This window comes from Phalangium opilio, unplaced genomic scaffold, assembly GCF_054372755.1.
Source record: "Phalangium opilio isolate 3A_F unplaced genomic scaffold, DU_Popi_V2 ptg000090l_1, whole genome shotgun sequence".
NCBI lineage: Eukaryota > Metazoa > Arthropoda > Arachnida > Opiliones > Phalangiidae > Phalangium > Phalangium opilio.
Window position 1 is genome coordinate 610,764 of NW_028324195.1, and position 65,663 is coordinate 676,426.

General features: G+C 39.3%; 1 long non-coding RNA gene and 26 other non-coding genes across 27 annotated transcripts; all 27 read right to left on the reverse strand.

The window, feature by feature from the left end:
• Positions 1-6,664: 6,664 nt before the first annotated feature.
• Positions 6,665-9,058, reverse strand: LOC149644232 (uncharacterized). Its single transcript, XR_016372001.1, has 4 exons — positions 8,857-9,058; positions 8,543-8,708; positions 8,141-8,259; positions 6,665-8,071 (listed from the first exon to the last, which is right to left on the reverse strand). It is a non-coding gene; the product is annotated as an uncharacterized LOC149644232 (long non-coding RNA).
• Positions 9,059-37,789: 28,731 nt separating this feature from the next.
• Positions 37,790-37,861, reverse strand: TRNAT-UGU (transfer RNA threonine (anticodon UGU)). The gene has a single exon. It is a non-coding gene; the product is annotated as a tRNA-Thr (tRNA).
• Positions 37,862-37,950: 89 nt separating this feature from the next.
• Positions 37,951-38,022, reverse strand: TRNAP-UGG (transfer RNA proline (anticodon UGG)). The gene has a single exon. It is a non-coding gene; the product is annotated as a tRNA-Pro (tRNA).
• Positions 38,023-38,593: 571 nt separating this feature from the next.
• Positions 38,594-38,665, reverse strand: TRNAP-UGG (transfer RNA proline (anticodon UGG)). Its single transcript has one exon. It is a non-coding gene; the product is annotated as a tRNA-Pro (tRNA).
• A 249-nt stretch (positions 38,666-38,914) lies between these two features.
• On the reverse strand, positions 38,915-38,986 carry TRNAT-UGU (transfer RNA threonine (anticodon UGU)). Its single transcript has one exon. It is a non-coding gene; the product is annotated as a tRNA-Thr (tRNA).
• An 89-nt stretch (positions 38,987-39,075) lies between these two features.
• On the reverse strand, positions 39,076-39,147 carry TRNAP-UGG (transfer RNA proline (anticodon UGG)). Its single transcript has one exon. It is a non-coding gene; the product is annotated as a tRNA-Pro (tRNA).
• Positions 39,148-39,718: 571 nt separating this feature from the next.
• TRNAP-UGG (transfer RNA proline (anticodon UGG)) lies at positions 39,719-39,790 on the reverse strand. Its single transcript has one exon. It is a non-coding gene; the product is annotated as a tRNA-Pro (tRNA).
• A 1,215-nt stretch (positions 39,791-41,005) lies between these two features.
• Positions 41,006-41,077, reverse strand: TRNAP-UGG (transfer RNA proline (anticodon UGG)). Its single transcript has one exon. It is a non-coding gene; the product is annotated as a tRNA-Pro (tRNA).
• An 88-nt stretch (positions 41,078-41,165) lies between these two features.
• On the reverse strand, positions 41,166-41,237 carry TRNAS-UGA (transfer RNA serine (anticodon UGA)). Its single transcript has one exon. It is a non-coding gene; the product is annotated as a tRNA-Ser (tRNA).
• Positions 41,238-42,290: 1,053 nt separating this feature from the next.
• Positions 42,291-42,362, reverse strand: TRNAP-UGG (transfer RNA proline (anticodon UGG)). Its single transcript has one exon. It is a non-coding gene; the product is annotated as a tRNA-Pro (tRNA).
• An 89-nt stretch (positions 42,363-42,451) lies between these two features.
• On the reverse strand, positions 42,452-42,523 carry TRNAP-UGG (transfer RNA proline (anticodon UGG)). Its single transcript has one exon. It is a non-coding gene; the product is annotated as a tRNA-Pro (tRNA).
• A 410-nt stretch (positions 42,524-42,933) lies between these two features.
• TRNAP-UGG (transfer RNA proline (anticodon UGG)) lies at positions 42,934-43,005 on the reverse strand. The gene has a single exon. It is a non-coding gene; the product is annotated as a tRNA-Pro (tRNA).
• A 732-nt stretch (positions 43,006-43,737) lies between these two features.
• On the reverse strand, positions 43,738-43,809 carry TRNAP-UGG (transfer RNA proline (anticodon UGG)). The gene has a single exon. It is a non-coding gene; the product is annotated as a tRNA-Pro (tRNA).
• An 88-nt stretch (positions 43,810-43,897) lies between these two features.
• TRNAS-UGA (transfer RNA serine (anticodon UGA)) lies at positions 43,898-43,969 on the reverse strand. The gene has a single exon. It is a non-coding gene; the product is annotated as a tRNA-Ser (tRNA).
• A 1,053-nt stretch (positions 43,970-45,022) lies between these two features.
• On the reverse strand, positions 45,023-45,094 carry TRNAP-UGG (transfer RNA proline (anticodon UGG)). Its single transcript has one exon. It is a non-coding gene; the product is annotated as a tRNA-Pro (tRNA).
• A 410-nt stretch (positions 45,095-45,504) lies between these two features.
• On the reverse strand, positions 45,505-45,576 carry TRNAP-UGG (transfer RNA proline (anticodon UGG)). The gene has a single exon. It is a non-coding gene; the product is annotated as a tRNA-Pro (tRNA).
• A 732-nt stretch (positions 45,577-46,308) lies between these two features.
• TRNAP-UGG (transfer RNA proline (anticodon UGG)) lies at positions 46,309-46,380 on the reverse strand. The gene has a single exon. It is a non-coding gene; the product is annotated as a tRNA-Pro (tRNA).
• An 88-nt stretch (positions 46,381-46,468) lies between these two features.
• Positions 46,469-46,540, reverse strand: TRNAS-UGA (transfer RNA serine (anticodon UGA)). The gene has a single exon. It is a non-coding gene; the product is annotated as a tRNA-Ser (tRNA).
• A 406-nt stretch (positions 46,541-46,946) lies between these two features.
• TRNAP-UGG (transfer RNA proline (anticodon UGG)) lies at positions 46,947-47,019 on the reverse strand. Its single transcript has one exon. It is a non-coding gene; the product is annotated as a tRNA-Pro (tRNA).
• A 249-nt stretch (positions 47,020-47,268) lies between these two features.
• TRNAP-UGG (transfer RNA proline (anticodon UGG)) lies at positions 47,269-47,340 on the reverse strand. Its single transcript has one exon. It is a non-coding gene; the product is annotated as a tRNA-Pro (tRNA).
• A 571-nt stretch (positions 47,341-47,911) lies between these two features.
• Positions 47,912-47,983, reverse strand: TRNAP-GGG (transfer RNA proline (anticodon GGG)). The gene has a single exon. It is a non-coding gene; the product is annotated as a tRNA-Pro (tRNA).
• Positions 47,984-48,072: 89 nt separating this feature from the next.
• Positions 48,073-48,144, reverse strand: TRNAL-AAG (transfer RNA leucine (anticodon AAG)). Its single transcript has one exon. It is a non-coding gene; the product is annotated as a tRNA-Leu (tRNA).
• An 89-nt stretch (positions 48,145-48,233) lies between these two features.
• On the reverse strand, positions 48,234-48,305 carry TRNAP-AGG (transfer RNA proline (anticodon AGG)). The gene has a single exon. It is a non-coding gene; the product is annotated as a tRNA-Pro (tRNA).
• Positions 48,306-48,394: 89 nt separating this feature from the next.
• TRNAP-AGG (transfer RNA proline (anticodon AGG)) lies at positions 48,395-48,466 on the reverse strand. Its single transcript has one exon. It is a non-coding gene; the product is annotated as a tRNA-Pro (tRNA).
• Positions 48,467-49,520: 1,054 nt separating this feature from the next.
• Positions 49,521-49,592, reverse strand: TRNAP-CGG (transfer RNA proline (anticodon CGG)). The gene has a single exon. It is a non-coding gene; the product is annotated as a tRNA-Pro (tRNA).
• Positions 49,593-49,681: 89 nt separating this feature from the next.
• On the reverse strand, positions 49,682-49,754 carry TRNAP-CGG (transfer RNA proline (anticodon CGG)). Its single transcript has one exon. It is a non-coding gene; the product is annotated as a tRNA-Pro (tRNA).
• Positions 49,755-49,843: 89 nt separating this feature from the next.
• TRNAP-UGG (transfer RNA proline (anticodon UGG)) lies at positions 49,844-49,915 on the reverse strand. The gene has a single exon. It is a non-coding gene; the product is annotated as a tRNA-Pro (tRNA).
• Between the last annotated feature and the right edge of the window lie 15,748 nt (positions 49,916-65,663).

A 65,663-nucleotide genomic window follows, 5' to 3' on the forward strand; every position in this document is an offset into this window, starting at 1 on the left:
ACTCATCAGTTTACTTCTGACCGCTATTGATGCAAGCCAAGAAATCTTCTGCTCCCAAACAAAACTTGTGAGTTATTTCGTGCCCATATCTTAGTACTTTAGTATTTTTGACTTAGTTTTTATTGTTATTTGACTCTTAGTATTTTAAAATTTTATAAGTACTTTCATTTTAACTTAGTTTTTTATTATTTTAATTTTTTTACAGGTGTTTTAGTATTTTTAACTTAGTATTTTAAATTTTTTATAAGTACTTTACTGTTTTTATGAGTACTTTACTGTTTTTATAAGTACTTTCAATTTTTTATAAGTACCTTCAATTTTTATAAGTACTTTCAATTTAGTTTTTATAAGTACTTTACTGTTTTATTGTTTTTTATAAGTACTTTTAATTTTTTATAAGTACAATACTGTTTTATTTTTTATTGTTTTAGCATTAGTGTTTTAGTATATTTTTGTGTTTTAATATTATTATTTAGGCCTATTCAGAATTATTATTAGTATTTTGTGTTATTTGTATTTTTAAATTATCGCAATGGCCAACTCTAATGTAGAAATTGAACTCCCTATTGAAGTTGATAGATTTTTAGTCGACTTTCCAGACTCGTTAGAAATAGCCTTTTTAAATGCCGATGACACGTTCTTGGCAAACTATGCGACCCCTCAGTCTATCAATAGCCTTCCTTCTCCCATCCAGTCTAGGGCCAACAATAGCCCTCCTCCTTTATCGCCTCTGGAAGAGGCCTTTCAAATCGCCGACGTTTCCTTCTTAGACGGTTATACTACCCCTCCTTTAGCTCCATCGCAAAATGAGTCAATGGATTTGGGGAAAGGACAGGTAGGGGTGGGGCTCTTACTCCTCCACCCCCATCTCCGCTAGTTGCGCCAACCGGTGTAAACGTACTTTCTAGCGGGGTAGTGTCCTTTTCCAATTTTAATCTTGATGGATGGGAAATGGAAGTACAGTTTGACAACAACATCGTCGAATCAGTAAGCGACTTCCTAGAATACGTTTTGGACGACTGTTTACCCGATGACATGATAGCAATTTCAATGACAAGCATTAGTAATCCAGGCAATCAAACCGCAGACTTTAGTTTTAGAAGAAGGGACCAAATAGATATTGGATTCATATTAGAAGTAGTCGCTGATAAGGCGTATAACTCGGAAGGGGGTTCAAAGTTTTTTCTCGGTCCAATAGGAATAAACATACAGCGAGTGAGGTTGCCCCAAGGCGCCTACCGTTCGAAACGGCTAGGAATTTGTAGCTTCGAGACTTGCCAGGGAGAAGAAATGTATTGTTCAGATCAAGAACAACGATCGGCTATGCCTCCCTTATGCTCTAGAATACACAGGAATCATACAATGCATCCCCTTCACAAAAGCCTCGAGGCGGATTTCAAAACACTATGTCGTCCCAATATTAGTAAAAATTCGAGAGAGAGGCTTAGGAGGATGGCGGAGGAATTAGCCGTGGCGGCGGAAATACCATTAGACGAATGCGCGGGGGCGAGTGCTCTACCTCGATTTCAATCATACTTGGCTGATTACCAAATAAGAGTTTTTACGGTTAAAACAAACGTCCCCCACCGTATTTTCGGGGAACCAGATTTCCTTCTCGGTACCGATGGTAATCCAAAACCGCGCCTATACCTTTTTAACAACCAGAATCATTTTGACGTCATCACCAAACCTAAACCTCTCCTCAATTTTCATTATTTCTGCGAGAGGTGCCTTGTGGGATATAACAACTTAGACTTTACTCACGCTTGCCACAAGTATTGTTATTCCTGTCAAAGGGCCGAAGATTGCGAGGGGGGAGAAATTAGATGCGGGACCTGCCTGTCTTGAGGGAAAGCATGCCTCTTTTAGAATCTTACGCGCCAGACAGGCTAACCGAAAATCAACGTTCGGTTTTAATTTCTTGTTACAACGAACAAGTTGAAGCCAGAAAAGGTTTCACCTATGTTGTAGAATTGATCCATTATTGCCGTTTGGATCTCAGGATTTAAGAGAGGGGTGCTTAAAGTACAGGGAAATCTTTGAGAAGATTGCGGACGTTAACCCTTTTAACACTGCCTTGACAATTGCCGGGCTCTGCAACGCCATTTTCAAGAAGGACGACCTAGCGCCAAATTCAATAGGAATTGTTCCACCTCACGGCTATAGAATGAAAGACCCTCAATCTAAAGTAGCCATCGAGTGGTTGAGGTGGGAAGCGCATAAGCGCGGGGTCATTATTAAGTCGACTTTTAACGGTTCAGAACCTAAAATTTTGAACATTAAAGTCGACGGGCTTCTAGTAGACGATCTTGGCGCAGATCAAAAGGTCGTCTACCAATTTCAAGGTTGTTTTTGGCACGTGTGTAGAACCTGTTTCCCGGTAAACAGAGACCAGGTTTTGCACGGTGACGTCACCCAAACTTTGCACTCCCGCTATACTGATACTTTGAACTGTAATAAGAGGCTTAGGGAGCTGGGGCATAAGGTAATCGAAATGTGGGAATGCGTATTCCACAAATTGAGGGAGCAAAAGCCCGAAATTAACACCTTTCTATCTTCCATTCATGTCCAAATCGATGCGTGGGAACCACTTAATCCCCGTAACGCATTTTTCAGGGGACGTACTTCCGCTCTGTGTCTTCATCACAAGGTTAAGCCGGGAGAGGAGATTCGACATGTCGACGTCACTAGTCTATATCCATGGTATAACAAATACGGCAAACTACCTTACGGCCAAACTACGATCTTGACAGACAACTTTCCACCCATTAATGAGATTGAAGGTTTTATTAAACTGGATATCCTCCCCCCTCGTAACCTCTTCCACCCTGTTTTACCCCAAAAGATCGGGGGGAAATTGTGCTTTGCCCTGTGTCAGCTGCGCGCTGAAAGCAAATATCAAGGGGACTGCACACATTCCGACGAGGAAAGAGTTATTAGCGGGACTTTGTGGCGGACGAAGTCCATTTAGCGGTTAGAAAGGGTTACGTGGTTGTTAAAACCCACGAAGTCTGGTCGTACAAAATATCTCAGTACGACCCCGTAACTAAATCAGGCGGGCTTTTTAACAATTACGTCAACTGCTTTCTGAAGCTAAAACAGGAAAGTAGCGGCTGGCCTTCTGACGTAGTAACCCAAGCGCAGAAAGATCAATACGTAGCCGAGTACTACGAAAAGGAAGGGGTAAAACTTGATCCTAGCTGTATCGAGAAGAACGCTGGCAAGCGTACCATCGCCAAACTGTGTTTGAATTCGTTTTGGAGCAAATTTGGTGAGAGGACTCGCCTTGACAAGGTAGAAGTCTTCGATGATCCACAGAAGTTCTTTAACTTGTTCTATGACCCAGCAATTGAGGTCAAGACGTTGATACCAGTTAGCGACGACATTTGCGTTGCTAAGTGGTGTTATATCAACGAGATTGACCCAATTAATAAAAATGTCAGTGTTCCGATCGCAGCCTACACCACTGCCATGGCTCGGATTAAGCTTTATTCCTACTTAGACCGCTTGGGTGAGTCTGTTTTATATACAGACACTGATTCGATACTGTACGTTTACACACCAGGGGGCGTAGAAATCGAAACTGGGAATTTCCACGGTGAAATGACCAATGAGCTTGAAAAGTACGGACCCGCGGCCTACATCGAAGAATATGCGAGTGGTGGATGTAAGAACTACGCATACCGAGTTGTGAACCCTGATACCGGATCGACAGCCGTCGAGATGAAGGTTAAGGGGTTCCGACTTAACCATACCACCAAAGATTTGGTTAACATGGATAGGTTAATGGGGCTTATAGGCATTTACGAACCGCCGGCGGAACCAATCCAAGTACCAATCCCCAAGCAAATACGCCGAAAAGCTGATCACACTGTTATAAGTGTCGACCAGTCCAAGGTTTACAGAACTGTGGTGGATAAGGTCAGATTGATTGAAGATTTCCGCACGCTACCTTACGGTTATCGAGTTTGAGCACATTCGACAGTATCTGTTTCTGTGAGGGGTCTCTTCTTTTTTATTTATTTATTTATTTATTTATCTAGTCAGTCCCGGTGATATTTATTTATGTATTTATTTATCTAGTCGGCATGTATATAAAGTCTAGCCATATTGTTTTTTGATCAATATTATCAATTAGTCATTTTCGTCTCGGTGAAATGTCCTGTGATTAACTAATTTTTTCGTCAATGCTTCCTTAAATATCCCATGTATTTTCGAAATTGCAATTGTTCATTTTCGTGTCGATCTCTTCTATATATTATAAAAAAACGTCTTGGTTTGGACCAAGGCCGAAAAAACAAACGATATGTGTGAGGTTTATCATTTGACTGAAGTTTCAGATATTGCAATTGTTTTAGTTATTTTTATCCATTTAATCCTTAATCAATATTAAATTCAATCAAATGATTTTACTGTTAATCGATCTAGTCCCTCTAAATTAATTGAAAAAATTACATATCTACGCTTTTTCAAGAACAATTACATTTTCCGAAAACATTTTATCATGAAATTAATTATTTTGAAGGGAGTACGTGTTGAGCTATCAACATAGAATATTTGAAATATTCTATTGACTTTCTAAAAAGAGCAAGCGAACTTTGACATAATTCGAAAGGAAAATGTAAAAATTTAACCACCCCTTTCTACATTGTTGGCGCTACTTGTACACCGGTTACGTATTACGCGTAATCATTTTAGCACGCTTAAAGACCATTTCGGAAAACACACAGGGGCGAGGCCACCATTGGGGTATTATCCCTCGCACCAAGGGTCACCGCCAGACGGAGTCAATTCGCTCTGCCTATAGCGGTGCTTCTAGGCGAGAGAAAGAAGACCCCAATGGCGGCATCACCCTTGTGTTTTAGTTTCTCTGTATGTAATTTCTAAAATGGTCTACTCACTTACAAATGTACACAAATTACACTGAGTGATCGGTCCTTCAGGCGCTAGTGAGTGACAAGCCACAACCATAATCATTCATGTACAGGAATGTTTTATAGTTTTAGGTTATTAAGGTTGGCGGGCAAGTCCGGAGAGTCACTAATGTGAAAAGGTTTCGAACTATATGGTATTATTGGCTGAGTGTGTTGCGACGGCTCAGATGACCCATACACTTGAACCACTGGTGCTTTTAAAAATTTTTATATTGGGAAAATAGAGGAAGAGGGGTCGGAGTAAAGTGTGACCTTCGCATAACTGTTAATGAATAATGTGTATACCCATATTATTTCCGCATGAAATGAATATAACAAGTCATTGGTACTGAGAAGTATTTCTTTTTATGTAATCTTTACCCTTACCTTCGGTTATATCAGAAGTAAGATAAGGGACTAGAAGTAACGAGGTAACCAAACTCTTCACTTGGTGATGGAAGCGGCATAAAATCGTCAAATTTGTTCACTAGTGCTAGGCTCTATTACCAATGCTAGGGCACTTTAATTCTAGTCCCTTATCTTACTGCTGGTTATATTTATACCGATATTGCCGATATCATATTTTTCCTGTGCTACAGAGAGCCACCTACTAAACGAAACCACACAGGATAAGCATTGTTGCTTTGTCTCAAGAAGACGACATTAGTTTGAGAAAAAAAGTTCTTTATCATATTTTCTCTAAAATCAGTCTTCTCAGAAACTTACTACAGATTTAAACTTTTTTGGTGCAAACTTGAAAATTTGTTAAGCCAGCAACAATTAAAACTATGGCCGTCAAGGTGCTTACAAGTTAGTGAGCAACGACACGAAATCCCTTCAAAATAATTAATTTCATGATAAAATGTTTTCGGAAAATGTAATTGTTCTTGAAAAAGCGTAGATATGTAATTTTTTCAATTAATTTAGAGGGACTAGATCGATTAACAGTAAAATCATTTGATTGAATTTAATATTGATTAAGGATTAAATGGATAAAAATAACTAAAACAATTGCAATATCTGAAACTTCAGTCAAATGATAAACCTCACACATATCGTTTGTTTTTTCGGCCTTGGTCCAAACCAAGACGTTTTTTTATAATATCTGTCACTTCAGTCTTTTTGTAATTAAAATTTGAATAATTTTATTTTTGCTTTACCGTCATACATTTGGGGTTGATCTATTTCTAATTGCTTAAAGAAGTACTTAAGTATCGTTAATTACATTTAACTTATATTCAAAAACATTGATTTCGATAAGCAAATAATGTTGTACTTTATTTATTAAAGAAGTTTAAAAACGACGGTATTTGAAATATGGACAGTGTTGTCGAGATCAGACCAACAGCTTCCTATATGTAAAACCACCAATACTGCCAACGGGAGATGTCATACTAAATTATACTTGCCATAAATTATATTATATTATTATACTTGCCATAAATTATCAGGACTCGACACTGGACTTGAAACCTAGTTCTTAAGCTGACTTAAGGACTCGAGGACTCGATACCAATTAAAAGACTCGACTCGAGATTCTATGAGAGCTTTTTTAAGGACTCGAGACTCGACTCGAACCCTAAAAAACTGGACTCGCACAGGCCTAATTAAAATTTAAATGGAAAAGTTTCATTTTGACACATTCCTTACCCTAAAATTTTGTATTTGGAGCCCATTAATGTATTATAGTGATAATGTAATTAATTTTAGTGTTAAATAGGAAAACATTTAGGCTGAAAGAACAACTCGCGTAGTTTGATCTTATTTTATTATTTCAGTTAAGATTTATCTAAAGTTACCCAAAAAACGTATTGTTTTCGATTAATTTCACGTTAAATATGGTTATTAAGTTGAAATTAACGGCTTATCTTCTTTTACTAGTCTTATTTCTGTTTATTAAACGAGTTTGAACAAGAAATTCTCCCTAGCTGCAAACTTTAGAGGCGTGACTGTTTGACTCTTGCGGAACAATCACTATTTTGCCCCAAAACTTTTAAATATCGCTCCTTTTCAATGGCTCTCTTTTCAAAATGGGGAAAAATGCTTTTAAATGACAATTTAATTAATCGTAAGAATTAAACAGGAAAGTGGAGGCTGGGTGAAAGATAAGTGTAGTTTTAATTTTAATTTGTTAGTTTAATTATAAGGTATCCATGAATTTACCCAAAACATTCGTATTTTGGGTTAATTTCACATTAATTACACTTGATCGAGTTTAATTTAACGGCTTATCTTGTTAATCTAGTGTGGATTTAGTTTATAATACAAGTAGTATGCGCTTTTGATATATTTTAATGATCATTTAAATTAATTTGAAAGTGAAATAGGAAACTACTGTGGCTGTACGAAAAACTTGTGAGGTTTTAATCTTAATTTGAGCGTGGTTCGTGAGAGTGGATTAAGCTTAAAATGTATTTGAATTTTTTACCCTAATTGCAATGTTTAGTGCAGTTTAATATTTTTGCCATATATTCATCATTGTGGTACCCTAAACTTTTGAATTTCGCGGCAATTAATGTACTTTAAAGATAATTTAAATTAACTTAAGTGTGAAATAGAAAATATTGGGCTTTACCAATGGCTTGGGTAGTTTTAATCATAATTAAACAGTTTATTTAAAAGTTATTTGAGCTTTTATCCAAAAATGTATATTTTGGTTTAATTTCACGTTAATTATATTAAATTGAGTTAAAATTAACGTAGGATTGTGTTTTGGCAGTGTACATTTAGGTTATAAAATGAGTTTAAATGTATGCATCACCTTAATTGCAATTTTTAGTGGAGTTTTCGATTCTCATTTTACGCTAAACTTTTGAATTTTGCGCCTATTAAGGTACTTTGGAGATAATTTAAATTAGATTGAGTGTGAAAGAGAAAACATGGGGCTTTACCAACGGCTTGGGTAGATACAATCTTAATCAAGAACATCATTTAAGAGTTATCGGAGTTTTCATCCAAAAAATGTATATTTGGGGTTAAATTTCACGTTAATTATACTTAATTACGTTGAAATTAACTTGTCGTCAGTGCTCATTAAGCTTATAAAATGACTTTCAACAATTAATTCACCTTAATTCTAATGTTTAGAGGAGTTTTTGATTATTTCCAACACATTGCGTTCAATTTTTATCCTGTGCTAGGTTTGTGGTAAAGATTATCTATACAATATGTTAATGAATGATGTTATTCTATAGTTTAGCTTGAATACCAGTAATTAAATCAAATACCTATACAATTCATAGCAATTTAAACCAATAAAGAAACGGCAATGTGGACTGTGGAAATAGCAAACAACGTAACCCTCCGTTTCTAACGTGGTTACGTTGAGAGAATCTGTGTTGTAAACCTGAAAATTATTTCACTAATTAAATTATATAACGACACTATCCTCCTGGATTAACCAGTACCACTGTTACTTATGAATTAAACAATCCACTGTTGGTAACAAATAGTTTATAAAATGATAACGTAACATGACTAACATCACAGTATGACTGATTCAATAGGATCAAAATTGTTTTAACGAATAATCTGGTCCTCTACATTGGTTTAGTTTCAGGAATGATAGCACACACCTTCACAATTAGTAGCATTTTAGTGAGATTAACAAATAATGAAACCGAGTATACCTGTCCTCAAATGAGAATGTTGAAGCGCCAACAAACAGTCATGATGAATACAGTATTAAGTTACGTAGCGTAAAACGGTAACCTAGGCCCTAGGGTTAGGATTTGTAGCATGAATCGAAGCAGACTGCGTATTTTTGTAATTCCAAATTTCCAATCCAAAACAGTGCTGGAAATAAGCTTTCTTATAATCTTTAAAAGGAAAGACACTATAAACTCTATATTACATAGACAAACTAAAACTTAAGCCTTGGCCGTAAAGAACGTCGAAAAGCTTACTTTAAATGATATAAAAACCTCTAACTGTAATTATTTACCTGAATTACTTTTCTAGACGAAAATTCGACCTGATAACGACGTATTTCCTATTAAGGGTGCTACAGTTAATTAGAAAATACATATAAAGGTGCTCAAGCTCGGATGAAATACCAAAGTAATTGGTTAGGGTCTACTGCTAAGAAATTAGGAAAATCAGCAAGAAACCCAACATTTGAAATTTGTCAACGTAACTTGTTAGCACCCACAAACCTAGGCCTTTCTAGTTGTCAACGAGAACGAAATGAAGAAATAGGTTTAAGCGCGCTATAAGGTTAGGCTGACTTCTGACCCAAAAGTAATTTTTTGACGTACTATCTTAATTAGTTAAATTACAAAAATTAGAATTCATTAATTAAAAATCGAAACACGTAAGTTTCCCATTTAAGAAATGCTTGTTAATTTAGAAGTATTCCGAAAACTAACTTCGCTATACTTTTTCCGTATGGCCTGCCACAATTGCCTTAAAAAACCGAAAATTTTTTAATGCTTTTTCTATGGGACGCTAACCCTAAAAACTGTGAATTTTCTTTTAACATTACGGAAGGGTGTCACGTCATATCTACAAGGGCCTACCGGCCCTGTAGAATATATATATACAAACACTTTACAATATTTATCTCATTAGTTCGTTGAAAGTCAAAGTGTAAGGTCATGTATCCTTTCTACCATCCTTTTAACATGGTGATAGCAGGCCCGTCTCAAAGTGGGAAAACTCAATTAGTTTTAAAAATATTAGAGAACAGGGAAGCCATGTTTTCCCCTAATATAAGCGAAATACATTGGTTCTACGGTGAATGGCAACCTTTTTTCGAAAGTTTGAGAAAATTTGTGGTTTTCAAACAAGGTATGCCAAATTTATCAGAACTACCGGCGGTAAGCCTTGCCTTTTAATCATCGATGACTTGATGACCGAGAACAAAGGAGAAGTTGGGTCTCTTTTTACCAAGGGAACGCATCATCGCAACTTGAGCGTGATTTATATCGTCCAAAACGTATTCCATCGATCCAAAGACTCTAGAGATATTTCTTTGAACGCTCATTATCTTATACTTATGAAATCTCCTAGAGACAAATTGCAAAGTTCAATAATAGCTAGACAAATGTTTGCCGATAAATGGCGTTTCGCTGTCGACGCCTACCGTGACGCTACTAGTTTACCTTTCGGATATTTATTATTCGATCTACACCAAAGATGCCCCGAGAATCATAGACTTAGGACAGGAATATTTCCCGACAACCCTTGCGAAGTTTACATCCCCAAATAATTATAATAGTAGATGGGTGTTTAGCCTTCTCTTCATTTAGTCACTATGCCTTATGCCGTTCGGTCACAAAGAAATTTGCTCTCCGTTATTGCCAAATCCCCTCGAAAACATCGTAGAATCATTTTACGTAACGCCAAGAAGCCCTTAATCGACGCAATCGCAGAGTGTGTTGAAAATACTTTACACGGTAACGTTAAATTAAATAAAAATCAAAAAGCTAGATTAGCTAGGCATTCCGCAAAACTTAGAAAAATTGCTAATAAGAGAATATCTTGGAAAACAAAACGTGATATATTAGTTCAGGAAGGTGGTAGTTTCTTTTCTTTCCTTTTCCCTCTAGTTTCCTCTATTATCGGCGCTATAACAGGAGGTAGTCAGTAAAATATGCAGTACGCTCAGAAAATGGTCCTTGTCCCTAACTCTACCTTTAAAAGCGACCCCTTTCCCCACCCCCAACAACAAGTAGTTTTGGAATTGGACAATGAAATGAATGTTATTTTAGCTCGTAAAGATTTAGACGAAGCTTCAAAATGGCGCTTATACGAACAGACTGTACAGAGATATAATTATTTACATAATATCGCTAGGCAACCTATACCCACGGTCCCCCAACCAACATCCAACTATTTTAACTTGGCTTGGTTAGACGATATCCCCCTTAAATATATAGGGCATGTACATAGTATCGTTGATCAGATTTCAACTAACCCTGAAAAGCTTAGGTGGACAGATAGTGGAGAAGTTATAGTTAATGATTCATTAATACCCGGCTCGAGTATTAGAGATATAGCTTTAGAATTTGTCAAGCCTTCCTCTAACAAAGACCCAAAACCTAGAGGTTTTTACGCATTTACAAACCTACTTTCTAGTTTTTCCCCTCTAACTTCGTATACAATACCCCAACAAATTAAAATAAAAAGAACTAGAGCTCCCAAAGTTAGTGTCAAGGTAGCAGCTAAAAAACTTAAATCTGAGAATAGTCTTGAGGCAGCAGCTAAAAAACTTAAATCTGAGGAAAGTCTTAAGACAGCAGCTAAAAAACTTAAAACTGAGTCTCCGAAATGGGTAGCGTACGTAAAATCTCCAAAATTTTAGAAGGTATCTACTCTAACCCTTCCCACCCTGCCAGTTTCGGGGGTGCTGAAAAATTATATTTAGCAGTGAAATTAAAGGGTATTAGTAAGAAACAGGTACTAGATTGGTTAAAGGGAAAAGACGCGTACACTCTACATAAGAGAGTTTTTAGAAAGTTTAAAAGAAACAAGGTGGTTGTAACTAACATAGGAGATCAATATCAGGCGGATTTGAACGACATGCGTTCTTTGAGTCAGTACAACGACGAGTACAAATACATATTAACCGTAATAGATTGCTTTAGCAGAAAAGCCTGGGCCGTACCTTTAAAATCCAAAAGCGGTGTTGAAACGGTTGAGGCTTTTAAGTCTGTCTTTAGAGAGAGGGTTCCTAGGAAACTACAAACGGATAAGGGTACTGAATTTAGAAATTCCCAATTACAAGGATACTTGAAGGAGAAAGGGGTTATATTTTTACAACTGAGAATGATGATATAAAAGCGTGTATGGTAGAAAGATTAAATCAAACTTTAAAGTCACGCATGTACAGGTATTTTACAGAAAAGAATACCAATAGATATATAGATGTTCTAGATGACCTGGTTAAGGCTTACAATAACTCGGTGCATTCCGCGATAAAAATGACTCCTTCGGAAGTTACTGGCACCAATGTCCTTCAGGTTTTCAAAAATGTATACGGAAAGTACTTTAGCGAAAAGAAAGTTTACGGGAAAAAATTAAAGGTGGGCGAATACGTCCGAGTAAGTAGGAATAAGATGATTTTTGAAAAAGGGTACGAGCGAACGTACACAATAGAGGTTTTTTTAATAGTGGGAAAAATATACAGACGCCCTCCTGTATTCAAACTAGAAGATTTAAACGGGGAACCAATAAAGGGGTGTTTTACGGGATGGAACTTCAGTCGGTAGCTAGACCCGAGACGTACAAGATCGAGAAAGTAATTCGTAAGCGCAGTAGGAGCGGACAAAAGGAGCTCTTTGTAAAGTGGTTAGGCTATCCCCCTACTATGAATTCTTGGATTCCGGCTAAAGATGCAGTCTCCCTTTTACCTAACGCTCCCCAGCAACGCTAGCATGAAAATTTATGACAACAACAAGACGTCTTCGTACACTACCAAGTTGCCCCAGGCTATAGAGCTGATCGGGGATGACTGGGAGGTTGCTCTAGTAGAAGTTTTGTACCCAATGTCCTTTTTTAACATACCCAGTGAGGAAGGTCACGTGCAGGTGGTCTCGCATGAAAATTAAAAAGGTCGGGACGGAAAATCACAGCCTATTGTTAAAGCCGAGGCCTTTATAGTTCCTGGGGGTTATTACAAATCATTAGAAGCCCTGCTTAAACAAATAGCTTCAGGATTAAGTGGCTTTCAATACGGTTCAAAGTTTAAATTTGATTCGGATCCTCTCTCTGATTACATTTCTTTAACTATTCAACCTAACGGTATCTTGGCTCTTTCTCCCACTTTGAAAAGGATATTAGGATTTAAAACCCCAAAAGGCCAAAGTACGTCTTTCTCTTGCCCTTCAGATAAAACCAGCCAATCGTATAGAAGCTCTGTTCCCGCTAATTTAAATTATTATGTTCCCGACCAATTGTTTATTTATTCCGATATAGTAGCTAATGAATTTATAGGCGATACGGTAGCCCCGCTACTTCGTATAGTAGGCGTAGACAGCTAAAAACCTCACGGTTCGACTATTACTAAATCATTTAACTCTCCCCATTACGTTAAAGTTGCTAAACGTTACTTTGATACTATAGACATTGATATAAGGAACAGTTTAGGCCAAGCCGCGTCATTCGAGTTTGGAACGTCGACCTGTAAACTACACTTTAGATCATGCCAAAACCCCAAACATTAGAGTCTCGTTGCGAGTATAGGAGGTATAATTTAGATCAGGTAGGGGGTGGAGGGGTGTCAAAAGTATTTGTCGGGACACCACACCAAAAAGGACACGGAATAGGAAGCGCCCTGATAGGGTTATTTAGATGGGCACGCCCCTTATTAATTAGAGGTGCAAAGTATCTGGCACCTAGAGCCATTAGTACGGGACAAAAGATTCTTGGTGACGTAATGCAAGGTCAGAATGTGAAAAGTGCAGCGAAAAAGAGATTGCAGGAAACTTATGAGAACATGACTGCTGCACAGCAAGGTTCAGGATTAAAGATAAAGAGACGCAAAGTTAAACGCCTGTCAGTTTATCACCGTCATTCAAAGCAGACGCCACGCGATATATTTAGCTCCTGAAAAAAATCATGTTTTCTCTCCAAGCTCTTAAGAGTGAATTGGACATTTTTGCCCCTGTGCCGATTCAAACTAGTGTCGAACATGCTCAAGGTGTATGGGCCAAACCCTTGGCGGCCATTGGTGATAGCTCTACCCTCGAATATCTCATCTCGGGCAATGGAGATAGCTACATCGATGTAGCCCACACCATGCATTACAACAAAGTCAAAATCACCAACGAAGATGGAAGTGATCTTCCTGATGCCGCCGTGGTAGCTTTCGTAAACAACGCTGGCCACGCATTGTGGAGAACTTGCGATGTTTTCTTGAACAATACCCGAGTTTCTTCAGCCGCTCAAAACTACACCTTCACTTCTTTTATCGAAACTGTCTCAAATTACGGACCCTCGGCCAAAACATCTCACCTTATGATGGCCGGATGGGTAAAGGACGAAGCCGGAAAGTTCGACGACTTTCAAATAAAGGTTTCGTCGCTCGAATGGCTAAAACTGCTAAATCGGCCGTGATTGAATTTTTTACACCCGTGTTTAGTGACGTGTTTAATATTCCCGAATATCTCTTAAACGGGGTGGACCTTAAAGTCGTGCTTACTCGCAACAAGGACGAGTTTGCCTTAATGTGTGAAGAAACAGCCACTCTCAAAAACTGTAAAGTCAAGATACTAGACGCTGCACTCGCGGTACGCAAAGTTAAACTCAGTCCTAAAATATTGTTAGCGCATGAAGCAGCGCTTAATAACGGTACTGCCAAATATAATTTTACGCGCACCGAACTTAAAACTAAAACTATCTCTACCGGAAGTAGCACCGAGATTTTTAACAATATATATCTAGGACCTCAGCCTAATCGCGCCATTATTGGAATAGTCTCCAATGCGGCGTTCAAGGGCAGTTACGCTCTGAATCCCTTTAACTTTAAAACTTGGGATTTAAATTTTTTGTCTCTGTATCTCGATAACGAACAAATACCTTCGAAACCGTTGACTCCTGATTTCGCTAAAAACTTGTATATACAAGCTTATCAAACATTGTTCGCGGGCACGGGTATTCATTATAAAGACGACGGTAACGATATTACTCCCAACGAGTTTGCCAACGGCTTAACTCTGTACGCTTTTGATCTGACACCGGACCTATCGGCTAGCGAAACAAACCACTGGAACCCCGTTAAGCAAGGACAATTAAGATTGGACATGGGATTCGCTAAACCTTTGCCCGAAGCCGCAGTCTGCATTGTATACGCCGAATTTAAAAGCATGATTCAAATCGATAAAAATAGGAACGTAATTGTAGATTATTAAAAATGTCAGCAACTACCACCGTAGACTTGATTCTCGCTTTATCAGATACGCCCAACTTTTTGGGTGTTTTCGCGTCAAATAGGTTACCTAAGGTTACCAAATATCCCGCATCGTTAATTATAAATTTAGATCAGCACTATGAAAAGGGGTCTCACTGGGTATCGGTCTTTATAGACGGAGCTCGTGTAGGCTATTATTTCGATAGCTACGGTTTGCCACCATTTCTGCCTAGTATAAGAAGATTTTTATCTTTAAACTGCAGAAAATGGACTTTTGGTAAACGACATCTTCAGAGGCTAGAAAGTAGCGTATGCGGGCAGTATAGCGCCCTCTATCGTATTCATAGAAGTAAGAAGAAAAGTACGAAAGCTTTCCTAAAAGCTTTTACCGCAAATCGAAAAAGTAACGATATGAAAATTGCTAAACAGTATCAAAATCTTATACGGCGACTAAAAAAGTGTAAAAGGAGCTTATTAACAAACCGTGTGGTTGCCTGGTGGTAATGCGTCCAGCTCTGCGTTGTTTCAACAACATTTGAGTTTCCATTCCAGGGTTCGACTTCCTACCAACGGCGCTTTATTAGTCCGGTATAGAAAAAAAAACATCTTCAGATACGGCTTGAATCAAGTTTAAGGAGGAGTTTTTTTTAAATATTTAACTAATTTATTATTAATTTAACTTAATTATGTATGTTATTATCACGCTAATTAAATGTTTTTTGGTTTAAAATCTGATTGTTTTACAACTAGCATAAGCCTATCTTTTCAGGATCTACAATAGCATAAGCCTATCCCTACAGGTATCAGCCACGTAACGTCATCAAGAAAACCACCACCAGGTGGCTCAACAATTCAAATCTCCCGCCAACAACATCACGTGACGTCATCAATTTCCCCCCATCTTCCCCCCCCTCAATTCCCCCTCTCCTCCCCCAACACCATCACGTGACATCATCAATCCCCCCCACATCCCCCCCAACACCAGGGGTGTCGGTATAAACCAAAAAATTTTACCCCCCCCCTGAAAGGGGGGAGGAAGGGGGGTAAAATTTTTGGGTTTATACCGACACCCTTACTCTCTCATATCATATCACAATACGGGGTTCAAGTTGATCCAAGAAAGGTAGCAGCTATTCAGGCCCTCTCTTCACCTTCGAACAAGAAGAAACTTCAGCTTTTTCTTGGAATCATAAATTACCTTAGTAAATTTATGGACCCTCATTCTGAAAAACGGCACCACTAGGAAATTTATTGAAAACATCATCGGAATTTCTCTGGGATTCTAATTCTCAGCAATGCTTTAATCGCCTTAAGAAAGACATCACAAAAATTCCAGTTCTAAGGTTTTACGACCCGAATAAAGAAACTAATATCTCAGTTGACGCGAGTCACTTTGGTATAGGGGCGGTACTTCTTCAGGACGGGCAACCTATAGAATATGCTTCAACCACTCTAACAGAAACCCAACAACGTTATGCGCAAATCGAGAAGGAGTTGGTGGCCCTAGTATATGCTGTGGAACACTTTAATTACTATGTGGTAGGAAATAAGATCACAGTTGAGACAGATCATAATCCACTACTTGGTATCATAAAGAAGCCCATCACCTCTTTATCACCCCGCCTGCAACGAATGGTACTTCGCTTAGCTCGTTATAATCTAACACTTCGATTCGTCCCAGGATCTCAGATGTATATCGCTGATAGCTTATCGCGCTCACCTGCAAAAACCAAAGAAATAAATACGGAACTTCTAGAAGGCCCAATGGCTGCGCTACACTCCATGACAGTACTGTTTTCTAAACAAATCGCACCAATTCCGGCAAAGTATCCTCAAAGATGAAGACATGCAGAAACTACAACATTATATTAGCTATGGGTGGCCAAAATATGCATCGAAGGTGGCAACAGGATTATCATATTTTTCGCCAATAAAAGAAGAGCTTCATGAAGACGAAGGCTTATTATACCGAGGGGAACGACTATTGATACCGCTTTGCGCCCAACAAATATCAATCAACTTCATGGAGCGCACCAAGGAATTAATGCCTGTCTTCGGAAAGCTAGAACTCTCGTCGGAAGGTGCTACTTTTTAGCCCGCACCAGGAATAGCTGACGAGAGACGGGATAGGTCAGTGGTTCTACTTTGATTGGCGTGGTCACTCTAAACGCCTAAGTCTCTTCTTAAAATCTTCTAAGTCTCAGGACGGTCGAACAGGAAACTTGAAAACGTCTAAGTCTCGAGGGCTCTTTCCTTGTCGTAGTCTAGGAGCAGCAAAGCGTTGCTATCCTTCCTGGTCGAGTCCTCGTCAAAAAGTAATTCTTCTCGACCTCCAAGTTCAGTCCCTCAATTCTTCTTTTTCACGGGCACTTTCTCTTTAGCCAATCATGTACCGGGATTTGGTCTAATTGGTTTAGTTCTCCGAACTCCGGTAAAGGTTCAAAGGTCGACAAGAGAGAGAGAGTAGATTTCTCGGCACCAAATGTGTCCCGAGAGAGAGCAATTAATCAGTGGTACCAGGTACCATTAAGTGGCACCGCGTAGACGCGAATGGTCCAACTTTCCAAATATAGAGATAAAACAAAAATACAAAAAGATAACAGAGCCATTCGAAAATATAGTTCAAATGGCCTGAACCAACAAAATAAAAATATAGATGCTTAACCCGATATATGTACAGTTTAACCCCTACCCAAAAACTATGGCTTGGACATTTTCGTATAGAAAAAGAGAGATAGGGAGAATGAATGACTGAAATAAAATGGGGTTCTTTGAGAAGCCAGTACTGAGGAGACCGCCGTAGGAATAAGCGTAAGAAAGGATTCTCGGACCTACCTGAGAGCAGGTAACCATTTGGGAATATTTAGTAAAACTGGGAATTTATAAGATGAAATGTATTCCTGAACAAAAGTTGGATCTAAAAATATAGCCGTGACACGTTTCAAATAAGAACTGAGTTATGACCAAGAAATTCTAAAGTACGGAGAGGGAAATTCCAGTGCAACCTTCCCTTCATAGTCGCGACATTGGAAATGTAGCATATCGATATACGAAATTAAATGCATGAATTCGTGCAACACCCTGGTTTGGCATCCACTATTAAATATTTACATTTTCCTTTCGAATTATGTTAAAGTTCGCTTAGAAAGAGTATTTCAAATATTCAATATTGATTCCTCAACACGCACTCCCTTCAAAATAATTAATTTCATGATAAAATGTTTTCGGAAAATGTAATTGTTCATGAAAAAGCATAGATATGTAATTTTATTAATTAATGTAGAGTGAATAGATCGATTTACTGTAAAATCTGTTGACTGAAGTTACTATTGATTAAGGATTAAATGGATAAAAAAAACTAAAAAAATTTTCAATATCTGAACTTCAGGCAATTGATAAACCTCACACATATATTTTGTTTTTTCGGCCTTGATACAAACGAAGACTTTTTGCAAATAGTTAAGCGCTAATAGAGAAATGATGGGGGAACTATTAATCGGATATGTGATTCGATTAGTAACCTTGCTCCAAATGTTCCGATGTTGGGAAGAATGACGTTACACTTACATCGCTTTGTGGTACACTTCTCTCGAAGAGAAGTAGTATATACTACTGGTATTACGAAAAGCGGATAAGGCTTCATTTGAACTTCCATTATACATTTTAGATAATGTGATACTTGGAAATGAGAAGGAAAAGAGGCAATTTAAAATCTAATAGGTTTTGAAATGGCCGTTAACCAAGACTTTCTCGTTAACTGGAATAATAACTCAGAAAAGAGTTCGGATACGAGCTATTATTTTAATGATGAATCTAATCATTTTTACCATGGATAGTGATTTTAGTAGCTAGTCTCTGCAGAACTTTGGAAACTAGACCAGGGATGGATGCAATTTTAAAGCGGTAATAGAGAGTAAAAAATGAAGAATTTTGGCGCGCGTCAAAGTTCATGACCTCATATCCGGGACAGAATAGGAGGTATGAATTAAGAGGCAGGTCATAGTGACAATGGTAATAAGGAACTACGTATTTTTCTCCGTCCCCGTAAGCAACGTCATAAAAACGTACTTTAAGTGAGCCAATAAGATAATTTAAAATATTCGTTACGTGTTGAAGGGTGGGACTCTATAGTGGGCTATTATTCGGAACAAAAGTCCATTACTTTATTCCATATGGAATTAAGTAATGGACTTTTGGTCGGACTGAAATAAAGGCTAACCTTTCTCTGTTCTTGCTTCTAAAAATTGCATGCATCCCTCAATAGATGGAAATGGCACGAAGCTAGAAAATATTCATGAGATGTGAGCTTCCTAAAAAATGATCTTTTAAATAGCGTGAAGTACATCATAAATTCTGATTGCTATTTCTCCCTCCGCTTTACTTGTAACTTAACCTCAACAACTCGAGTTTCAGTTTCGCATTGGAATTTTGGACATTTGATCGCAACAGTATCTAGTACCGCGATTGTTAAAACTAGAAAATTATGACTTCATAACGAACTGTTCCATAAAATTATTTGTTCGAATTGTATCTAGAGATGAATTACGCGTAATTATATCAAATTTTGTACCTTCTATTTAAGGGCGGACTTAATTAACTGTTTTACCCTAATTATTCTCTCGCAGGCGTGGCTCGAGAACGTTATGTTAGCCCTTCGTACTTCTCATGCTACCTCGTTTTTGGTGCGGAAAAAAACTTGAAAGTGATTAACCTAGCGCTAATATATAAATTTGTCGTTTGAAATCAATTCACTCCGCGAAACATGAAAGAACCCGTGTATAATATTACTGTAGCATGGCCGGAAGGAAAGGTAAGTTACATATAGCCGAATATTTTAAGTTGTAAGTAGTAAAAATTTTTGGTTTAATCAGGGTTTTCTTATCTAGTTTCCAAATTACTTAAAAAAAACTTTTAAGATAGCAGAAATAACGATTATTGTGTTAAAGTTTCAGAATCAATTACAAAAAAAATGTCAGACAAGTCCTGTAAAATGTGTGAATAAGCACATTGTTTTGGAAATGTCACAGATGCATCCACTCTTTGTCTTCAATTGATGTATTTGTTATTATAAGTTCTAAGGGAAGGGGGGGCATATCTCCGTAACCAAATGTTATACATACCATGTTCTTTGATAATTTCCACTCAGTTGGGCCGAATGAATTAGCACGCGCCTTGATTATTGATTTACTTTTCAAAAACACCCTGTATAAAATACTATCAGAAATTTTAAGCACAAATTAAGAATCCGGATTTAAGTAAACGCAAAACTTAAAAAGGATAAAAACCGGAGCTGTGCTAATTAGCTGACAACTAATTCTATTAGAGTTAGCAATTAGATAAATATTTATGAGCTAATTAATTAGCCAATAAGAAATTAGATAAATATAAATAGAATTACTAATTTATAATTAACTAAACCATGAGTAACCATTAAAGTATAAAAAGGCCCATGCACTTTGGTAATGCAAAGTTTAATGTTTTAATGCCCTCGAAAAACGGGTGCGGAAGCCGTGAATTATTCTCGAAAAATGAGACAAGCCTCAACCTTCCGTTATGATAAAATATGTCTCATTTCTTCATTTTCTTGCCACAGTTCCTATAATGGACTCCTGAGTAGTAAATTTATAGGCACTGCTATTAATTCAAGAAGGAAAAATAGTCGAAATTTCGAAATGAGGCAGTTACGATATACGATTTACGGAATTTTCTTAGACTTGACTGTGGGGGAATTTCCTTCACGAAGAGAGAATGCTAGCACTAGTATTCTCTCTGGTTTTGAGTAGCTGAAAAATTCAGAGTAGCACGAAAGTTTCATCATCGATATTTTAAGGCCTTTTTCATATTCTAATAGAAGAATCATGAATAAATTCCTCAAGTTTTAGTTTTTACTACAAATTGGCATAAAATATTAATTGAAAATACAATTGGCTAATTAGTCAATCCTAAATCTAATTAAATTTTAAATAGATAAATGCCTTTCGAGAAGCATACCAATTAATTAGAATTGTTTTTCAATTAGCACTAATGTAATTAAAATTCAATTACCATTTTCAATTAGTAAATGATGCTAATTAATTAGAATTTTAATTCGCTAACTAATTAATTAGCACAGCTCTGATAAAAACCATCCATATACATTAACACCCTTATGAAATTTACCTGAAAATAATAAACTTCAATTGTATGGCTGTAATTGGGATTCGCTTCAGTTTTGGAATAAAATCGCCGACATCAAGAATCAAAGCTTTTTGTGCTAACGGATCCTGGTTGCTAAAGACTTTAATTGTAGAGTTGATGCACTTGAGTAAAAGCAAAAGTATATAGATATAAAACCACACGGTTTTATGCAATACACTTTTGGTAAAAGTTGTATTTTGAGATTGAACGCGTTTTCCAGAAACCTTGGGATTATCCTTACGACTCCGCAGTTCGAGTTTGGCATTTCATTTTTGAACACACGAATCGTCTCAGGTACAGTAGGCAGTCAGAAAAAAATGAAGGAGGAGTACCACTCTTAGCTATTGACTCAACCGAAGCCGAATTCTTTACTGTTCGTCTTGAGCGCCAGAGGAAAACGCGAGGGAAAAAGACATCCAACGATTACTGCTAGAGCGAATTTTCACCGAAGTGGGAAAATGCTTCATCAGTTAATCATGGGGATCTTTAAATACCGCTCTTATTTGAAGGGTTATCCTAGGATTACTTTTAGATCTGTCATACCTTATAATTGTGTAAATTATTGTACTGCGCGTGTGAGAGTAGCTCGATATTAGCATTGCCTTTAGTATTTGCAACGCAATCGCGATATGGTCAAAAGTACTTTTCCCGCGTTCGCGACCATATGGCTCGGGGATACTCCTTCTTCATACGCTCTTGTTATCACAAGGAAAGCTCATTCTTAATGTGTTTAAAATTAAAGGTTCAACCCTACTTTGGACGTCGAAGGATGGCTTAGAAATGTAAGTAAGATACTCACAATGAGCGAAAAAAATATATAGAACAAAGTTTGTAACAAAGATGTTTCTGTTTCGATGAGTTTGACTACGTTTTGAGGGAATTCTACAGTTGCACTGCAGTCGAAAGAAGAGGGTGTAAGCTTATTTTTTGTCTTCTCTACCCAAAGCAGCGTGCTTATGGGAAATAATGATTACAGAAATTTTGAACCAAGAATTTTTCCATGTCGACCGTTTCTCGGTTTTTGGTACCAGAAAAACCCCTAAACCTCAGGTTTCTGTAACAGAAGAACCTTTAAACCTCAGGTTTCTGTACCAGAAGAATCCCTAAACCTCAGGTTTCTGTACCAGAAGAATCCCTAAACATCAGGTTTCTGTACCAGAAGAACCCCTAAACCATAGGTTTTAGTGCCAGAAGAAACCCTAAACCTCAGGGTTCTGTACTCGAAAAACCTATTTGGTTCGGTTATCAATTGTAGCACGTTAAGTGAAATTTCTTCAGTTCCAGGATAAACTTTTGCTAGAGTGTTTAAGGTTTTAGGTATGTCCCGCGAGGACTATTTGTCACCATCAGTCGAGGCTGCAGGACATTTTAGTTGGGGCAAGCAGCGTCTGGGATAATTTTACCCGGGTGGCCTGGGAATCTAAATGGGCGCCTTTTCTTGATTCTTAAGACTTATAAATAAGTGTAAAAACGTTGGTGGGAAGTAAGGTGCTTATTAAAGCGTCGCGAACTCTTCTAAGGATACACGTGGTCTGCCCATTTCGATAAATACTGCGCTTTATGGAATTCCATTTGAGCCTAAAAGCTTCCCACCAAGTTTAGTGAATTCGACGTGACTCTAAATTGAGTTGGAAAAAGCAACGTCGCCTGCGAAAACGATCTATAGCTCTCCTGAGAAACCTGAATTTTAGGTCTATATTTTAATTTTTGGCCGTCATCCGTTGGCATTTTTGGGGGTTGTCCACAAAAGGTGATGGTCTGATTTCGAGCACACTGTATATGTGTAATATTTGCTTTAGCCTTCTTGTTCAATTGCTCAATTTCAGAACGATTCTATGGATATGGATCCACAATCTTGCATAAGGGAAACAGATTATGGAGATGCTCGGATGGCTGAGATGGGATTTGTTAAAATCTGCACTGTTCCTTTCATGTATACATTTCAAATAATGATATCTGCAAAAAATCTGACATTCATCTCTGCTCCAATGGGAGCCTTCGACGATATAAAATCTATTTCGAATGGCGTAAGGAAAAGTTCTTTCATTACTTTTACTTCTTTTCCGATATAGTTAAGGCAAATTGGGTCAGCTATATTCAAACAAAAGTCCCAATATACTCGAGGATCTTCAAAAAGTAATATTTGGAAATGTAAAAGGTACAAAATTGCAAGATAGCCAAATCTTGGGCTGTAATACTAATTTCATATTTCTCATGTGAGTTCACATAGCGTTGAGCCCCGTCAAATATGATTAAAAACCCTGACTCGCTTAACAAATATATACTTTTGCAAATAAAATAATATTTCTGAAACCAAATAATGAATATTCTCAAGCTTTTATATTTTAAAGCCAACCGACATTACAAGTTTCATTTTAGGAAAATACCCACCATCGAGCGGCATGGTAATAGAATTACCTTTTAATCTTTCTTGTGATTGATTGTGATCCGCCAAGCTCCGGTGTATCCCCAGTTGCCACTCCAGAGAGTCCCAGACCCCGCTGCATTTCATAGAACCTACGACCGTAGTAATAGCCAGGCGCTGTGATTGGCCCAATTGTATAACCTGCCAGAAAAGGGTGAATAACACGAAAAGGGGTAATAACACTATTATTCCGGAAAAAGAAAGACATTCGCTTTGATTACCACCAGAGGGCTGACAAGTCAATAAAACGTTTTCCAAAAAAACAATTAAACACCCCGCCGACTTCTTCAGAGACCCTTTAAATTTTACCGTTGACAAGAGCAAGAGTGACGTGATGGATATTAGAGGACGACAAATTATATTTGCATATCACCGTTATCCCCTTTTGTTGTTAAGCGTGTATTTTTACTTCATGCCTTTTTTCAGATATGGATCGGGTTGGTTTGCGTCATTAGCGTTCTGGTGGCGATTGACATACTGTACATGATGGTGTTGGGAACTCGAAAATCAATCATATCCGTTGTCTCACAAAAATGCATACAATACTTGGGAGCCATTTTGGGGAAAGGTAATGGAAGATCCGCTTTTGTTAATCACTTCAAACTTTTGAATGATTCGTTCATCACGAAATCGAGTCAAATACTCCGTTATCTTTCGCGTGGCTCATGTTAATGTCTCGATAGCACAATAAGGTTCAACCAATTTTAAGGCTAATTTTCATTGAGCTGTCAAGAGAGAGTCCTCTATGCCATTTTCTTTTGTCTCTCCGATATCAATATCCTTCCACATGTTCGCCGTTTAATCATTTTCATCCAATAGGGAAATATTATTCCAGACCAGAATGTCACAGATGAACCATCTGTTAAAAATTGCTGTCCAAGGAGAAAGTTATTTATGAGATAAAAATTTATATTAAGCGGCTGGTTTTAAATAGCACTAAAGAGGTGAAAATCTGTGTGCCGCGCCTTTTTTTAAGTAACATTGTTACCTCTCCAAGTGACGATGACGTCACGGTTAGGTATTATACCGTGTGTGTTGCTGTCACCGCGTTCGCAATTGGCAATTGGGTGCATAAGTGTTGTTGGTGAAAAAACTAAGATATCTTAGTTAATGTTAATATTTAATGTTTTATTGTTTAATAATAATGTCTTCAAAAGTGAAAATTTGAATATCTATTACTTTACGCAATTAATTTATAAACTTATCTCTTATTTTTTTGCGTCTTTGTCTGCAGAGCCAGTTTTTATTAATGTTTAAATAAAAATAACGTCTCTTAAAACTATTCAACTAGAAAATTAGAAAGCCGATTAGGTTTCACACATGAAGTACGTTGCATGTGCCTGGGCGAGCTATACGATATTTTGTAATCTTCATGGAAAGACTTCCCCCTTACGCGGAGGTAAATAATTCGGTATCACGGCTCCTTCCGCCTTAAGAACCGATTTACCCGGTACATCAATTCGGGAACTACTATAAAGACTAAGCAGGGTGTCTAAAATGTTAATTGGATAAAACTATTCTCAATACCAAAGATTATTTCGGAGTAAGGCACGAAGATCTTATCAATCTGGGTGTCTTTGGTTTGGATCTTATAAGACGCTGTGAGTCTGTTTTTTACGAGACATTGCGACTCGGCATGGGCCGCTCGGGCTCAACTAAGGCTTAGTTTTGTTTTCAAGTCTAATATTATTAGCAGAGCTATTTTTCTGTTGAAATAAAAAATCTTATAGTATTAAGTTGAAGACCTATTAAAAGACTCGAAAATTTTCTAAACTTGAGCTTTAAAACGTTGAATATTTTATAACGACTAACAAAGTAACCTAACGACACCGCAAATTTGCCTACCGATCTTCGCGGTTAGGTTTACGGTGAGGTCGATTCGTGGTTCGATGCAAGAAATTAGTACTGCAGCCGTCACAGACTGGTTTAGTATTAAAAGGTTGTCTACGGTTAGAGGCTTATGATTGGTTAAAAGATTATTTGTTCGTGTACTTCGTTTTCACTTTGGGAATGTCATAAAATACATGGAAAGTTGAACTTACGTACTTTATGTGTGAAGTATAACCCGTTTTTGTTAGAATTAATGACGATTAAAATAATTGATATCAATTATATTTATTTATTCAGTGAATTATTTGAGAAAAAATCTTAATTGCGTCTCGACTCGGAGAGGTTTATTTTGGTTTCCCAACTTTATTTAAACAATGTGTAATGATTTTGATACATACTATCACGCGGATATATGCAAATTAAAATAAAACGCGCGATTTACAACTGAAAAATTTATTCTGTCTTAAGGGCGTACATCACGTCATGATGCTAACCTAAGACACTTAAAATTTAACGAAATATGGTATTTGAAAACACTTTCATAGAACCCAACTGTTACAACTAAACTTAACATCTTAAAATTAATTCGAATAATCTTACAATGTATTTAAACTTAGAAGAAATTTCTCAGCAAGCTTTGACGTCTATTTGCTCTTTTAACTCAGAAGTGCCCATTTCGAGTGAAAATATTTTGGAAAAAAAAATATCCTGTTCGAAGAAAACCATTAGCTGCTGACCCATTTCTGTGACCCCCCCCCTTTGGCCTATCGTGACTGTTCCCCAACTGTTCTCTTCGTGATGAAAGAGAGTTTTGTTTGAAATAAGAATCGAAGGGGAAAGCATGCGCACTTTTTCTGAAAATAAACCTTAACTTTTCAAACCAAAATTGGGACTTAAATTTTTTCCTATTCGTTCGGTAAAATACCGGAGAAGTATTAGCTAATGTTACAAAATTAATTGTTGCCGAAACCCGGGACTCTTAGACATCGAATAAGGGTCATAAGTTGGAAGTTTTTGTCCGATTTTATCGAATAAGAAGAAGAGAAGTTGAATATGGCGAACTACCAAGACTCGGCCGAGGTGGTAGCCGCAAAGAAGAAGTGGGTTCCAGTTCGTGCTCAACTGACGAAGTTATACAAGAAGACTGACGAAGAATTGGAAGCAGATCCGAGGGATATCGCTAAATTGGAAGCGTTCCTCACAATGTTAACACAGAAGAGATCAGCGCTTGAGAATTTTGATAATTATATCATGGACGAGCTGACTTCAAATCCAGCATCCAGAGAAGAATACGACGAGAAGGAAGCAGATGTTATCACGGACTATGCGGACGAAGTTACGTTATATAAGACTAAGTTGAATTTCGAGATAACGGTTTTTAATGAAGAAGACCGCGAGGATAAGGTTCCAAAATCGTCGAGTTCAACAACCAGCACGGCGACGAACATTCCAAGTGAAATTATATCAACGCCTACAAACAATTCTATAGTTACTGTGAACTATACCTCCGAGTAAGGAAATCATCCGGCGAGCGCCGAACCACGTGGGAATCATGAAGAGACATCCACGATCGAACAACTACAAGGTTTAACAAATGCGCAGCATGCTCAATATTCGCCTAAATTAGAATACCAAAATATGACGGGGATATGTATAAATGGACCAGTCTTTAGTCTCAGTTCGAAATAGTCGTTCACAATAGTAACTGGAGTAACGTAAAAAATTTACTTACTTTATTTTGACACAGTGTGTAGAAGATGTTTCGTTCTTTATTTATAAATATAACTTCTCAGAACACCCTCTGGCGGTAACTTCTAGCTGATATTAGTTTTCCTAATTTTTAAATTTGGAAAATTTTAATTAAGCTTTGCTACATTTCAAAATGTTAAATAAACATTTGAATAAAGGAGTTTATGTTTTTCAATAGATGCAAGTGCCACGGTGAGAGAAAATCAGACACTCGTTTTAGTCTTTGGGCGTTTCGCGTTCATTAGATAACATGTTTGGACTAACAAACCAACTATTATATTAAAAGGCTCGTTTACACAAGCGCGAGAATATGAAGCTTAAAAATGAGATATGAAGCTGACCCGTGTTTCTGTTTCTCGCGTGACCGTTCACAAGCCCGCGAGAATATCACTTGAACGATCTTTTGCCTAGAGATGAAGCTGATTTTCCGAATAAGCTCGCGATCTACCAAGGTAGATTTTCTCGCACGAGTTCAGCTTAATCAGAATGTCATGTGACTTTGCCTATCCCATGACAAGCATTTGTTTAGTCGGTGGTTAATTTTACTTCGTCTGCTAGTCATTCACGCTTGATTTTGAGAGTGAGATTTGATAAAAAAGAACACGAAAAAATTTTAAAAGCGAACAATAGAAAAAAAGGACACAGAAAGAAAGGAACATTTAATAAATATAATTCGCGATTTTTCGGAGATTTGGGACAAGTCCACCATTAATTATCGAGACAGGGACTTGCAAAACTTAACAAGTTGGGAGAACCAAAATATTACCTCTCCGAGCCGAGACGAATTTACTTTCTAATCTACACACGTCCACTAGCCAGTGAGAAAAACCGGAAATACGTAGTTCAAATTGGCGGGATATTGCGAAGGTCATTTGTAAAGGTTTAATCGTTTAACATTTCCCTGTGTATCCTCATAATTCCAATGAGGACCTAATATCTATCACTTATGTGTGTATTTAACTTTCGGCTCACTCTGAACCGTTAACACCTCTTGTAAGAGGACACGAAACAAGGTCAATTCTGGTTTAAATCTAGACCCAATCGCTTCAACACTTATAGAGAGCCGAAGTATTAAAATCCATATTATGTATGAAGTTAAAAGTGGTATATATATAAATGTAGTAAAGCTGAATTTAAAAGTAAACACCAAATTTGAAATGTTAATATAAAAGATGTTCTTGGAATATTGAGATGAAACAGAGCTTTATAGCTACACATCTACTTAAAGAATCGTAATGCCGAAAAATATTTAAACTATTTCCATTTAATATTCTGCAAAAAAAAATTTTATCGTTTTGTAAAAGATCTTTTCATCCTACTCGCTTTATGTTAACTTTGATATTCGTGTAGTGTTTCGATTCAGATTTAATCTTCATTTCTCGTTCTATATAAACTCTCACTTGTGTCATTACATAGAAAGAAGTTAATCTTAAATAATTAAATAAATATAACTGATATTAATTATTTTAATCGTCAGTATTTTACGTTAATTATAGTTAAGTCGGTTTAAGAAAGTTAATTCCTAAAATAATTTTAAACATAGCTATATTTAACGTTATACTTCTAGGGAACACTTATATCAGAACTTTTGTAAATTTAGGGTATATAAGGCGATTGATTCACACTAAACGATAAGAAAATGCGCAATTGCGTGAACCTTTGGTGGAAGCCCTGCCATTGGGAGGCTAGACGTTTCTCATAACCCTAGCCGCTCGCCGCGTACATCTTAAGCCTAACGATGATGGAGTAGAAGCCAATGTTACAGATTGGTGTCTATGTGGTAAAGACGAAAGGCCAGTAGATGGTGGTGTTAGAAGCCAATGTTGCAGATTGGTGTCTATGTGGTATAGACGAATGACGAGTAGATGGTGGTGTTAGAAACAAATAAGGATAGCTTGGTGTGTATGTGGTTTACACAAAAGACTAGTACATGGTGTTGTTGTTAGAAGCTAATAAATACCGATTGGTATTGAGTAAAAGAATAGGCGGTTAGCCAGCAGATGAAGGTGAACGAATAGTTTATGACTGGCGTCAAATAAGATGGATAAAGCAATGAAGTAAAATTTTCCGAATTTCTGTGTACTGCGAACGCGGTCCGGAAATTGCGAACACGTTTGCTCCGACTTGCCAACTGCGAACGCGGTGACAGACAGACACACACATACACGTCCAGTGTAAAACCTCTCCATGACGTCATCGTCACTCGGAGAGGTGAAAAGGGAAGCCATTGCCTGGAAAATGAAAATGACAGGTAATTAATGTTATATTAAATGATAACGTCGTTACTAGTCCCGCCTCCATTTTGTATGTTTACCTTCTCGGCTTCTCGCAACAGTACCCAAAAGTGCGCTAACTTGAAGCGCCTATGTGAACGATAAGCCTCCTGTAGTGAGAAAGCTTACGCCGAACCCAATTTTTAGCGCGAGATACGACTTCATACATCGGAACCTACTTTCCGCTTCAGCTAGAGAACCTCGCGCTTGACTGCTTGAACTAAAAATCAAAATGTTTTTCCCTAGTTTTCACAGTAGAAGCGAAAGTCTTAAATTAATACTATTATCTAAATTATATGTATAAGCACTAACACATGAAATAGACGAGCGCACTAACACATGATATCAAAAAACCATCCTTATACATTAAAGTCAGTATGAAGTCTTATCTAAAGGAGCTAGCGCACATGGTGTTGTTATTAGAAGCCGATAAGTACAGATTTGTGTCTAAAAGGCAGAGACTCTATTTAGTGAATGAATGAAAATGCGTTAAGCTAGCCCATGTCTAGATACTGATTGGCGCTTAAGAAAAGGTTTTAAATGCAATTTATCGAACGCGATCCGGAAATTGCGAGCAACTTTCCTCCCATTTGCGAACTACGAACACGGATTCGGAAAGACAGTCAGGCAGACAGAAACACAAAACATCCAATGCAATACCTCTCCGTGATATTCGTTACTCTGTGAGGTTAAAAGCCGATCTTATCAATTTAACAAGTTGGGAAACCAAACTGAACTTCTCCTAGCCGAGACTCAATTAATAGGTTTGTCTTAAATAATAAAATAAATCCTATGAAAAACATTAACATGTACAAGAATGGGCCAAGCCTCGCCTCGTGCCCTTTCCGCCGTAAAACGTTCTGAGATACCATGTAGAGCCAAGTCTGCCTTTTTGATCTTATTCAATCGCCAATTGAACAATTATGTTATAAATTATGTCCTTTTCTTAATTAATAACCAATATTCTTTGACTCTATCATTATTATACATCTTTGTTCGTATCAAAAATATCGTGACTTGGCAATCGCAGATAAGTAATATTAAAAGGGAGTCGAGGGGATATTCACTAAATCGTCGCCGATTTTAAAATAATCGAAGGGATGTTCACTAAATCGCTTATGGCCGAGTGGATATGTACAAGTTTATGAGTCATGCATAACCCTATGTACAAGTTTATAAGGCGAGTTATGCATAACCATATTTACAAGTTTATAAGGCGAGTTATGCCTAACCCTACGTACACGTTTATAAGGTAATTACATGGCGCGATATTGTGGTTCGCAAGTTAAAAATTTCAAATAATTAGCGCAGATATAAGGAAAATAATCACTTTCTTCTTTTAAAACATGGTTTCTTAAAGCGCCGGAAAACAGCTTCCTAAATTATTGAAACTTAAAAAGGGAAAAATAAGAGACATATAAAAACGACAATGGAAGCCTTGCACAAAGGTTTTATATTGTTATATTTTTATACTGACAATTTTCTTGCCAAAATTTGAAATAGTCAGTGTGGTTATGTTTAAAAAAACAGTCTCGTTTGCATTTTGATGATAGAATATAGTGGCTGGTATCATTTTATTCAGAAAAATGAGCCGAATAAGAATTTCGATGGTACTAGTTCGTGGGAGGCGACGGTTGGACGCTAGCCCACCTAATGGTGTTTAATTTTTATTATTTTTTTATATATTTATAATTAAATAAATTTTTATTTTTTTAAATATTAAATGGGTTAAATGGGGTCTGAATTATCTTAATAAACGCGCTAAACTTGATATGTCTTATAGTTCGCCGCCAGGGGGCAACATAGCTAATCCCACTCATCTTCAGTGAACTTCGTTAATACTTCGAAGAGATATGTTATGTGAGGTATCAAACGTAAGCTAACTTTGCAGAAATGACGCCACACTTGATTTATAACGATTCAACATCATATTTTATGACCATAATAGTGTACAGGGAACCTGAGAGTTACCAACCCCTCGCTTTTATTCCGTTTTTGAACTCATTACCCTATAAAAATATAATTTATACTTTTAAACCGGGAGGGGCGTTAAAACTCTAAAAACGAAAAATATAAATATAAGGGATAAAAAACAACCAGTTCAAGGTTCAAAGTTAACTGCCCTATACTAAATTTTTATGATTTTGCGCCGAGCCTTAGAAATTACTCAAACTGAAATTTCGGTACGCAGTATTGTAAATGTACTTTTATTATCGTTATTTCTTGCGAAGTCAGGCATTTGGATTCAATTCGTTAGATGAAATGGTGGTTTTGAAGTTTTAAGATTAAGTAGTTTTATCAACAAAAAAATATGGCAAGCACGTTAAAGATGGATAATACCTGCATTTTCTGCAAATAAAGAACCAGGGAAAAGTTAGTTAAAGATCCCGAAGAGCAATCTTTACGTAAGATCTCCGAGTTGATGACCGAGTATTCTGCTCTCAAAGATTATGAGTCCGAGATATTCGTAACGTTCATGAAAGGTGACGTGTCGGTAGAAAATCTTAGAAGTAGTAAATGCACCTGGCATTTATCTTGCTATAATGGGTTTACGCTGAAATCTCGTCTAGCCCGTGTTCAAAAAAACTATGAAAAGTTAGCAAATGAAAACAGCTCTCTGGAAAATAAATTCTAAACTCTTAGTGAAACAGCGAGTGGTTCAAGTTTTACTCGAAGCAAAACTTCAATATATGTAAAATCTAATTGTTTCTTCTGTGACGGAGCTGAAACCAAAAAATACCCCTTGAATATGATATCGTATGACCAAAGTGGCGAGTTTTTGAAAAAAGACGTAGACTTGAGTGTTAATGATACGTGGCGGGTTCGCCTAAGCGAATGTATTAAAGATACTGACGCCCATGCTATTGACATTATGTATCATCTTAATTGCTGGGCAAAAAATGTGAAGAACGTTCTTCATAAAACGGGAAGAGGAAAAGCCCGCCAGAAGTGATAAACCAGCCGTTGTGGCTTCTGAAATAGAGTTTAAGTATCTAGTCGAAAACTGTCTCAAAGGGGAAAGCATAGCTACGGTTGCTGATCTAAATATTTGCAACTCAAACGGTATCGATCCGAATAAAGATAAGTTGATGTCACGAAGAGAATTGAAAGAATTTTTAAGGGATAGAGTTGTGGGAGTAGAGTTTTCGCAACCGAAACAAAAGCGATCGTCTGAAAGGGTATCTCTGAAAAGCACGAAAGATTCAGCCTTGCAAATGATGGAAGATGAAAGCAACGAAGACCAATTTAGAGCCCTTTTCAAGGCCGCAAACGTGACAAAAAAGCTAATTACGTCATCAAAAAATGGGATTTTAAAGGGTCTCTTAAAGTAGATGACACAATATTACCGTAAGAACTAGTATTGTTTTTCAAGTGGTGCATGGTAGGAAAGGCCACGCTTTCGTCTAACACTAGGCGTTGCAGCGAGATTGATCAGAGAGCTATTAGAATAGCCCAATCTCTTTCAATCGAGACTTTAACTCAATGGCAAGCTTCCGACCTCGATTCAAAAAAATTAAGAACGAGAGAAATGCCCTTGCAAATGGGAGTGGCTTTAACAATCCACAAAGAGACCCGCAGTGCCCAGTTGGTTAACTTTCTAAGTGAGGTGGGAATGAGCGTCAGCTATTCTAGGCTGCAAGACGTACAAACTCTCATAGCCAAAAATGTTCTGACAAAAATGAACGAACATGGCGGTGTTTACATCCCACCTGATTTCGTAAAAGGAAGAAGCATAACGTTTGCTTTTGACAACTTGGATTTCCAGGAAGACACTCCAGATGGTCAGCGCACCATGCATGGAACTGTAATGGTGCTCTATCAAGGTGGACGACGTTCAAGAACAATTTTCATTTACGGAGGAGGCTAAAAATTCTCAGATACCAAGTTCTATTTATGAGATACTCCCTTGCGCAGTGTTAAAATTAGTTAGACCAAAAAATTTCATTTTTCCTGGGTATATCCGTGAATGGGATGTTTCAACCGAAATTAAATTAGCTTTCTACAATGATATAACATGGATGATGATCCGACTTGGAAATTTTAGAGAGACTAATATTGATGAAGATTTGGCAAAGGGTGGTTTGACGTTGTCAGCGCACAACTCATTCATTTACAATACTAAAGAAAGAACTCTTATTGCAGTTCTACCAATTATTGGTTCTTCTCCAACTGAACGACCTGTACGGTTTACGGTTATGGATGTTTTTGAGAAAATTAACCGAATCATATCACCACGTCCCGGGTCAAAAACAATCGTTTCCATGGATTTAGGACTCTACCGCCCTATGAAGCAACTTGAAATGGCGCTATCGGAGAAGAACTGGGTTTTAATACCAGGAGAATTACACATAGAAATGGCTGAACTGCGAGCAATTGGCAAATTTGCTGAACTTACAGGTATTCCAGAGATGTGAGTTTTACAGCTCTCAAACGGTTAGTCGTATTTTGGAAGGCAAGCCTCTCCGAAGATCTGTAGAAGCGCATTTGACCACGGTTCAAGCATTATTTGCTTTATTTTGCGAACGTTTGTTTTTTGAAAAATACCCAGAAGAAAAAGCAGAAATTCATAACCTTGGGACAGGACTTTTTAACGCGTTGGTCCGAAGAGACGCGCTAGAAATTTCTACCTTGAACAGTAAATTCACTTCCCGATTAGACATTTTTGGATTATCGGAGAGAATGGAACGTTTTTCCTCGGAACTAGCTGCGAAAAGCCCCACATTCTCGATGATTAAACAATATATAAATATGGGTTTAGCCTTCTTGCATTTATTCGATCTGTTCGAAATGCTGATTGGAATCTTCGACTCGCAGCATTCGATGACTTCACCAAGTATTTCTTTGCCTTGGATTTAAGGAATTACGCTGCTATGTCAGCTTGCATATAGCGGAAATGAATGCCGTAAAAGATCAGGATCCTGACACTTGGGATATTTTAAAAAACGGGGCCTGGTCACCAAACTAAAGCAATATTGCTTTTTCCAGCCTTGGTGGAGATGAAGGTCTGGAGCAAGAAAACCGGAAAATGACAGTTCTTGGCGGGCTTGTTGGAATACCACTTCGACCAGAAACACTAACAAAGTTTTTTCTCACTTCACCTCAGCTCGTTAAACTGTTAGAAGAAACCAAATTAATGTCTGGAACAAACCTTGGCGTAAATTCATCTCCAAAAACTTCGAAACATCACGAGGATGCGTTTTCAGTGTCACCTCGGAAAAAAATAACGATTGAAACTTTCACGAATCCGATCAAGTACGAAGGAGATGATCTAGTGAATCTGGTTTCCAAGTCCCTCGTACCACCACAGGTACAAAAAGATGTTTGCGCTTTGTCAGTTGTTGGATCTGAACAATACGAAAAGTTTGTCAAGGAAAGAATTGTAGATGGTAAAGTGAATCTGTGGGATCCTTTAAATAACGTTAATCTTCAGCTTTGCAGAGCAATGGCAAAGAAAGTCAAAGTAAAAACTAAAGTTGGCATAGTAGAGCTGAAAGGGGATCGTAACCTTTTCACGCGCCTTATTCTGTTATGCCGATCAAGACCAGATATGAATTTGCAGGACGTCATTGGTAAATTCGAACTTACAGTCGTTCCTAGAGCTCTCTTTAGCGCAGATGGATCTCTAAACCACGGCGGTGACAAAGCAAAATTAGTGCATCATCTCGTTGCGCTAACGAAGCCCATTGAAAATACAGTCGGAGCTACGAATTCTCAGAGTCCTAGGCGAGATACAGAGACCAGTTTCGATGTTGCCATAGTGGACGGCATGGCAGAAGTACATTGTATGAACATAAAAACCTAGAGGACATGCTCTGAGCTGTCTGATCATTTTGTGATCATATATTTTCCAAATATGGACATTTTGATGAAATTCACGTGGTGTTTGATACTTTTATCGAAAATTCTCTTAAGAACGCTACACGTCAAAACAGACAAAAAGGATCCTTGGTAGTTAGATACAAGATCGAGAACACCACGCAGATACGTTCTGTACCATTAAAGAAATTGCTTTCCCATATCAAAACGAAAGATGAATTGACCGTTTATCTAGCGAAATCCCTCATTAATGAGGGTAAACGAAGAGGAAAAAACATAGTTGGGGCATTCAGAAATGAAGCTATCGCTACTCATATTGAAAATACCGGCTTGAATAGTTCACACGAAGAGGCTGACACGAAGATAATTCTCCACGCTGTGACTTGCGCTCAAAAAGGAGCAAATAAACTTTCCATTTATTCACCGGACACTGATGTACTGGTTTTAGCAATTAGACGATACCCGCGGCTTCCCATCTCTTCAACATTTATCAGAACTGGAACGAAGATATTGCGCATTGACATTAAAGCAATTTATGAAGCTCTTGGGCCTTTGAAAGCTTCCGCGTTGCCTGATTTACATGCCATCTCTGGCTCAGATGTTACTGGTTGGTTTGCGTGTAAAGCAAAAACCACCTTTTGGAATAAGTTCATGGTCGCTGAAAGTGATACCTTGGAAGCTTTGGCATCTCTTCGACATGGACAAAATATCTCGGAAGAAGTAGTTCTTGGAGTAGAAAAGTTCATATGCTCTGTTTACTCCAGGTCAAACCAAAAAAAACCCACTCTCGCAGAACTTCGATGGTAGTTTTTCTCTAAGAAGAGTGCCCAAGGTGAAACGCTTCCGCCAACTCTTGGAGCTCTAATGCCAGCTATTCGTCGAGCCCACTTTCAATGCATGGAATGGGAAAGAGATCAGCTGCAAAACCCGAATTTGCCTCCCGCCACGGAATATGGGTGGTATGTAGAAGACGGATCTTATGAGCCGGTTCTTTGCCATTTGCCATGTGCACCTGAAGAAGTCCTGGAGTTCGTCAAATGCAATTGCGAGCGTGGACATTGTAAGCCTCCTTGCAAATGTGCCTCCCAAATACCGCGTATGCGTTGCACGGAAATGTGTTTATGTGGAGCGGATGATGTAAAATGTGAAAATGCATTTGTCGAAAATGAGAATGTTATTGTTTCAAGTGGCACTGAAGACAGTGATTGGGATATATAAAAATAATATTTCATATCATTGCATATATATCAAGTATTATAAAAAATTGAACCATTAAAATATATATTCTCAAATTAAAATTTTTTTCTTATTCTCTCCCAAACGTTATAATTTTATTTAAACCTTTTGTATTCTGATGTGTAAATGTCATTCTAAAAACGGTGAGTTTTCGTTTGATACCTCACACGACTTTTTTTTTCAATATATTAACAAAGTTCAATGAGGGTGGGCACGGTTTGCTTTGCTGTCCACCTGGCGGCAAAGTATGATGCATATCAACTGCAAACTTTATCTTAACTTACTTCAAACTCCCTTTAGCCTATTTAATACTTAAAATAATAAAAAATTCTTATTTTAATACTTAAAAAATAAATAAATATAACAAACCCACGCCAACTGAAGCGCTGCTTAGGAAATTCCTCAACTGAAAAATGAAAAACTTAAACTCTTGAAAATGTATTTAGGCTTACCTATAACCTTTCACGAGTAAAGTGAATGTCTTTGTCTGAAGAAGCAGATTAGCAGATCGTGATCGGACGAACTTCATATCCAGTTCATTTTAGTTCACATGTAGATCAAAATTTAATATTTTGAAGTCGCAACGCCTATTTAGCCATAGCCAACTGTATCACGCGCTCAACGACGCAACCTGCTCCTCTTGCAACCCTATACTCTCTTTGGTCGCTATTCATCATTCGAACCTACGTCATAAATGACGTAGCCACAAGTATAGACGAAACAGCATGAATATATATTTAGCATGAGCGAGAGGGGGTCTGTGCTGTGCATCGCCATGTTTGTGCCGTAAGTGTTGTGATTGTTGACGTAAAATGTCTACGGCCAAATAGCCTGGGTACTGTTTAGCTCGTGTTCGTGCGGGTATTTAGTTTAATTTAATGAAGTTCTAGCGTTAATTACAATCAAAAATAGTTTACTGCATTGATGAAAAGTGTTGAAACCATTGCGTTCGTAAGTCGTAAAAGAAACTTTCGTTTTATTCAGTTCCAATTGCAAAGGTAATCGAAAAGCTAATGTTTAACAACGAAGGCCCTTTCTTCAAAGAGAAGATCAGCCTGGGCAAGAATTATTTGAATTGTCTATTTTTTATTTAAAATAAATAAATAATCCTTGGCCTGGGTAAATGTTATTGAAAGGCTTGATCTTATACACAGTGGAAGATATATGAATAGAGTATGTTCGGAACATTTTATAACAGGTAATATTAGGGTTTGGATCGTTTGACTTTATTGGTAGAATTTCATACAGCCAAACTTACTGTCCAGTAGATGCAAATTTAGGAAGTGAACATTACATCAAACATATTATGTGAAACACCCAATAAGGCGCTCTGTCATAGTGCCTTCCTGGCTTATGATCCTGCGATAGAAAACACCTTAAATAGAATTCATTCCGCATTTTTGATATTTATATACAGGAAATAATTGCATACAAATATATATTATCACGTAAATAAAACTATGATGTAATAAGATATTGAATAATTTAAATAGTCATTAAATTACTTCTGCAAAAACTTGGGTCCGTCCGGGATTTGAACCCGGTACCACTCGCACACAAAGCGAGTATCATACCCCTAGACCAACGGACCATGAATGATACTGAAACTTGCTAAACTCGTAGGCCTACCTTGATGTTAGTTGCATTTAAATAGTCACTAAATTACTTCTGCAAAAACTCGGGTCCGTCCGGGATTTGAACCCGGGACCACTCGCACCCAAAGCGAGTATCATACCCCTAGACCAACGGACCATGTCTGTAACAAAATATGCTCAACTCATAGGCCTACCTTGTTGTTAGTTGCTTTTAAATAGTAACTAATTTACTTCTGAAAAAACTCGGGTCCGTCCGGGATTTGAACCCTGGACCCCTCGCACCCAAAGCGAGTATCATACCCCTAGACCAACGGACCATGAATGACACTGAAACTTGATAAACTTGTAGGCCTACCTTGTTGTTAGTTGCATTTAAATAGTCACTAAATTACTTCTGCAAAAACTCGGGTCCGTCCGTGATTAGAACCCGGTACCACTTGCACCCAAAGCGAGTATCATACCCCTAGACCAACGGACCATGAAAGATACTGAAACATGCTAAACTCGTTGGCCTACCTTGTTGTTAGTTGCATTTAAATAGTCACTAAATTACTTCGGCAAAAACTCGGGTCCGTCCGTGATTTGAACCCGGGACCACTCGCACCCAAAGCGAGTATCATACCCCTAGACCAACGGACCATGAAAGATACTGAAACATGCTAAACTCGTAGGCCTACCTTGTTGTTAGTTGCATTTAAATAGTCACTAAATTACTTCTGCAAAAACTCGGGTCCGTCCGGGATTTGAACCCGGGACCACTCGCACCCAAAGCGAGTATCATACCCCTAGACCAACGGACCATGTCTGTAACAAAATATGCTCAACTCATAGGCCTACCTTGTTGTTAGTTGCTTTTAAATAGTAACTAATTTACTTCTGAAAAAACTCGGGTCCGTCCGGGATTTGAACCCTGGACCCCTCGCACCCAAAGCGAGTATCATACCCCTAGACCAACGGACCATGAATGACACTGAAACTTGATAAACTCATAGGCCTACCTTGTTGTTAGTTGCATTTAAATAGTAACTAAATTACTTCTGCAAAAACTCGGGTCCGTCCGGGATTTGAACCCGGTACCACTCGCACACAAAGCGAGTATCATACCCCTAGACCAACGGACCATGAATGATACTGAAACTTGCTAAACTCGTAGGCCTACCTTGATGTTAGTTGCATTTAAATAGTCACTAAATTACTTCTGCAAAAACTCGGGTCCGTCCGGGATTTGAACCCGGGACCACTCGCACCCAAAGCGAGTATCATACCCCTAGACCAACGGACCATGTCTGTAACAAAATATGCTCAACTCATAGGCCTACCTTGTTGTTAGTTGCTTTTAAATAGTAACTAATTTACTTCTGAAAAAACTCGGGTCCGTCCGGGATTTGAACCCTGGACCCCTCGCACCCAAAGCGAGTATCATACCCCTAGACCAACGGACCATGAATGACACTGAAACTTGATAAACTTGTAGGCCTACCTTGTTGTTAGTTGCATTTAAATAGTCACTAAATTACTTCTGCAAAAACTCGGGTCCGTCCGTGATTAGAACCCGGTACCACTTGCACCCAAAGCGAGTATCATACCCCTAGACCAACGGACCATGAAAGATACTGAAACATGCTAAACTCGTTGGCCTACCTTGTTGTTAGTTGCATTTAAATAGTCACTAAATTACTTCGGCAAAAACTCGGGTCCGTCCGTGATTTGAACCCGGGACCACTCGCACCCAAAGCGAGTATCATACCCCTAGACCAACGGACCATGAAAGATACTGAAACATGCTAAACTCGTAGGCCTACCTTGTTGTTAGTTGCATTTAAATAGTCACTAAATTACTTCTGCAAAAACTCGGGTCCGTCCGGGATTTGAACCCGGGACCACTCGCACCCAAAGCGAGTATCATACCCCTAGACCAACGGACCATGTCTGTAACAAAATATGCTCAACTCATAGGCCTACCTTGTTGTTAGTTGCTTTTAAATAGTAACTAATTTACTTCTGAAAAAACTCGGGTCCGTCCGGGATTTGAACCCTGGACCCCTCGCACCCAAAGCGAGTATCATACCCCTAGACCAACGGACCATGAATGACACTGAAACTTGATAAACTCATAGGCCTACCTTGTTGTTAGTTGCATTTAAATAGTAACTAAATTACTTCTGCAAAAACTCGGGTCCGTCCGGGATTTGAACCCTTGACCACTCGCACCCAAAGCGAGTATCATACCCCTAGACCAACGGACCATGAAAGATACTGAAACATGCTAAACTCGTAGGCCTACCTTGTTGTTAGTTGCATTTAAATAGTCACTAAATTACTTCTGCAAAAACTCGGGTCCGTCCGTGATTTGAACCCGGGACCACTCGCACCCAAAGCGAGTATCATACCCCTAGACCAACGGACCATGAATGACACTGAAACTTGATAAACTTGTAGGCCTACCTTGTTGTTAGTTGCATTTAAATAGTCACTAAAGTACTTCTGCAAAAACTCGGGTCCGTCCGTGATTAGAACCCGGTACCACTTGCACCCAAAGCGAGTATCATACCCCTAGACCAACGGACCATGAAAGATACTGAAACATGCTAAACTCGTTGGCCTACCTTGTTGTTAGTTGCATTTAAATAGTCACTAAATTACTTCGGCAAAAACTCGGGTCCGTCCGTGATTTGAACCCGGGACCACTCGCACCCAAAGCGAGTATCATACCCCTAGACCAACGGACCATGAAAGATACTGAAACATGCTAAACTCGTAGGCCTACCTTGTTGTTAGTTGCATTTAAATGGTCACTAAATTACTTCTGCAAAAACTCGGGTCCGTCCGGGATTTGTACCCGGGACCACTCGCACCCAAAGCGAGTATCATACCCCTAGACCAACGGACCATGAATGACACTGAAACTTGATAAACTCGTAGGCCTACCTTGTTGTTAGTTGCATTTAAATGGTCACTAAATTACTTCTGCAAAAACTCGGGTCCGTCCGGGATTTGTACCCGGGACCACTCGCACCCAAAGCGAGTATCATACCCCTAGACCAACGGACCATGAAAGATACTGAAACATGCTAAACTCGTAGGCCTACCTTGTTGTTAGTTGCATTTAAATAGTCACTAAATTACTTCTGCAAAAACTCGGGTCCGTCCGGGATTTGAACCCGGGACCACTCGCACCCAAAGCGAGTATCATACCCCTAGACCAACGGACCATGTCTGTAACAAAATATGCTCAACTCATAGGCCTACCTTGTTGTTAGTTGCATTTAAATAGTAACTAAATTACTTCTGCAAAAACTCGGGTCCGTCCGGGATTTGAACCCTGGACCACTCGCACTCAAAGCGAGTATCATACCCCTAGACAAACGGACCATGAATGACACTGAAACTTGATAAACTTGTAGGCCTACCTTGTTGTTAGTTGCATTTAAATAGTCACTAAATTACTTCTGCAAAAACTCGGGTCCGTCCGGGATTTGAACCCGGGACCACTCGCACCCAAAGCGAGTATCATACCCCTAGACCAATGGACCATGTCTGTAACAAAATATGCTCAACTCATAGGCCTACCTTGTTGTTAGTTGCTTTTAAATAGTAACTAAATTACTTCTGCAAAAACTCGGGTCCGTCCGGGATTTGAACCCTTGACCACTCGCACCCAAAGCGAGTGTCATACCCCTAGACCAACGTACCATGAATGACACTGAAACTTGATAAACTTGTAGGCCTACCTTGTTGTTAGTTGCATTTAAATAGTCACTAAATTACTTCTGCAAAAACTCGGGTCCGTCCGTGATTTGAACCCGGGACCACTCGCACCCAAAGCGAGTATCATACCCCTAGACCAACGGACCATGAAAGATACTGAAACATGCTAAACTCGTAGGCCTACCTTGTTGTTAGTTGCATTTAAATGGTCACTAAATTACTTCAGCAAAAACTCGGGTCCGTCCGGGATTTGTACCCGGACCACTCGCACCCAAAGCGAGTATCATACCCCTAGACCAACGGACCATGAATGACACTGAAACTTGATAAACTTGTAGGCCTACCTTGTTGTTAGTTGCATTTAAATAGTCACTAAATTACTTCTGCAAAAACTCGGGTCCGTCCGTGATTAGAACCCGGTACCACTTGCACCCAAAGCGAGTATCATACCCCTAGACCAACGGACCATGAAAGATACTGAAACATGCTAAACTCGTTGGCCTACCTTGTTGTTAGTTGCATTTAAATAGTCACTAAATTACTTCTGCAAAAACTCGGGTCCGTCCGTGATTTGAACCCGGGACCACTCGCACCCAAAGCGAGTATCATACCCCTAGACCAACGGACCATGAAAGATACTGAAACATGCTAAACTCGTAGGCCTACCTTGTTGTTAGTTGCATTTAAATAGTCACTAAATTACTTCTGCAAAAACTCGGGTCCGTCCGGGATTTGAACCCGGGACCACTCGCACCCAAAGCGAGTATCATACCCCTAGACCAACGGACCATGAAAGATACTGAAACATGCTAAACTCGTAGGCCTACCTTGTTGTTAGTTGCATTTAAATAGTCACTAAATTACTTCTGCAAAAACTCGGGTCCGTCCGGGATTTGAACCCGGGACCACTCGCACCCAAAGCGAGTATCATACCCCTAGACCAACGGACCATGTCTGAAACAAAATATGCTCAACTCATAGGCCTACCTTGTTGTTAGTTGCATTTAAATAGTAACTAAATTACTTCTGCAAAAACTCGGGTCCGTTCGGGATTTGAACCCTTGACCACTCGCACCCAAAGCGAGTGTCATACCCCTAGACCAACGGACCATGAATGACACTGAAACTTGATAAACTTGTAGGCCTACCTTGTTGTTAGTTGCATTTAAATAGTCACTAAATTACTTCTGCAAAAACTCGGGTCCGTCCGTGATTTGAACCCGGGACCACTCGCACCCAAAGCGAGTATCATACCCCTAGACCAACGGACCATGAAAGATACTGAAACATGCTAAACTCGTAGGCCTACCTTGTTGTTAGTTGCATTTAAATGGTCACTAAATTACTTCTGCAAAAACTCGGGTCCGTCCGGGATTTGAACCCGGGACCACTCGCACCCAAAGCGAGTATCATACCCCTAGACCAACGGACCATGTCTGTAACAAAATATGCTCAACTCATAGGCCTACCTTAATGTTAGTTGCATTTAAATAGTAACTAAATTACTTCTGCAAAAACTCGGGTCCGTCCGGGATTTGAACCCTTGACCACTCGCACCCAAAGCGAGTGTCATACCCCTAGACCAACGTACCATGAATGACACTGAAACTTGATAAACTTGCAGGCCTACCTTGTTGTTAGTTGCATTTAAATAGTCACTAAATTACTTCTGCAAAAACTCGGGTCCGTCCGTGATTTGAACCCGGGACCACTCGCACCCAAAGCGAGTATCATACCCCTAGACCAACGGGCCATGAAAGATACTGAAACATGCTAAACTCGTAGGCCTACCTTGTTGTTAGTTGCATTTAAATGGTCACTAAATTACTTCTGCAAAAACTCGGGTCCGTCCGGGATTTGTACCCGGGACCACTCGCACCCAAAGCGAGTATCATACCCCTAGACCAACGGACCATGAATGACACTGAAACTTGATAAACTCGTAGGCCTACCTTGTTGTTAGTTGCATTTAAATGGTCACTAAATTACTTCTGCAAAAACTCGGGTCCGTCCGGGATTTGTACCCGGGACCACTCGCACCCAAAGCGAGTATCATACCCCTAGACCAACGGACCATGAAAGATACTGAAACATGCTAAACTCGTAGGCCTACCTTGTTGTTAGTTGCATTTAAATAGTCACTAAATTACTTCTGCAAAAACTCGGGTCCGTCCGGGATTTGAACCCGGGACCACTCGCACCCAAAGCGAGTATCATACCCCTAGACCAACGGACCATGTCTGTAACAAAATATGCTCAACTCATAGGCCTACCTTGTTGTTAGTTGCATTTAAATAGTAACTAAATTACTTCTGCAAAAACTCGGGTCCGTCCGGGATTTGAACCCTGGACCACTCGCACTCAAAGCGAGTATCATACCCCTAGACAAACGGACCATGAATGACACTGAAACTTGATAAACTTGTAGGCCTACCTTGTTGTTAGTTGCATTTAAATAGTCACTAAATTACTTCTGCAAAAACTCGGGTCCGTCCGGGATTTGAACCCGGGACCACTCGCACCCAAAGCGAGTATCATACCCCTAGACCAATGGACCATGTCTGTAACAAAATATGCTCAACTCATAGGCCTACCTTGTTGTTAGTTGCTTTTAAATAGTAACTAAATTACTTCTGCAAAAACTCGGGTCCGTCCGGGATTTGAACCCTTGACCACTCGCACCCAAAGCGAGTGTCATACCCCTAGACCAACGTACCATGAATGACACTGAAACTTGATAAACTTGTAGGCCTACCTTGTTGTTAGTTGCATTTAAATAGTCACTAAATTACTTCTGCAAAAACTCGGGTCCGTCCGTGATTTGAACCCGGGACCACTCGCACCCAAAGCGAGTATCATACCCCTAGACCAACGGACCATGAAAGATACTGAAACATGCTAAACTCGTAGGCCTACCTTGTTGTTAGTTGCATTTAAATGGTCACTAAATTACTTCAGCAAAAACTCGGGTCCGTCCGGGATTTGTACCCGGACCACTCGCACCCAAAGCGAGTATCATACCCCTAGACCAACGGACCATGAATGACACTGAAACTTGATAAACTTGTAGGCCTACCTTGTTGTTAGTTGCATTTAAATAGTCACTAAATTACTTCTGCAAAAACTCGGGTCCGTCCGTGATTAGAACCCGGTACCACTTGCACCCAAAGCGAGTATCATACCCCTAGACCAACGGACCATGAAAGATACTGAAACATGCTAAACTCGTTGGCCTACCTTGTTGTTAGTTGCATTTAAATAGTCACTAAATTACTTCTGCAAAAACTCGGGTCCGTCCGTGATTTGAACCCGGGACCACTCGCACCCAAAGCGAGTATCATACCCCTAGACCAACGGACCATGAAAGATACTGAAACATGCTAAACTCGTAGGCCTACCTTGTTGTTAGTTGCATTTAAATAGTCACTAAATTACTTCTGCAAAAACTCGGGTCCGTCCGGGATTTGAACCCGGGACCACTCGCACCCAAAGCGAGTATCATACCCCTAGACCAACGGACCATGTCTGAAACAAAATATGCTCAACTCATAGGCCTACCTTGTTGTTAGTTGCATTTAAATAGTAACTAAATTACTTCTGCAAAAACTCGGGTCCGTTCGGGATTTGAACCCTTGACCACTCGCACCCAAAGCGAGTGTCATACCCCTAGACCAACGGACCATGAATGACACTGAAACTTGATAAACTTGTAGGCCTACCTTGTTGTTAGTTGCATTTAAATAGTCACTAAATTACTTCTGCAAAAACTCGGGTCCGTCCGTGATTTGAACCCGGGACCACTCGCACCCAAAGCGAGTATCATACCCCTAGACCAACGGACCATGAAAGATACTGAAACATGCTAAACTCGTAGGCCTACCTTGTTGTTAGTTGCATTTAAATGGTCACTAAATTACTTCTGCAAAAACTCGGGTCCGTCCGGGATTTGAACCCGGGACCACTCGCACCCAAAGCGAGTATCATACCCCTAGACCAACGGACCATGTCTGTAACAAAATATGCTCAACTCATAGGCCTACCTTAATGTTAGTTGCATTTAAATAGTAACTAAATTACTTCTGCAAAAACTCGGGTCCGTCCGGGATTTGAACCCTTGACCACTCGCACCCAAAGCGAGTGTCATACCCCTAGACCAACGTACCATGAATGACACTGAAACTTGATAAACTTGCAGGCCTACCTTGTTGTTAGTTGCATTTAAATAGTCACTAAATTACTTCTGCAAAAACTCGGGTCCGTCCGTGATTTGAACCCGGGACCACTCGCACCCAAAGCGAGTATCATACCCCTAGACCAACGGGCCATGAAAGATACTGAAACATGCTAAACTCGTAGGCCTACCTTGTTGTTAGTTGCATTTAAATGGTCACTAAATTACTTCTGCAAAAACTCGGGTCCGTCCGGGATTTGTACCCGGGACCACTCGCACCCAAAGCGAGTATCATACCCCTAGACCAACGGACCATGAATGACACTGAAACTTGATAAACTCGTAGGCCTACCTTGTTGTTAGTTGCATTTAAATGGTCACTAAATTACTTCTGCAAAAACTCGGGTCCGTCCGGGATTTGTACCCGGGACCACTCGCACCCAAAGCGAGTATCATACCCCTAGACCAACGGACCATGAAAGATACTGAAACATGCTAAACTCGTAGGCCTACCTTGTTGTTAGTTGCATTTAAATAGTCACTAAATTACTTCTGCAAAAACTCGGGTCCGTCCGGGATTTGAACCCGGGACCACTCGCACCCAAAGCGAGTATCATACCCCTAGACCAACGGACCATGTCTGTAACAAAATATGCTCAACTCATAGGCCTACCTTGTTGTTAGTTGCATTTAAATAGTAACTAAATTACTTCTGCAAAAACTCGGGTCCGTCCGGGATTTGAACCCTGGACCACTCGCACTCAAAGCGAGTATCATACCCCTAGACAAACGGACCATGAATGACACTGAAACTTGATAAACTTGTAGGCCTACCTTGTTGTTAGTTGCATTTAAATAGTCACTAAATTACTTCTGCAAAAACTCGGGTCCGTCCGGGATTTGAACCCGGGACCACTCGCACCCAAAGCGAGTATCATACCCCTAGACCAATGGACCATGTCTGTAACAAAATATGCTCAACTCATAGGCCTACCTTGTTGTTAGTTGCTTTTAAATAGTAACTAAATTACTGCAAAAACTCGGGTCTGTCCGGGATTTGAACCCTGGACCACTCGCACCCAAAGCGAGTATCATACCCCTAGACCAACGGACCATGAATGACACTAAAACTTGATAAACTTGTTGGCCTACCTTGTTGTTAGTTGCATTTAAATAGTCACTAAATTACTTCTGCATAAAGTTGTGTCCGTCCGGGATTTGAACCCGGGACCACTCGCACCCAAAGCGAGTATCATACCCCTAGACCAACGGACCATGTCTGAAACAAAATATGCTCAACTCGTAGGCCTACCTTGTTGTTAGTTGCATTTAAATAGTCACTAAATTACTTCTGCAAAAACTCGGGTCCGTCCGTGATTTGAACCCGGGACCACTCGCACCCAAAGCGAGTATCATACCCCTAGACCAACGGACCATGAAAGATACTGAAACATGCTAAACTCGTAGGCCTACCTTGTTGTTAGTTGCATTTAAATAGTCACTAAATTACTTCTGCAAAAACTCGGGTCCGTCCGGGATTTGAACCCGGGACCACTCGCACCCAAAGCGAGTATCATACCCCTAGACCAACGGACCATGTCTGAAACAAAATATGCTCAACTCGTAGGCCTACCTTGTTGTTAATTGCATTTAAATAGTCACTAAATTACTTCTGCAAAAACTCGGGTCCGTCCGTGATTTGAACCCGGGACCACTCGCACCCTAAGCGAGTATCAGACCCCTAGACCAACGGACGATGTATGTAACAGAAACGTGGTCAACTCATAGTCTAACCCTGTAATCAGTTACATTAAAATAGTCACTACATTACTTCATGGAAAATGCGAGTCCGTCCGGGATTTGAACACGGGACCACTCGCAACCAATGCGAGTATCATACCCCTAGACCAACAGACCATGCATGTAGACGAAACATGGTCAACTCATAGTCCAACCCTGTAATCAGTTGCATTAAAATCGTCACTACATTACTTCATCGAAAAGTCGGTTCCATCCGGGATTTGAACACGGGACCACTCGCAATCAAAGCGAGTATCATACCCCTGGACCAACGAACCATGTATGCATTTGAAACATGGTCAACTCATAGTCCAACCCAGTAATCAGTTGCATTTAAATAGTCATTACATTATTTCTGCAAAAAGTTGGGTCCGTCCGGGATTTGAACCCGGGGTCACTCGCACCCCAAGCGAGTATCATACCCCTAGACCAACGGACCATGTATGTAACTGAAACATGGTCAACTCATAGTCCAACCCTGTAATCAGTTGCATTACAATCGTCACTACATTACTTCATCGAAAAGTTGGGTCCGTCCGGGATTTGAACCCGGGACCACTCGCAACTTAAGCGAGTATCATACCCCTAGACCAACGGACCATGTATGTAACGGAAACGTGGTCAACTCATAGTCTAACCCTGTAATCACTTGCATTTATGTAGTCACTAGATTATTTCTGCAAAAAGTTGAATCCGTCCGGGATTTGAACCCGGGACCACTCGCACCCTAAGCGAGTATCATACCCCTAGACCAACGGACTATGTATTTAACTAAAACATGGTCAACTCGTACTCCAAACCTGTAATCAGTTGCATTTAAATAGCCACTAGATTATTTCTGCAAAAAGTTGGGTCCGTCCGGGATTTGAACCCGGGACCACTCGCACCCTAAGCGAGTATCATACCCCTCGACCAACGGACCATATCTGCAACTGAAACATGGTCAACTCATAGTAAAAACCCAGTAATCAGTTGTTTTTAAATTGTCACTAAAATTTTTCTGCATAAAGTTGTGTCCGTCCGGGATTTGAACCCGGGACCACTCCCAACCTAAGCGAAGATCATACCCCTAGACCAGCGGACCATGTATGCAACTGAAACCTGGTCAACTTATAGTCCAACCCTGTAATCAGTTGCATTAAAATAGTCACTACAATACATTATCGAAAAGTTGGGACCGTCCGGGATTTGAACCCGGGACCACTCGCACCCGAAGCGAGTATCATAACCCTAGACCTACGGACCATGTATGTAACGGAAACGTGGTCAACTCATAGTCTAACCCTGTAATCAGTTACATTAAAATAGTCACTACATTACTTCATCGAAAAGTCGGGTCCGTCCGGGATTTGAACACGGGACCACTCGCAACCAAAGCGAGTATCATACCCCTAGACCAACGGACCATGTATGTAACTAAAACATGGTCAACTCGTAGTCCAACCCTGTAATTAGTTGCATTTAAGTAGTCACTCAAATACTTCTGCAAAGTTCGGTTTCGTCCGGGTTTGAACCCGGGACCACTCGCACCCTAAGCGAGTATCAGACCCCTAGACCAAAGGACCATGTTAGTATCAGAGACATGCTCAACTCATAGCCCTACCCTGTATATAGTTGCATTTAAATAGTCACTAAATATCTTCTGGAAAAATTCGAGTCCGTCCGGGATTTGAACCCGGGACCACTCGCACCCACAGCGAGTATCTTATCCCTAGACCAACGGACTATGTATTTAACTAAAACATGGTCAACTCGTAATCCAAACCTGTAATCAGTTGCATTTAAATAGCCACTAGATTATTTCTGCAAAAAGTTGCGTCCGTCCGGGATTTGAACAGGGGACCACTCGCACCCCAAGCGAGTATCATACTTCTAAACCAGCGGACCATGTATGCAAATGAAACATGGTCAACTCGTAGTCCAACCCAGTAATCAGTTGTATTTAAATAGTCACTAAAATATTTCTGCAAAACGTTGGGTCCGTCCGGGATTTGAACCCGGGACCACTCGCACCCGAAGCAAGTATCATACCCCTAGACCAACGGACCATATATGCAACTGAAACATGGTCAACTCATAGTAAAAACCCAGTAATCAGTTGTATTTAAATTGTCACTAAAATATTTCTGCAAAAAGTTGTGTCCGTCCGGGATTTGAACCCGTGACCACTCGCACCCGAAGCGAGTATCATACCCCTAGACCAACGGACCATGTGTGTAACAGAAACATGGTCAACTCATAGTCCAACCCTGTAATCAGTTGCATTTAAATAGTCACTAGATTATTTCTGCAAAAAGTTGGGTCCGTCCGGGATTTGAACCCGGGACGACTCGCACCCAAAGCGAGTATCATACCCCTAGACCAACGGACCATGTGTGTAACTGAATTGAATTTTGACAGTTTTTTGAATGAATATCGTTACATTTGTTTGAATTAAAGCAAAAAGTACAAAAATAATGGTTTCAGTGGTTATATTTGAAAATAGTGAAAAAATACTCAAAATGTGCTTCTCTGGTCGAGAAACGTCGATTTTGAAAATGGTATTAAAAATCGAGGTACATTTTTATTTATTGATCAATCGAGATGAAATCACTTTTATGAGTATTTTATATGTAATTAAGCTGAATTCGGTCAAACATTTGTCCAGAAAAAAATGCATTCAAAGAACCAAAAGGGATTGCGAGAAAATATGGCAAAATCTAAAAAAAAAGAGAAAAAAAACCGTGGAGGCAGCGAAAAAAATCATGGCAATTCTATATATCGCGCGTAGAAACGTTTCTCCTTTTTACAACATTTTAAGAGTCGGGAAAAAAGATCGGAAACTTATCAGCGTTTCGTCTAACGAGCTGCCTATGAGAGTGTAAACAATTTACTCTTGGCAAGCGCCTTGAGAATAAAACGAATCAGAATTTCACAAAATTCCTTCTTTGAAGTGTCCGATTTTAGAGCCTCCTTCGCCGTCTCACTGAATAAGGTATCAAAATTGTTGACGTATGCGCTATAGGTGGCGATATTGTTTCTCAAACCATGCATGGCCAAGAACAGTTACGATTAATAATTGTGTCTCTGTATACCCGTTGTTTGTGAAAGTTCTATCAGAAAAAAGTGGGATGTTCTTTGGGCGATTTCGAGTGGAAAATGCTTCACATGACATTGCGTCGTCCAGGCCACTGTTTTCTAGTTATGTTTGGAGTGTTTTAGGGCTGACCCCTTAATTAAATTACCATTGTCTTTCAGTTTCTCTTGTTAATTCTAATGGGTCATTCGTAAAAAACTCCAAACACAACTTGGAAAGGGTAGCCCGGACGACAATAGGTCATAGAATATTTTCGACTCGAAATCGCCATACATAAACACCCCTTAACTTCCAACATACCTTTTAAAAACGCACTGTTTATTTTATTTAGGCACGGGATTAAAGATTTTACAGTTAGAAGACGGTAAACATCATTATTCGCGCCTCTTCCGCTTGGTCTTACATGGACCGAAAAATAAACAAACGCTCAAGGTCTGTTTATCTTTTAAGTTGGGATAATGGAATTATCATAATTTCGGGAAATTACCAATTACCATTTTGAGATAAAATTTACTGTTTAGTGGGTATAAGTTTATAAGATATGTTCCATAAGTTTGACACTGAGTAATGCTTGAGACTCACTAAGAGTCGAGAACGACGTAGGAATTGACAACATACTTTTTAGCCTGTACCAAGCCATTGACAGTGCGTCACTTTACGAAAATCTATTATGTTTCACTCACGTCACTTTATGACAAGTTTTCAGTAACCAGTGATAAACTTATGGAACATATCATGAGAACTTATGGTATATATTTTTTATGGGTTTCCTGGAAACGTTCTTGTTTAAACAGAGTATAAAGTATAAACCTGCAGTCTTTTTAATTTTATCCTCCATGCCACCATGTTTAATTAAGGTTAGAGGTAAGTGTCCCAGGTTAGAACTGTCTAGTAAATTACAAAATTTCCTTTAGAGACCGAATAGATCGATAAGTTGAAACGGTTTTCTTTAACTGAACAATTTGCGGTACGTTTAGTTTTAGGACGCACATCCTTTCCGCATGGGAGGATTGACCTCCTCCGAGAAAGCTGTGCTCAGGCACCGCGGTGTACCGTAGATTTACCCCCGTTTTCACCACGCATGGATAGTGTCACCTCCTCCCAACTAGAATATTATTACACAATAGAGACTTAGTTGAGACGGGACTATTAGTTCACTTCTAAGTCGTTTTTACGGGCTTTTAATCGAATCCATCGGAATTCTGGTAGCAGTTCATGGGAGTCTAGGGTACGTGACCGGGAAATTTATTAGACGAACCATGGCTCAATTTTTCCCAGATTTAGCAGGGTACATCGACAGACTCATGACTTCATCGGTGAGAGCGAAAGAAAATGCACGTGGTGTATATGAAGAAAAAATAATGGAAAGCTTTTTATTTCCAGAGATATATCTCATCTTTGGTTCGCGATCTCCTCATTTGGTGATGAAAAAAAAACCTTTTGCTAGGTGTCCCTTACAAATATTTCTATTTCTAAATCATTTCCAGAAATGATATTTGAAACGTTTAAACATAGGCCTAGTAACATAATCTCCACTAAGTATGCCTTTCAAGAAAATTATAAGGGGAAACATATCCTTACGGTGCATTTACCTGCTCCGATATTGCTCTATTACTTCATGAAATCAGATAAAGAGCGCCAGGTCGTTCACAAAAGCCATATACGCATAATTTCGGAGAACTCTGTTTATAGAGGTTTCTTAGAAGTTTTAAGCCAAAACGTCTCTACATATTTAGCAAGCGATCCGTATTGATCCAGAGTTCATACGAAAGTTTTAATTGAAAACCCCCACTGTCACGTTATTCGAGACGAGATTTTTCCCGATAACCCAGTTAATTTTAGAACACAGAAATTTTAGAAATGTAATGAATTCATTTTAAGTTTGTACGGCTGAGGAAGAACCACGGTTCGAAAGGTCCCGAAAATAATTTTTAATTTGTAGTTTTTAATAAACTATTCTCCATGAAGTATACTCTAAGAAAAAAGGTTCTACTTTGCCGAGAAAAGGGTTCTTTACGCTTGTCCCCTATTTTAAACCCTTTTTTGATCTACAAAGAACTCATTGATATGAGTTCTCTATAAAGCCCTAAGGAGTTCATCTACGATCCGAGCTGGGGTTTTTCTTTGAACCAAGTTAGTTTCTTTTGGAATCGTATTAGGTTCCTCCCTGAATCATGTGGCGTGTACATCAGAACCTTGTTCAGTTGTAATCGGAAACATGTGTAGTTTGACTGAGAACCGTGTTGAGTTCGACTCTGAACCCAGCTTCGTACGGCTAAGAATTGTATTGCGTTAAACCCAGAACCCGGTTTAGTTCGACCCAGAACCCTGTTTAGTTATAATCCGAACGCTGTGTAGTTCGACTCTGAACCCTGTCGAGTTTGCCTCTGAACCCTGTTTAGTTATAATCAGAACGCTGTGTAGTTCGACTCTGAACCCTATCGAGTTTGCCTCTGAACCCTGTCGAGTTTGCCTCTGAACCCTGTCGAGTTTGACTCTGAACCCTGTCGAGTTAGCCTAAGAACCGTGTTGCAGTCAACCCAGAACCCGTGTAGCTCGACTCTGACTCCGGTTTAGTTCAAATCTGAACCTGATTTATTTTGACTCAGAACCCTCGTTTGTTTCAAATCCGTTGGAGATATATTATAGGGAGAGGGCAAACCCATTCTTGCCACGTCATAGGCTTATATCTTTTACCTCGATTCCAACCCCCTAACGGGGGAATTTCAGCATCGCGACTACAAACGCTCCCCTAAGTAGAGGTATAAAATGACGTCGGATGTTCTTTCCCTCCCTGACAAACGCCCTCTCCCTATAGCATATGTCCACCTCATAGAGGTTCTTATTTTAACAGTGTTAGGTTGCAATCATGACAATGATATTCAATTTTTCTCTCTTGGTGACTCTTTAAAACACTTCACCATGAAGTATAAGTTTACACTATATATAAATGTAGTAAAGCTGAATTAAAGAGTAAACACCAAATTTGAAATATTAATATAAAATAATTTCTTGGCATATTGAAATGAAAGAGAGCTTTATAGCTACAAAACTACTAAAGGAATCGTAATGCCGAAATATATTTAACATATTTTCATTTAATATTCAGCAATAAGAAAATGTTATGATTTTGTAAGAGATCAATTCATCCTACTCGCTTTCATATGCAATCTTCATTACTCGTTCTAAATAAACTTTCACTTGTGCCGTTCCAAAGAAAAGAAGATTATCTTAAATAATTAAATAAATATAATAGATATTAATTTTTTTAATCGTCAGTATTTTACCTTAATTCTAGTTAAGCCGTTTTAAGAAACATTATTCTTAAAATGAATTTAAACATAGCTATTGTTGACGTTTGACTTCTAGCGTATAGCGTTTTCACAATTTTTGGAAATTTAGGGTATACAAAGCGATTCATTCACAAATGATAAAAATAAGAACAATTGCGTAAGCATTTGGTGGAAGCCATGCCATTGGGAGGCTAAACGTTTCTCGTAACCGTAGCCGATCGCGCGTTCATCTTAACCCCAACGATGATAATGCAGTAGAAGCCAATGTTCCAGATTGGCGTGTATGTGGTATACACAGAAGACCAATGGTGTTGTCAGAAGCCAATAAGTACAGATTTGCGTGTATGTGGTATATACCATACGAAAGACAAGTGTGGAGATAGCGTAATGAAGTAGAATTTTCCTAATTTCTGTTAACTGCGAACGCGGTCCGGAAATTGCGAACACGGTTGCTCTGATTTGCCAACTGCGAACGCGGTGATAGACAGACACACACACATAGACACGTCCAGTGTTATACCTCTTCGTGACGTCATCGTCACTCGGAGAGGTAAAAACCAAGTAATTTTATGAATTCCTCTAATTTGAAGACATTCCAGCATATTGAACTCTCCGAGAATTATTTCCCAATGACTTAAAAATCAGAATAAGTATGAGTTCCTTCAAATATTTAGTATAAGGTAGTCCGAAGAATTATAAATTAATTTTGATTATTAAAATCTTTGGGATATTTTTAGAATGTTTCACAATGCAGGTAGAATTAATAGATGATATCTCTCTTCACCCTTCACGATCTAAGTTCATATCGAAAAACCTTTAACTTAAAAACACACCATATGAGGAAAAAAGTGTTAAGTAAAGCCCAAAGGTGTTTATCCCCACCATTCAAACAGTTTTATGTTGAACAACAATGCGATTCGGAATTGATTCGGTTAAAAACGGTTGTGTAATCGTTTCCAATGCGTTGGCAACGGTTGTGCAAGCTCGTGTAAACGCGGCTTATATTTCCGTTTAAAAACATTTCAATAAGGGTAAATTAACACCGTGCCGTTTTTCTAAGCACCCAATGATAGAACACCTTCCAACTGAAACAAAAACACCCTGCAGATTAAAGCACACCTGGAAGAGTCAATAAAACCTAAAGGTGTTTCTAAGTACCAGTGAGTGAATCACCAATTCCTTTAAAAAATACCTAAAAAGAGTCAACTAGCACCTTTTTACGGAGAAAGCACCATCTCAGTTACAAAACACTCTAAAAAGAGTAAATAAACACCTCAAGGTAATTCCAAACACCCATGAGTCACCTTTTTTTCTAACAGTATTCTTTCGCGAACCTTTAAGGATCTTTCAAGAACCCGCATTTTTTCATGAACCCTCAAGGATCTATCAAGAACCGCAATGTTCTTTCACGAACCCTCAAGGATCTATCGAGAACCTGAATGTTCTCTCACGAACCGTGAAGGCTCTCGCAAGAACCCGAATGTCCTTTCAAGAACCTTCAAGGATCTATTAAAACCCCACACGTTATTACAAGAACCCTTTTAATTAGATACGATCTGCTAAGAACCTTCCTGTTCTACTGTGAACCTTCATCCACGTCTGGGAACCTGTAGCGTTCCAACTAGAACGTAAGAGTTCTATTGAAAACCCTCGAAGAACCCCTTTTTTAACAGTGTTCCTTCTGGTCGCATAAAACTACGAGGTCAGACTACTTTTGGTAAACCTATTTCTCTTTTCCTCAGCACATCGACAGTGCACAGTGACCTCAAAGGGGGCTTAAATGAAAATCCCCCTCTCCGACTCCGTGTTTTTATTATTTTCGCAAAGTATAGTTTATATAATAATATGTCTATTGTCTACAATACTGAACTTTAATATATTAAACTTCTCTATATGAATAATATGATAAAATAGTTGTTAATTTAATATTATCGACGCTGTGCAACTAAATTTTTCTCTTGAAATTTTATAAGGGGCCCCCAAATTTTCCTTAGCCTATCTGTAAAAAATCCTGGCGGCGCCACTGTGCACGGTGAAACGTTTAAGAAATATATCCGAATGATTTTAAAATTACAATTAGTTTGAGATTTCATGGATAATTTTAAATAAGTACCTCCGACCAATCACGTATTACAAATAATTGTGGCACGCTCCGTGTCGAATGTAATTTTGGACGAGATTTGATAAACATTTGTGCGCTAGACATGGAGCATGCTACGAGAATTTTGAATGAAATTTATCACGAAATATGATAAAATTCGCGCGCGACGTGATAATCATGGCGCGAGACATGGAGCGTGCCACGAGAATTTTGTTAATAAAAAGGCAAGGCGTTACGCGATTGGTCGGCAGTCCTTATTTCAAATTATCCTTAAAATCTTAACCTAATTTGAATTTTAAAATCATTCGGAAGTATTTCCTGAATGTTTGACTATGCAGACTGTTCTTATAATTAGTAGAAGAATCGATAAAAAATCACTTGATTTTCTATTTCACCCTCCCTTAAATAGTTCTTACATGCCTAGTTTACCTACCCATTTACCTACGTGACGAAGGTGAATGGGTCAAATTTATATGAATACAAAATTAATTTATTTTTAACTTATCAAAAAAGTCACTCTACTTACGAGCTATTTGAACTCTGCGACATATAAAGATGATTGAAGTTACTCGCAACACACAAACAAGAGAGATGAGAATTCGCGGATAAAGACTAGCCACTCGAGTCATGGGCCAGAAATGAAATATTTAGATTTTATTTTTCAAAGTCCATTTCGACGGTACAAAGGGGCTAGGCAATGTCCTGTAGACGGCGTAAGTAAGCCGGGTAAGTGGAAGAGAAGAAAAAAATATGGTCACACCTGCTAACGCAAAATCTTTATTTATTTATCCTCTCTTTATCTTATAGAATACCCCCAATGGTATAGTTTTCAGACTAGGAGGATTCATTTCATTTACAACGGGAGGCTAAGCTATTTGGCATACAAAGTACAGTAAAACGTAGCCTTTCCTCCTGGTGTAACTAAATGGTATCAGTCCAAATAGTCTGAAAACTATTTTTGTGCCTACGGTCCATCAATTCTTTTTATTTATTTAACACTACAAAAATCGGTACAAAGTCAGCGCAGGGAGTAAGGAACGTTAGAGGGAGTTTTGATCTAATGCTAAAAAAACCGTCATACAGTGGCAAATGGTAAAGAAAGTGGGGGGTAGGAATTTTTATCTCCGTTCCTCAATTTTTGCTAACGCGCAGGCGCGAGTGACGTCGTTTACTACCGCCAGCAGAGAGAATTTAAAAATTCTCTCTGCAGTCAGCGCCAGCTTCCGCTTCCATCGACTGCTGCCCCACTCACTCTGTTCTACTCGCCGTCGAGATAACCGGGAAGCCCGGAAGGCGAATTTGCGGTATCATTCGGTAGGCGTTATAAAATATTCAACGTTTTAAAGCTCAAGTTTCGAAATTTTTTGAGACATTTACCAAGTCTTCATCTAAATATTATAACATTTTCGTTAAATTTCAACATAAATATAGCTCTGAGAATAAAATTAGACACGAAAATTACACTAAGCCTTGGTTAGATATCATCGGCTGAGGCCGAGCGGCGCATCTCGAGCCGCCGGCGGCCGGGCTTGCCGTAACGGCGAGAACAGAAAAATACCTCGTTAAAAACAGATGCACGACCGTTTTTAAATTTGACGCATGCGCGCGGACACCGCGTTGAGTCCCAGAGTCAGCGCCAGAGAGAGACGATTTTAGCCACGAATCTAACGAACGCGCCTATTCACTTTAATACTCCCTCTAACGTTCCTTACTCCCTGGTCAGCGGGTGGCTTGGATGGGAACAGCGATATTCAGATATCATATTAATGAGAAAAATAATATATGTAAAAAACTAAAAGAGTTAAAACAAGAAATGAAAAATATGTATAGCCTAATATGTAGATGACGGTGGAATGCCAAGGAATGGAGGCAGGTTGTTGAAATAGGCTGAAAGTTTACGTCGAAAGATCGACTTATTTGTTATTGAAATTAGTTCCGAGGATAAACTGTTCCAATCATCAATGACGGCACTAGCAAAGTATGCCTGGCGAAAAGTGGTAATAGGTCGTGGCTTGACGCTTAAACAGTTTACGAGAGTAACCACGGGTAATTGGGTGTAAGTAATGAACATCTGTCTGTTTTTGTTATGATCTAAGTATTGTCGAGTCGATACGATATCTAAAGAATAGCAATAGTAAAAGGCTAGTCCGACACGCATCACCAACACAGAGATGTTCTTATAACTTTGTAACAATTAAAAGTAAACAATTACACATAAGCTTACATATAATAAGGGGATATTCCGTTATTTATAAGATTAATAAATTGATGCTTAATATTTAAATCCGTAATTTACGCTTAATATTAAAATCCGAAATTTTATGATTAATAGTAAAATCCGTCATTATATGCTTAATATTAAAATCCGTCATTTTATGCTTAAAATTAAAATCCGTAATTTTATGCTTAATACTAAAATTCGTAATTTTATGCTTAATATTAAAATCCGTAATTTTATGCTTAATATTAAAATCCGTCATTTTATGCTTAATATTAAAATCCGTCATTTTATGCTTAATATTAAAATCGTTAATTTAATTCACATATAGGCCTAGGTTTAATATTTCATAAGGACAGAAAGTTAGTAAGTGCAATCAGTACAAAAAGCACAATTGTAATTACAACAATGTTCGGTAATCATCGTCGATTCAATCAAATTCAAATCTTCAAAAAACATAATTTTAAGCCACATCGTATGATCTACGTAGTAGTAGTAGTAGTAGCAGTAGCATTTATAGGAAGCGATAAGTATGCATCGGCATAAGTCTAAGTTGTTAACTCATCGAGGGGATAATCACTAAAACTATATGTTCTTCGATTCGCCGGAATATTACAATTACGGCATAAGTAAATTTATTAGGGTAAACATTTTATCACTGTTTAGGGTAGAGCATCGAGGGGCTATTCGCTGTGATTTTATGAACTGTAAATCATTTAAGAATTGTAAGAGGTAGCGCTATTCACTCATCAGGGTAAGGTATAGAGGGGTTATCCACTCGTACGATGTGGCTACTATTACGAACCCTTGGGTCGTCTTGTTTCTTTGGTGGAGTGACACCATCTACCGATAGTTTCTCGTATTTGTATTTTATAATAGAGCTGTACTACCTTACCTATTATAACTTATTTCCCATTGAAAGAAGCCTTTAAATCTGCGAGATGATCACATCACCGAAGAAAAATAAACTTCCCTTCTTGGGCAATGCCCTTTCCCTCCCCCACAAAAAACGTCCCTTCTTTGGCACTGTCCCTTCCCAAAAAAAATAAGGTAAACATGCATCTCGAGCTAGTTGCCTTCCTTAATTCTAAGAGGAAACTTTTTTCCCAAAAAAGAAGGCTCACCTCCCTTCTCGAGGGAGTACCTTCCGAATCTTAGAAGGGGGGTTCGGTGAAGTGGAAGCTCCTTCACAGGCATTTTTGGATCTGGGGAGGGTAGTAGGAAGGGAATTGCGCCTTCTTCTTCCCAAGCTTCTTTTCAAAGAAGGCGCCCTCTGCTTCTATATTGCCGCCCTCTCTTCTACGGAAAACAAGGGTATAGAAGGCGCGGAGGCGCCCCCTAAGGAAGACTCTTCTGAAGATTCCCACCACTGCTATTTCGTATTGTGATTATTTAGTCTCGGGACGGTTTGGTATCGTGATTATTTGGTTACCTAATTAGTCCTACCTAAAGCCAGTCGACGAAGGAAACATGTTTACGTTTCATATGCTGAGCAAGGATCAAAGGACCAAGTTTTGGCGATGCAGTAAGAGGGGATACGGACGTAAAGCTTGACTTCACACTGAGGGAAATAATATTATCGTAAGTCGACTGGGACATCATACGCATAAAAGTGACGGTGCTGCTGTGGAAGTCTCAAAGCTAAACTTGGTGATGAAGATACGAGCCACAGAGGCGATGGAAAAGCCCAGTCAGATACACAATTTCGTTGTCGCCGGAATCGGTCAAGCAATTCAAGGCAGAATTCCTGGCTATGAAGCTTCGAGAAAATGTATTCAATGAGCTCGACATTCAACCATCGTGGCTCTGAATACACCACTGGACTTAAAGAGTATAGTTATTCCCGAAAGGTATCGTTTCTACGAATCCGTTCCAGGCCGCAAAGAACTTTTCCTTCTCGGCGATAGTGAAGCAGAAGACCCGAATCGATTCCTTTTATTTGGAAAAGAATCTCACAAGAATTGGTCTGAAAGTATGGAGGTAGTGTTTATCGAGGGGACATTTAGTCTTTTACCTCCGCTATGTGAGTATGTATACGTCTTATTGGCTAAACGTGGGGGATTCGTTTTTCCTTTTCGCTCTTCCAAACAAAACCGATTCAAGGTATAACGGATTGTTTACGCTAATTAAGAATACCTGGCCGGCTTTCAATCCTTTCATGTTTTCCATCAACTTCGAAATTTCTGCAATAAATTCTTTGAAACACAACTTTCCCCAAAGCAGCGTTCATGGATGTATATTTCACCTGGTAAAGAATTTTCGTCGGCATATGCAAATCACCGGCCTGAGGTCTCGCTATGGCGGTGAAGCAGAATTTGCATTACGAGCTCGCATGATCGTTTCTTTGGCTTCCCGTCCCTATCTCGGATGTCGATAAACCTTTCGACGCGCTTACTTTCCATTTACCCGACGAACTAGCACCGATACTTAATTGGTTTGAAGATAATTATCTAGGACGACAGCAGAGAAATGGCCGCCAACCTCAAGCACGGTTTCCACCAGAAGTATGGTCTGTCTACGAAAGGACTCTCAATGAAGAAGATAGGACGAATAATTACGCAGAAGCAGCCCACTGCCGATTGCAAGCCGAACTTGACGTCAACCATCCTTCATTGTGGAAGTTCATCGATGGACTTAAAACCGTTCAAAAGGGCCGAGATGTTGCTTACGAGCGCTATGTTAGTGGAGCTGAGCCTCCAAGGAAACCTAATAAATATCAGCGAAACGATGAAAAAATCCTAAAAATTGTCAAAGACTACAAAAATCGCCAAATGCTTGAATACCTTCGTGGATTGTCACATAATTTTTTGATGGAATAAGCTATTTGTAATATCGAAAAATACTTCCTATTATTGTTAGTAAATTGTTCGTGCTAAAGGGCGTACTTTTCAGACTCATATAAATAATCTTCTTACCTCCACACAGGGTTTGGTTGGGTTGGGTTAGGTAAGGTTAGCTTTGGCTGGGTTAAATAAATGCTGTAGGGGTGATAAGTAGTAACAATGTGTTACCTTGGCCCAGTGGCGTGGGCTGGCGGGGGAAATTGGCGTGAACCGGCGTGAGGAATTGGCGTGAACTGATAGGGGAGAATTGGCGTGAAATGTCGTGATGTCTGACTTGGCGTGAACCGATAGAGTAAAGTTGGCGTGTAATCTTATGACGACGTTTAATCTCATGTCGAACACTTGAGATAGGGTTATCTATCCCCGTTGGCGTGTCTTATTTTAATTTTTGAAGAAAATAATAAATGCATGACATCACTGATAAGGGATCCACTTTTGAATTATGGCGGTTAAAATCCATGTCACGTGCTCGGGAAGTTAGGCTTAAGTTAGGTATCGACTTTCAACAACGTGGCCATCAACGTCATGGTAAAACCCCGCCAAGTGTTAGGCTTAAGACGATGTCACATTGTCTTTCGACAACGTGACCGTCAACGTCATGGTAAACCCCTGCCAAGTGTTAGGCTCAAGACCATGTGTCATATTGACTTTCGACGATGTGCCTCGAACGTATAAAAGACGTGGTAGGTTTGAGGATAAGGCATTTTACGAGTCTTCAAGCACTCATCGAAATGTAAGTATACTCTCTCCTTTAGTGTTATGTTTAAATTTAAGTTCGCGTCTTAATTCTGTGTGATTATTTAGGGATAACTCCAACGTTTTCGAGATTTCCTAAACTAAATCGGTCAGCGTAACAGCAGACTGCAATATTAGACTAGGAATGACGGATGGTTCTACTGGGATTATATTAAGTGAGGACGAGTACATGCAACTTTATGGGATGAGGGATACCATAAATGAATTTTTCGAGAAGGATGACGCTCAACCTACCACGAGCTTTTTCGAAGGGTCGGTGGACAAGCGAATTCAGCTTGTAACTTACCAGGATAGGAAAACGTTAAATATTCGTCAAGTAATCCCGGGTAATGGAGCCAACTATGGGATTCACTACCCGACTAAGAATGGATTCGCTATAGGGTCATACCTATGGGGAAACTTACTGGAAAAACACATTCAGGTGGTTACATTCCTTACTGAATCAAAACGTGTAGAGAGCGCGATTAAGGAGATAGTTGTACAGCAACTGACTGAGGGAATCAAGAACACCTGCAATGGATGCTTTATAGACCACCCATCGCAGATGCAACATGATTGCATATGACGGAATGGAGTGAACGTGTAGATGAACATTATTCTAATGCCGAGTCAAATTTAAATATAGAGATGATAGTTAACATTTTTAATAACTGCTCTTTCTTAAGCTTTCAATTCTGTAAGCAAATGGTTTCTAAAAGTGTATGTAACTCAAAAAAATTCCTGTAAATATTGTATTGACGTAAATTTAAATAATAAACATTGAAATTTATCATATTCTCATTATTCTAAGTATAAGCATATTTCCAATTTTTAATTAAAATTAATAAATATTCAAATTTAATAGTTCATATTTATTCATGATATAGACACATATATTTTAGAACAATCATTGCAGAGATAGGAAACTGAAATGTAAATAACTGCAACGGGTGTAGGAAATGTTTTTTAGTTAGGAAACGCTTATTGATGAAGCGGAAACAACTAGATATGTTTTCGAAAACATGATAAGCGCGTGTGAATACATGGAAACCTCCGACCACGAGTAAATAGAAGGACAATACCATCAAGAATTTGAGATATAAGCCATGATAGAGGTCTTTCATGGTAGGTCAAGTAAACAGTTACAGTCGGCAATATTTGGGAGAATAATCTATGTTCACGATAGGAGACTTGCGAAAAATCCACTAGATTGAAGTTTAAAATCCCGTCAGGAAGCATGACGCAGATTGTCACGTGATACAAGTGTGAAATTCTCTGATCTACGATAGTTGAACATCTTATCACGCCAAGAGTATAAAAGCCCCGGCGTGTACATCAGCTATTCATTTTCTGTTCTGGACAACTTCCTGACTGTTCTCAAGTTTCTTTTAGACGTTCTTTGCAGAAGGTAAGCGAAACCTTTACGGTATAGCACCGAAAATACTTGTAATTATCTTTGCGATTAAGATAGATTTTTTTTACTGTCTTTAAATGACATAGTTATTTCCGATCCCAGATTAAGATAGATTTTTTTACTGTCTTTAAGACATAGTTAATTCTGTCCCCAAAATTAAGATATATATTTTTTTTACCGCCTTTAAAGAGAGTTAATTTTTAGAATGTTTAAGTGCAGTGCTTGTGAACGCGAATATGTTAGATCCTGGGACCTTACGAGGCATTTAAGGGAAAAGCATGAGGGGATTTTGTTTAAGTGTCTGCAATGCCCAAAGAGTTTCACGAGACGCGCCACTTTAGCTGCCCATGTGGCCGGCAACCACTTCAACTCAAAAGAAAGAAAGCGTGCGGTTTTCAACCTATCTAGCTCTAGTTCGGACTCTGATTCCACCCCTAGCCCCGATTCTCCCACCCTTAAGGACGTTCCAACTTCCGGTTCTCCTTCCCTCGCAAACATTCCAATTTCCATTTCTCCTCCCCTCACGAACATTTCAGATCCGTCAACCCCAGACTCTATCTCCCCAGTCCCTCACTTTACCGAATACCCTAGCAGGTTATCACTTAATTTCACGGGACATTCCATAAGCTCGGTGGAGTTAGATAGCGTGGAGGTTCAAGCTATGCGCGACCTCATCAAGAGTAGGGAAAATAGTTAGTCCCCTCCCTCGTCATCTCTTTATTTCTCTGAAGCTCCTTTAAGTATGGAAGAGTTAAATGCCCACGAAGCCCGAGCTATGCGCGAACTTATTATGAGTAGGGGTAATCGTTTAACCCCTCCAACCCCTCCCGAGGCCAAGCGGCAAAAACTAACCCATTCCACTCCAAATCCTATTCCCCCAACTCCTCCCTCTGTTTTTGGTTCACTTTTCGAAGTCGCCACCCACCTCTCCCCTCGTTTTTGGTTCCCCTTCCGGCGTCGCCCTGTCGTCGGACCTTTCATCCCAAAATCTAGATGAACTACCTGACGATTTGAGTCGTGCACTGCATGAGTTCATGGAGCGGGAAGAGGATGACATCGAAGTCGTCAAGCGGGACGACACTCCCCCTCCACCTAGGATCGCATGTTATATTTGCGACAAGTGGTTCAACGGCCAAAACGAGACCGATATGCACATGCGCGAGCACGTCCTAGGTGTTGAAGAGTGCGCGGCAGATGGGACCAGTCAGGAGGGAGACTTTCCGGAGCTTTCGAGCCAGGAGGCCCGTGACCTTAACCGTTTCATGGATGGAGAGGAGGAAGAGGACTTTCCGGGACTTTCGAGTCAGGAGGAACGGGACATCCACGACTTCATGGATCAACAGGAGGGTGGAGGACAGCCGCCGGATGAACCTATCGTCGCCTCGCCAGAAGCCCCCCTTCACGACCAGCTAGAGGAGTTGGAGGTTCTAGGTAATGCTATTTTTTGTGCACGTTTCACACCTTTAGCGACCGAGACTGGCGTAGATCAGTACATAGGTAGCCATAGGGTAGCGATAGAAAATTATTTACGTGATAAATTGTCGAGGGATCGGGGTATTAAGTGGTATTTAACTGTCAGGGCTCGCTACACCAGGGAGTTAGCTAATACTGACGAGGAGGTGGAATGTTTGATCTATCACAGGACCCGAAACTTAACGGTTTTAACGCCTGACGTTATACCTGGACAGATGGACTTAGGAATTTTGACACTGAAACGATTAATGGAAGAGTATGAGGAGAGTGGTAGTGGGTGGGTATTAGATAGAATCCAATTTTTACAAATTAATATTATAACGTACCTTCCGCTTCACGGGGGTACGTACTTTGAAACCCCTAAGAAACTCGCATTTAAAAAAGCGCTCCTTAATGTACAAAACACAGATAATAAGTGTTTCCAATGGTCAATTTTGGCTCATTTACACCCTAAAAATAATAACCCTCAGCGCGTAACAAGGTACTTACAGTATAGCAATGAATTAGACATGACCGGCATTACATTCCCCGTGGAAGTAAATACCTCAAAATTAGAAAAATTCGAGCGTGTAAATAACCTTTCGCTTAATATATTCGGCTATGAGGATGAGGTTTTCCCTCGTTACGTGAGTTCCAACAGAGTTGAGGAACCGCGACAAATTGATCTGTTGCTATTAACCCAGGGCGAGAAGAAGCTCTTTTGTTTAATTCGCAGCATGACCCGACTTCTTGCAAAAGCGTTCACCGCACACAGGAACAGGAACTATTACTGCCGCTATTGCCTGCATCGTTTCTCCGGTATAGACTCGGAGACAAACTACAAAGACCACATCAAGGAGTGCAGTCTACATGGACCCCAGAAAATCGAGATTCCGGTGAAGGACCCCATTCTGGAATTCAAAAACGTTGCTTGGCAACAGAAGGTAAACTAAAACTATTATTATTTATCAGAGGGAAAAGCGGATA